This window comes from Eschscholzia californica, unplaced genomic scaffold (assembly GCF_041429995.1).
Source record: "Eschscholzia californica isolate CP2 unplaced genomic scaffold, dmEscCali1.0.p SCAF_2, whole genome shotgun sequence".
Taxonomy (NCBI): Eukaryota; Viridiplantae; Streptophyta; class Magnoliopsida; order Ranunculales; family Papaveraceae; genus Eschscholzia; species Eschscholzia californica.
The window spans coordinates 36,817,852-36,889,940 of NW_028238309.1; the positions used below are offsets into that span (position 1 = coordinate 36,817,852).

At 37.9% G+C, this 72,089-nt stretch overlaps 1 protein-coding gene across 5 annotated transcripts; it reads left to right on the forward strand.

Moving 5' to 3' along the window:
- The first annotated feature begins 42,869 nt into the window (after positions 1-42,869).
- LOC147557661 (F-box/kelch-repeat protein At3g06240-like) lies at positions 42,870-55,737 on the forward strand. Of its 5 annotated transcripts, XR_015234128.1 has the most exons (6): positions 42,870-44,558; positions 44,744-45,058; positions 45,178-45,268; positions 45,398-45,484; positions 45,567-46,160; positions 47,133-48,043. XR_015234128.1 is itself a non-coding variant. In XM_086658772.1 (2 exons), exons 1-2 carry the CDS (start codon positions 43,336-43,338, stop codon positions 44,864-44,866), a joined length of 876 nt encoding a protein of 291 aa, XP_086514898.1. In that variant the 5' UTR covers positions 43,188-43,335; the 3' UTR covers positions 44,867-44,935. The 5 variants fall into 5 exon arrangements, 1 of the variants encoding a protein (XP_086514898.1); XR_015234127.1 differs by having other exon boundaries at positions 42,870-45,058; positions 45,567-47,014; positions 47,066-48,043; XR_015234129.1 differs by lacking the exons at positions 42,870-44,558; positions 44,744-45,058; positions 45,178-45,268; positions 45,398-45,484 and adding exons at positions 50,965-51,338; positions 55,130-55,737 and having other exon boundaries at positions 45,896-47,014; positions 47,066-48,010.
- The last annotated feature ends 16,352 nt before the right edge of the window (positions 55,738-72,089 follow it).

Below are 72,089 nucleotides of genomic sequence, written 5' to 3' on the forward strand. Positions count from 1 at the left end.
TACAGATCTTGAAGTGTTTAAGCCCGGTTGGACTCCACGCATCTAAAGGAGGAAACTCCTCTTTTAGAGTCTATCACTCCGACAAGATATCAATGAAGTATCCTTGAACTTAGGAACTTTCACTTATCAAAGATCCGAGATAGACTCGAAGAGAAACCCCAGATACGCAAAAGAGGTAACTTCTATTACGGTTTGACGACCACCGCCTCACCACCGCCACTAAGGACAGTCGGCCTACCTTCACCTATAAAAGGCCCCCCACATCGTCCTTCAAAGGACACGATCTCTGGAGAAGAAACACACCATCTCTCAAACATAAGATCTCTTCATACCAGAAGGATCGCCCCAAAAAATAGAGTTCTCATAACTCGCCCCCAAAAGGATCAATCAATATTCATTCTTTTACTGCAAAGAGCACCCTGACTGTCTTGAGCGTCAGAGCGGTTTTCGAACCCTTTGCAGGTTTTCCCCCCTCAGGAACAGACGAACAGGAGTAAGGAACAGACGAGTAGGAGCAAGGAATTAGGAGCTCGAGCAAGGAATCAGGAGCTGGAGCAAGAAGCAAGGTGCAGAGAAGCTTAGCAAAGGAGCAGAGCAGAGTAGAGAAACAGAGCTGAACAGAGGAATCTCACCTCTCTAAACAGAATATTCTATCATAACGGAGGCTGTCATGCATCAACTCCCTTTTTCATGCTGATTTAACCGGGAGCCAATTTTCGACATCAGCAGTTCCTTCCTTAGTTCTATAATTTTTTTCCGTTCTTGTGAAGGATTCGGGATTAGGCTTCTGTATGGAGTTCGGGGTCTTTTTCCGTCAATGGGGATAGTTAGAGACAGCTTTTCCGGCAATGGGGACAGTTACCTGGTTGTCGGTTTGAGTCTTTATCGAAATAGGGTGTTTTCGGAGCGGTACACTCTCGATTTGGCAGGCTTCTTCTCTTTGGCCGAAGTTCCTTTGGAGTTGTGAGCTTCAACTCTTTTAGAAGATAGCTCCTGCCTGCGATTTTCTTTCTTGGGTGGCCACTATGTCCATCATCCAGGAGAAAAAACGGGGTGTTGAGCTCTGTCCATGTTTTTGGCGAGTGGTTCCTCTACTTCGATTATCACCGAATCTCTGCTGATAATAATTTTTTTTATGTTGTCTTGATTTTAATTTCTTTTGTAATTGCCTTGAATAAAAAACCCTCTTCTCTTGTTCTAGATTACTTTGTTGAAGTTTGGTATCGATACCGTGTGCCGGTTCTGCAAAATCAATGTCAGCTCAAATCCTAACTTACTAATGCGTTTTCCTAGGCTTACTACGCATGCTCCGAATGATCGCTTCTGCAAAAGAAATAATTTTAGACCTAATCTAACATGCCCTAAGCTTACTATTTCCTTCTGCAAAATAGAACCCGAATTAGCCCTGCGTAAAAAGTTTTGAATAGTGTTAGAGTTTTTAGCTCTGCCCTTGGTTGTCTATACTAGAGCCGTCTACACATAACTGGTTTCGCCAGGACTCCTCCTATGCCCCTGGTCGTGGCCTTAGCTATCAGGGATGTCTTCCTCATTTTAAGCATGAATAGTTTCGCAAGGACTTCTCCTTATACCCCCGGTCACCTTCATCGGGTCGGTAGTTTTATCTAGGACTTCTCCTTGGGGATCCACAGGGACCACGTTTCACTCGAGTAAAGGGTTGAGTTTAGCTAGGACTCCTCCTTGTGAGGCCTCGGGTCGCAGCTGTAGCTACCGGAGCTACCTCCTTTGCCGGCTTGAGTCGATCAGTGTAACTAGGACTTCTCCTTGGGACCGTGGTGAGGGGTCGGTTTTTACTCGAGCAAAGTTCAGTTTAATTAGGACTGCTCCTTAGGGCCCTCGGGTGTCGTCGTAGCTACGGAGGCTATCCTGCTCCTGATCGTGGCTTTCGCTTAGCAGGGCGGTTTAAATTAGGGCCCTTAGTCGCTGCTCTCACCTACTAAGGCTGCCTTTAGGTCCCCTGGTCGTGGCTTTCGCTGTCAGGGCTACCTGCTCGATTCAGAGCGAGATGAGTTTAACTAGGACTCCTCCTTTATTTTCTAGGATGGGAAGTATTATACTAGCAAAAGCTTCTAAGTTCGCTAAACATGGCTAAAATCCTCTATAATTTTCTTACTTAACTCGTTACCATACAAGTAGATCCAAGCTTCATCTTCTTGAGTCTGATTCATCCTTTGGTGTTCTAGGATGTATCGGTGTCTTTCTTCTGGAATGCGAATCTGAGATGCTCCGCGTTCCAGGGGTGTGTAAGGACGTGACCTGACGTATTCTCTAACCTATAGGTGCCAGGTCTAATGATTTCTACTATCTTATAAGGCCCTTCCCATGTGGGAAAGAGTTTGACCGCTGATGGTTTCCGAGTGAATTTAGAGTTCCTCCATACCATGTCTCCGACGACGAACTTTCTTATCTTCATGTGGGATCTATGCTGTTTGGTCATAGTGTCTTTGAAGGCGAGATTTCGCAGCTCCGCCCGGTCTCGAACTTCGTCGACTAAGTCTAAGTGTTCTAACATTAGTTGTTCATTGGTTTCAGGATCGAAGTGTCTTACTCTTAGACTTAGTTTACCTATTTCTACGGGTAGCACGGCGTCCATGCCGTACACCATTCGAAAAGGCGTCCCCCCGTAGCTCTTCGTGGTGTGACGCGGTAGGTCCACAGCACGTTGGGGAGTTCGTCCGCCCATTTTTTCTTTTTATAGCACTTAGTTTTAATGTACTTAACCAGAGTTTTGTTGGTTACCTCTACTTGTCTGTTTTCGGCGGGGTGTGCTGGGCTCACGTAGGCCGGCTTGATCCCATACTCCGTGAGGAACTCCTTCATAGCATCATTGTTGAACTGCAGCCCGTTGTCCATGACCAAGATCCTCGGGACTCCGAATCGGGATATTATGTTCGTCCATAATATATTGACGATCTCCTTCGTGCGGGTTCAGGTCAGTGCTACTGCTTCCGCCCACTTGGTGAAATAATCTACCATAACCAGCAGCATCTTCTTTCCTCCTGCGCCAGCCGGGAACGGCCCTACCAAGTCGATTCCCCATTGTGCAAAGGGGCAAGGACTAACGCTAGGCGTCAGCTCTGTGGGATGTAAACGATAATCGTTAGCGTATACCTGACATGGCGTGCAATGCCTGGTGTGGCTTATGCAATCTTCTAACATCCCTGGCCAATAATACCCAGCCAGGGTAAGCTGTCTGTTCAGAGGTCTTGGTCCGGGGTGATTTCCAGCTGCTCCTCCGTGTATCTTCTTCATCACGTATTCTTGTTCGTTCTTCGCCAGGCAACGTCGTAAAGAGTGAGCCAGCGATTTCCGGTATAGCAATCCTCTGAGCAGGGTGTACCTCGCGGCGTTTCTACGTACCCTTCTAGCTTCGCTGGCGTCTTCAGGCAATTTCTGTGTAAACAGATACTCAACGTATGGTCTCATCCAGTTATCCCCCTAGTTTATTCTGATCGCCATAATTTGCTGTGCTTTGTCAATGCTTCTTTATTCTAGGGTGTGAAAGATCACTCCGGGGATTGCGGTTTGTCTGTTGATCATCTTTGACAGTGCGTCAGCCAGAGTATTATCCTCTTGGGGTATTCTGGTGATGGTGAACTTCTGGAAGAAACCGACCAGTTCTTTTACCTTCTTTAAATACTTAATCATATCCGTTCCTTTCGCCCCATAGTCACCGTTGACGTAGTTGACTATCAGTTGAGAATCGCTGAAAACCCGGACACTTGCAGCTCTGACCTTCAGAGCCAGTAGAGCTTCGTATTCGGCCTAGTTGTTTGTTACCGCGAATTTGAACGAGGTAGTCTGGAAGGTCTTTTCCTCTTCAGGACTGATTAGCACCGCCCCCGTTCCTTTCAAGGATTCGCTTGATGCTCCGTCCACGAAGAGAGTCCAAATCTGCTCTGAGCCAAGGCTTGCTGCTGCGGTCGAGCACTCCGTTATGAAGTCCGCCAATGCTTGTCCTTTTATGGCGGTTAGGGGCTCGTACCTGATGTCGAACTCACTCAGCTCCACTACCCATTTCGTCAATCTCTCTGAGAGATCCATTTTTTGGAGTACATTCCTGAGCGGTTGATCTGTTTGAACCACTATTGTGTGAGCTTGGAAGTATGGGCGTAGCTTCTTAGCAGTCAGAATGAGCGCGTAAGCCAATTTCTCTATAGTCGGATAATTCAGTTCTGCCCCACCTAATACTTTGCTCACAAAGTATACGGGGTGCATGACTCCTTCTGTTGTTTTGATCACCACTGCTGAGACGGCCTCTCCGGAAGTTGCAAGATAAACAATGAGCTCGTCCCCGGGATCGGGCTAACCAGCAGTTGCAATTTCATGAGATGTGCTTTCAACTCCTGAAACGCCTTCTCCGCTTCGTCGGTCCAGGTGAAGTCGGGTATTTTCGGAGAGTTTTGAAGAAAGGTAGGGTCTTGTCCCCCATCTTGCTGAAGAATCTGGAGAGTGATGCTAACCTCCCAATTAGTCGTTGAACGTCTTTCCGGCTCTGCGGGCTCGGCATATCTCGTAGGGCTATGATCTTGGCAGGGTTGGCTTCTATCCCTCTGTGGCTAACCATGAACCCCAGGAACTTTCCCGAAGTTACGCCAAACGCGCACTTTTCAGGGTTCAGTTTCATATTGTAGGCTTGGAGTTTGTCGAATGCGATCTTAAGGTTAGTCATCAGGTCTCGGCGAGCTTTGCTTTTCACGATCATGTCGTCCACGTAGCATTCGACTGTTTTCCCGAGCTGATCCCCGAATATCCCGTTAACCAGACGTTGATATGTTGCTCCGGCATTCTTGAGACCGAAAGGCATTTGTTGATAACAGTATAGCCCTCGATCTGTCAGGAATGCGGTATTTTCTTGGTCAGCCCAGTGCATGGCGATCTGGTGGTATCCAACGAAGGCATCCATGAAGCTTAGTAGTTCGTGGCCAACCGTGGAGTCTACTAGCTGATCTATGGATGGAAGCGAGAAACTATCTTTTGGGCAAGCCTTGTTTAGGTCGGTGAAATCTATGCACATTCTCCACGTTTCATTCTTCTTTTTGACCAAGACCACGTTAGCCAACCACTCTGGGTATCGGGCTTCCCTTATTACTCCCGATGCCAAGAGTTTCTCGACTTGCTCGGCTATCTCAACCTGCTTGTCTGCTGAAAAATTCCTTTTCTTTTACTTCACCGACTTGCTTCCTTCTCTGATATTCAATTTATGAGTGATGATCCCCGGGTCTATCCCGGGCACCTCATCTGTCCCAAATGCAAAGACATGGCGGTGTTCTTTCAAGAAACTGGTTAGTTCCGCCTTCTCGTCGTCATCCAACGCACTCCCGACATAAGTCACTTCACTGGCCTTTTCTTCGATTTGTACAGGTATGGTTAAATCTGTTGTTCTTTCCTCTTCTTCTTGCATTTTTTCATCTGTCGGTGCCTCTGTTTCGTGTATTTGATTTTCTAGAGGAGGTGGTTCCACCGCTGGATTGGTGGCCTCTTCTAGTCTCGAAATTATGCTTTCCTTGTAGATCTTTATAGAGAATAATTAGTTCTGAAAAAGTATTAAGTAGGATTCGAGTTACCGAATGTGAGGATTTGCTAGAGAGATCCCCTCCTTCTAGCGCCAAATGCTGATGTCAAAAATTGGCTCCCGGTTAAATCAACATGAAAAAGGGAGTTGATGCATGACAGCCTCCGTTATGATGGTATATTCTGTTTAGAGAGGGGAGATTCCTCTGTTCAGCTCTGCTTCTCTATTCTACTCCGCTCCTCTACTCTGCTTCTCTGCTCCTTGCTTCTTGTTCCAGCTCCTGATTCCTTGCTCCTGTTCGTTTGTTCCCGATGGGGAAAAACCTGCAAAGGGTTCGAAAACCGCTCTGACGCTCAAGACAGTCAGGGTTCTCTTTGCAGTAAAAGAATGAATATTGATTGATCCTTTTGGAGGGCGAGTTAGGAGAACTCAGTTTTTGGGGGCGATTCTTCTGGTATGAAGAGATCTTATTTTCGGGAGAGATGGTGTGTTTGTTCTCTAGAGATCGTGTGTTAAAGAGAGAATCTGTTTTTCCCTCTGGAGGTCGTGTCCTTTGAAGGACGATGTGGGGGGCCTTTTATAGGCGAAGGTAGGTCGACTATCCTTAGTGGCGGTGGCGAGGCGGTGGTCGTCAAATCGTAATAGCAGTTACCTCTTTTGCATATTTAGGGTTTCTCTTCGAGTCTATCCCGGATCTTTGATAAGTGAAAGTTCCTAAGTTCAAGGATACTTCGTTGATATCTTGCCGGAGTGATAGACTCTAAAGAAGAAGTTTCCTCCTTTAGATACGTGGAGTCCAACCGGGCTTAAACACTTCAAGATGTGTAACCGACTGAGATCTTTCTGGAAAGTCCGGGATTAAGTCATTAGGTTGCGCAGCGCTGATATCTTCCCAGTTCTGGGCATAAGATATGGGTCGAACCTGTGGAGACCCCCCTTGTTCCTTTAGAGATCCTAGGGCTGATCTATCCATGCCAAGGGCGTTTTGTGAAGAGTTGGTTTCTTCTGGCCAACCTCCCTGTTGTGGGAATGTGTGGTGGACCATCAAGGCTTTTAGCTGTCCTGCTGCCTTAAGTCGAGCATTTTCGAGAGACTTCTGGTCTGATCTTTGATTCTTCAGACGTTAGTCAATATCTGGACATTTTATGCATCATCAGTCATCATTATCCTATAAGTCAAATCGTACACATTTCCATCTTGGTCGAAGGACACTTCTTCGGAAGGTTATACCTTCAGACCTTTAAGATATATTTCTATCTGGAAGGTCATACCTTCGGACTTAGAATATATCTCCTTTAGAATACAACAGCGTGACCCATTCTAGGTTTTACGTATAAACCGATCAGAAATTGACTGCAATTCCAATACTAAATACCAAAGTAAGTAGTGATAATTTTATTTAAAAGGGTAAAATTCTTACTTATGCATTGACAACACTATTTCAGGTATGTAGCTAATAAATTACAAGTGGTTCTCCAGATAATTTGCCAAAATTTTAGTCTATTAGATTCTTCCAAGACAAAAAGGTTCATCTAGATTCTTTTTTTTTAATTGACTACGCTCTACGGTAGTCGTTACAAGGTATAGATACATCCTGAAGATGTGATAAGCACGACAATTGCCTAATTTAAACCAATAATGAAAGAGGCATAAAGCCCGACAAATTTATTACATTATTTACTATATTTATTGCCTAAATTACATGGGTTAAATCTTGATGGCAAACTGCTTCCACCGAGACTCGATCCCACGACCTCATTAGCTTAAGAGGGGGGTGTTCAACCATGCACCAATAGGTTGTGGGCAAAATTCATCTAGAATTGACGTTATAAGCTCTTGTTAGTTGCTTCCTTGATATATCTCACATCACAATTGAGTATTCATACAACTAACCCGGTAATGTTTAAGATCTCTCCAGAAGAAGAAGGGATGATCTCTCAACTAATTTTCCATCTTTGTTGGTCATGTGTTAGCTTATAGATTTTCTAAACCTATACTTGTAATTTCTTAGCTTATACTTTGTTGTCGAAGTATAAAAGATCATGAAAGAAACTAACTAAAGATGAAAATGACCCAATAACATACATCTATATATAGATTATGGTATCAACCAACTTAGAAAATTAATTGTACCAAACTTTTTTAAGAATATATTGATGGTTACTCCATTCTTTTCTCGTAGAATGCTTGCCTTGTAAAAAAAAAATCAATGTGAATTTATATTTGAAGCAACAACACCATCGCGAGAATTTCAAATTCAAACAATTAGATGATACCTTAATAGGTTTGTCTTGGCCTTTGGCCAAATCCTTTAGCATGCTCCGTGTTATCATTTGTTTATCGGGGTTAGCATTTCGAATCTTATAGTTTGCTTTTTGGGTATTTGGAAAAATTTATTTAATAACAAATCTTAGTTTCAAATCTTCAGTTTTTTTAACCTGCACCAATTCGGCCTTAGATCAACATATAAAAACCTAGATTGGTTGGGTTTTCTTAACAAAAATTTGAATAGAATCATGGACCCAGTAAAGTATTTTCAATGTTGGGTTTGTTAAAATGCACTCTCCCTGTTGCTTTTTATGTTGTCCGAACATGTCAAAGTCCATGCACGAATGTTTAGACATTCAATCACGGGAGGTTTTAAAGTTCGCAATGTCTGGAGTAGCCGAGTAGTCAATCATAGACATTTCAAAGTCTCGTATGTCTGGGACATTAAAAGTCAACGAATGTCAGGACATTCCCAAGTCCATGAACTTTGGTGTATTTGGACTTTCACAGACATTATGATGGATTGTTGGGTAAAAACAGAGCCAATTTTATTCACCTAAAATTGAGTGACATTTCTTTCTCATGAATTAGTTTAACAACAAAAATAATGATAATTTAATTAATATCGAGAAATGCTATTGGCCCGATGGGTCGGCCGACATCAACTCGAAATCTGACGTGGCTGGCCACGTTAGGCCAAGTTGCTTTCTTGAGAGAGAACGTACTTTTTCTAAAATTTAGGTTCAGTCTCTCGTTCATTTACAATCTAGCCCCCCTCGTTGTCCAAATTTAATTTTCAGACTTCTCCAAAACCTCTATGATGGAAAGAAAAGAGAGAACGAGATCGACGAAATAGAACAAACAAAAGTGAAAGGGAAGTTACAGGTGTTCTTGAAGATCCATGTAACACTGTTCCAGTATCTTCTTGAAGTCCAGGTTACCGCATCTACTCTCTCTCTCTTTTTCTCTTTTCTCTCTTCTCCATTAAAAATTATTGGGTGTCAATATCTAGCTCTGCTGAAAAAATTTATTTATTTAATCTAATCTTTTTACTTCTCATAGCTTCTTCTTCATGTGGTTGAGAAATAGAGATAAGAATACGATTTTCTTTCTTTAATTCATATCTTTGGGGTTTTGTTCTTGTTTAGATCTATTTTAACTATTCTTGCCATTATGTATAAAGAAGAGTTCTTAGAGCCGAGCGTTGTTGGGTTGGGCCTCCCAAATTTGAGCTAGATCCCCTTGGGGCGCTCCAACGGAGGAGTTTTTGACCTTTGGAGGTCCTCCCAAATCTGATTTTTTTATATCTTTTTACTGTTTTAAATCCTTTCTTTTTTAATCCTTTGTCTAATTTTTTTTTTTTTTTTTTATTTATCTTTTTAAAATTCTTTCTCTAGAATAGTAGCATCTAAGTGTTGTTCTCATTGCTCGATTTGAGTTTTCACTCTCTCTGGTTTACTCATTAAAATTGAATTTCTGTTTGTAGTCAAAGTAGAAAATCCTAACTATATTTCGATTTGTCACTATATTTGTATCATCGAATGAAAATATAGTGATGCAGATTAGGCCGGGCCGGATACACCGTACATGGGCCTCACGGCCGGCTCCACCACTTAGTCCATTCGGCCATGCATTTAGGGTTTCGAAAGAGTCCATGTTTAGTAAGATTCTTATTGAATCTAGGTTTAGGAAGTTGCATTGTTTAAGTATTTTCGTTATTTAGGAAAGTCTAGTTTGAGTCTATCTAGAAGAGTCTTAAAACTCCTATAAAAGGAGGTTCGGTCTGTCCGTATTATTTACATCGATTGATTTGTCTCTTCAAGATGTGGTATTCAGAGCTACGGAAATTTGATGTAGACGCTACGGAAATTAGGAACCAAATAACTGTAAATACTTAAACTTCGATTGATTTGTCTCTTCAAGATGTAAATAATACGGACAGACTGAACCTCCTTCTATAGGAGTTTTAAGACTCTTCTAGATAGACCCAAACTAGACTTTCATAAATAAGGAAAATACTTAAACAATGCAACTTCCTAAACCTAGATTCAATAAGAATCTTACTAAACTTTGACTCTTTCTAAACCCTAATAGCATGGCCGAATGGCCTAAGTGGTGGAGTCGGTCGTGAGGCCCATGGACGGTGTATCCAGCCCGGCCTTATCTGCATCAGACTCTTCTAGATACAAACCTAGGTTTCAACTCATTCTTGTTTCTCTCTCTAGAAAAACGAACCTAGGGTTCCAAAAAGAGATTTGGAGTTTTTTCCACCAAAGTTTCATCAATTTCAAAGGGTTTGATATTGGATTGTTGGTGAAGCTTGCCCTTTGGAGATTCATTCCTTTTCAAGCCAAAATCACCTCTAATTTAGTGAAAATATTGGCGTAAACTTTAGGGTTTTTTCATTACTACGAATAAAACCTAGTTAATATTTTGTTCAAGTAATTAGGCCAATATCATACCACTAGTTTGACAATATCATACCACTAGTTTGATAATATCTTGGTTTAGTTTCATTGAAGAGACAAATCAATCGAAGTTTAAGTATTTACAGTTATTTTGATCGTTCTTTGTATAAGTTTATTTTATTCTTAATTTCCGCTGCGTCTACATCATGTGGTATTCAGAGCCACCAAAGTTTTGGGTGAATGATTCTAGAAATTTTTTTCCAGACCAGTTCAATCAGTATCTACCTTATTCTATTCCTCAAGAGAAATATAATCAACCAGATTATACTCATCGAGGGATAATGAATCAATGCTTATGCGCATCTTGTTTTTCTCCAAATAGTTCGTACGATTATCATTGGAATCCTGGAGAAATCGTAAGAGAAAACCCATCACAACCTTCATCTTAGTATTATCCAACACCATCCTTAGAACCACCACCACCACCACCGTACTCTTATTATACACCACCACCTTGTCATCACCGGATTTACCACCGCATTCACCACCGTATTTACCACCGTCTTCACCACCACCTCCGTACTCTTATTATACACTACCATCGCATTCACCACATCTTATACCATCGTCGGCACCGCCACCACCAATACAATCATCTTCTATTTCCTATTCACCACCACCGCCACCACAATTGTCTTTTTCCGAAACGGTTCAATCGGTAATATCCAATTTAGCTAAGATTCAACATATGTGTGTCGTTGTGTGACGACATCAAAACAATAATACGTCAACCATCTTCCTCGCCTATTTTATCGTTCCATCAAGAAAAAGAAAAAGAAGAGTATGAAAGAAGTTGTAGTTGAACAAGAAGAACGAGAAGAAAGGAAGAGTACGAAGAAGTTGAAAGACACACCTGAGGGCATTTTTGTATTTTGGAGATAAGGGTAGTCTGGTAATTACAACCAATGTTGATTCTTGGATGAAAAGCGGGGTCGAATGCGAACCCAAAAGGCGAAAACAGAAGTCAAATCGGAGTTCGGATGAGAAAATTGTAGCAGGTCAAAGTTTGGGTCAAATATTGTTCAGTGGGATAACTTCGGGACAGATAAGGGTTACGTGGGCATTTTTTAGAAAAGAGCAATACCAAGTTTGTGTAGCTACAATGCACTGAGTCTGTCTTCCTAGAGACTGATCTTATGTAACGCGTTGGAACGTAATCTTGTACACCCGATTCGCTACGCCTCAGATCCAACGGATGAGTTGATTCCCGATCACATGGCTTCATCCTAAAAGCGTGCTGCATCTCATTCCATATGGCCGCGAAGCATCGAATCTCCTTTTTATAGCAATTCCAATCTCTTCACGAGATTCTTTGTTTCCTTTCTTTCTCTTATCAGTAATGTTGTTTGGCACGACAAACTATAGCGACCCAAAAGCGACTCACTAAGGAAGCGACATGTGGCACACAAAAACACCATCACGTGAATGCACCAGAACAAATTCTGAAATTTACACTTAGGTCTACCACTATTCTGTGTTTACACTTAAGCCCCTCCGACCATAATACAATCTGGACTGTTGATCATTTCAACGGTCCGGATTATAACAATAAATCATTCCCGAACCAATACATATTATGGGCCCAGCTTATTCAAGTAATTGAAGCCCAAATTGAATTTTTTTTCAACTCATTCTTGTTTCTCTCTCTAGAAAAACGAACCTAGGGTTCCAAAAAGAGATTTGGAGTTTTTTCCACCAAAGTTTCATCAATTTCAAAGGGTTTGATATTGGATTGTTGGTGAAGCTTGCCCTTTGGAGATTCATTCTTTTTCAAGCCAAAATCACCTCTAATTTAGTGAAAATATTGACGTAAACTTTAGGGTTTTTTCATTACTACTAATAAAACCTAGTTATATTTTGTTCAAGTAATTAGGCCAATATCATACCACTAGTTTGACAATATCATACCACTAGTTTGATAATATCTTGGTTTAGTTTCATTGAGTCAATATTTATTTTTCCTATAATTGTTATCCATTACTTGAATTTGTGATCAATTATTACTTGAGTTTACCTCTTAATAATACTTCTTTTTGACTTTTTAGTAACTACTTTTGTAGAGCAATGACTTCGGAAAGTTCAGAAAGTGGTGATTGTGAGCGTTATGATGAGTCCGACAATGATAAATATAATGTTGAATCAGAATAAGAGATAGAAGTACCTAGGTCTGGAATGGAGCTTAATAGTCTTGAAGAGTTATACAACTATTGTCTTTGTTAAGCCAAAAAAGTGGGGCATCCGGTGAAAAAGACGTCACAAAGAAAAAAACAAGGAATTGTAAGATATGTTACAATAGCATGTGCTAAGGGGGGAACTATACATCGACATCAAATAATCCTCAAGCAAGTAAGAAAAGTGATTGCAAAGCAAGAATTAATGCTAAGTTACAAGATAATGGAAAATGGGAAACTACCATTGTGAATCTTGAGCATAACCATATCCTTAGTCCGGGAAAAATTCGTCATTATAGGTGTTATAGGAAGATTAACCTACATGTTGCTAGACAACTCGAAGTATGTGATTTGGCAGGAACTAAGACGAGTCGTAGCTTTAAGCAACAAGTGGTGGCAGCCGTTGGATATGAGAACATTCCATTTACCAAAAGAAATGCAAGAAATTACATCGAAAAGAAAAGAAGGATACGTCTTGGGGAAGGAGACGCTAATGCTATTCAACAATATTTTTTGACTATGCAAAGAAAGAACAATGGTTTTATTTTTTCAATGGAAGTAGATCATAAGTCCCGTTTACGTAATGTTATTTGGGCAGACAGGAGGAGTAGAGAGGTATACAAAGAATTTAGAGATGTCGTTACATTTGACACGACTTATCTAACGAACAAAATACCATCTTCTTTTTACCCCGTTTGTTGGAGTGAACCATCACGGACAATCCATTATATTAGGTTGTGGGTTGTTGTCTAATGAAGATGCATAATCATTTTCATGGTTGTTTATGACATGGCTTTCTTATATGGACGAAAGAGCTCCAGGTGGAATTATAACGGACCAAGATGCAACCATGCAGATTTTTATTCAAGATGTATTTCCCAATACAAGACATCAGTGGTGTTTATGACATGTAATGAAGAAAATACCCGAGAAACTAAAAAGCTACAAAAAGTTCGATGAAATAAGTTATATTCTTACTCATCGTGTCCACGAAACTCTTAGCACAAAAGAGTTTGAGTATGGATGTATGCATATTATACAAAAGTATGACTTGGAAGCAAATACATGGTTAACCCACATGTACCAAGAGAGAAGGTGATGGGCACCAATTTATGTGAAAAACCATTTTTGGGCGGGAATGTCTAGTACTCAACGTAGTGAAGGTGAAATGATTTTTTCGATGGATACGTAGGCCCGAAAACTACCTTGAAACTTTTTGTTGAACAATATAATATAGCTTTAAGAGATAAAGTAGAAAAAGAGGATAAGGAAGATTTTAGGTGCTACAATTTAGAAATGCCATATGTGAGTCCATTTCAAATAGAAAAGCAAATGAGGGAGAAATACACACTTAAAATATTTCGAATTTTCAAGAAGAAATGAAAGAAAAAATGGCGTGTGATACGACAAATTGTATAGAGTATGACAATGTGTACGAATATACTATTTCGGAGGAGAAAGAATTTGGTAAAGGCTCAAAAACTTATTCGTTTAAAGTTATGTTAGATATTCAAGAGTGTGACGTTCGTTGCAACTGTTTGTTGCTTGGATTTAAGGGGATTTTGTGTCGACGTGCATTAACAGTTTTATGTAAGACAAAATTACTGTGATCACAGATAAGTACATTCTTAGGAGATGGAGGAAAGATGTAACGAGATCATACACAAAGATTAATGTGAACTACGGTCGGTGGAATACAACACCGAGAGAAAAAAGATACAAAGAATTCTGTCAATCCTTCACCGAAGTAGCTTCTTTTGCATCTGAAAATGAAAGATCTACCGAGCGATTGAAAGATTATATCCTGAAATTTAAGTCAATAATATAGTTCCAAGATAAAATGAGCATTGGTTCTGGTTATACAGTTGATTGTGCAGAAAATGCACGACAAGATATTCTTGATCCAGTATCATGTAAGGCGAAGGGGCATCCTCGAGAGAATAGATTTAAGAGGAAAAACTACAAGTCGAAAAACGTGTAAGTTCACTGCTTCGTTGTTTTTTTACCTTTCTTATTTGTTTATATGTTAACTAATTCATTGTTTTCTTTGTTAGTGCACTACTAAGATGCCTACATCTAGTCTGATTTGTAATACGGCTCGTGATCCAGTTCTTCATCCGGTTTATGATTTAACAACTACACAAGAGAGTCAACCGACTGGTATTGTTACATAAGAAATTATGATCCTGACACCTCGACAAGATATGGTAATTCATAACTCCTTATACTTGTTTGATTCATTTACAAACTATAGTATATTTATTGATTTTTTATGTTACCGTATGTAGTCACATATGGACTTATTAATGGGTGTACATCATCCCCAAATGTACAACCCTCCAAGAACATACAGTAAAGAAAATGACTACTATAGTAAATACACAAATGAAGAGTAAAGGTATATACTATATTTTGATTCATTCTGAATTGTGTATAAAATCTATGAATGAGTGGTTTTGTTGAATTACGTTTGTACTAAACTGTGTTTGTTTTTCTTTTTGTGGGCAGGAAACCGGACGACACAAGTTACAGAAGAGTTTTTTTATAGTATTCAAAGACAAATACAATTCATGTTTCATGTTACAATCTTGTTTACGTAACAATTAACATTTCAAAGACAAACACAATTATGATTATAATTTTATTTGTTTGTTTAAATCTCCCTTTTGGACTATTCAATTGTTTACATCTTGTTTACAATCCATCTTCAACTTGTTTACAATCATGTTGCAATAAAAACAACCCACTAACATTCATCTTTTTTATAGAGGCTGACCTGTTGTTTTTTTTGTTTAGTTTCATTGTCATTAGATACTATAAAAATAACCCCTTAACATTCAGCTCAACATGGCAGCAACAACAGCAAACGACAAAATTTGCAAAAGAGTGAGTTATGCAAAAGAGAGAAACAAAAGTGGATTGAAAAAATTTCAATTTGGGCTTAAATTACTTAGACAAGCTTGGCCCATAATATTTATTGGTTAGGGAATGATTTATTGTTTATAATCCGTCGGAGGGGCTTAAGTGTAAACCCAGAATAGTTGTAGACCTAAGTGTAAATTTCAGAATTAGTTCTAGTGCATTCACGTTATGGTGTTTTTGGTTGCCACGTGTCGCTTCCTTAATGAGTCGCTTTTGGATCGCTATAGTTTGTCGTGCCAAACAACATTAACGGTTGAGAGAGAATGGAAATGTGAGAAATTAATGGGAAGAGTGAGAAAGAAGGATTTCCGATTGGGAGAGCTCAAAATTGACATGGAAACTTTCTCTTTCTCTCATCCTCTATCCTCTGAAAATCTTAGAGAGAAAAAGAGAATGCTCTTTTTAACGAAAAGAACACAGAAAAAAGGAGATTGCTCTCTTAGTTGTTTGATACTGTGGAAAGAGTTGAAGATAGAAGATAAAGATGAAGTACGATTCGGTTGATATTTTGGAGAGATATTCAGTAGCATTAAGGTAGAGTGAAAGTGAAGATATGGAAACATGGAGAGAGAAATGGAAGGAATATAGCTGGAGTTTTATTGCCATTTTCACGGAGAGGGACTTGTTTATTTTTCTTCTATATAACAGAACAGAGAAGAAGAGGTTGGATTATCTCTTAACCGGGGGCATCCACTCTCGGTCTGGAACAAAATATTAGAGACAAAGTGAGATGAACAAAGGCATCCCTCTTAGAACCAAAAACGAACACAGAGACCATCTCTGACCTTGAAGCTTAGAAATTATCTCGATTATCATCTTATTTTCTTGTAATTCCTTTTTTGTGTGAGAGAAAGAGAGATTAACAGAGAAGAGAAAGAGAGTGATTTGTAGTAAGAGAAAGAAAGAAAACATAGAGTTTCGAGAGAGAGATTTTTTAAAGAGAGAAAGGATTGTTTTTTATTCCCTTAATCTAATAATCTTCTTCAATTTGTTTTGGTTTTGATTCTCTTGATTGATTTAAACAAAAGAGAAAAATAGTAGAAAAGAGAGAGAGAGAGAGAGAGGGAGAGAGAGAAATTTTGTTGGAGGAGAAGACTCTGTTTGGTTTGAAAATTCTGTTGGAAAATAATTTTCCCCTGTTGCTGGAAAACTATTTTCTCCGGGGGAGCGTTTGGCTTCCAGGCGGAAAATCAGTGAGAAAAGTCTAATTCTTCCTCCATTTTTCTCTCTTATTCATCTCACTAGTTTAATCTTGTTTCATGGATAGCTAAAACTCTCTTTCTAGGGTTTGTGATGAAGTCTTAACATATCTTTGATGATGCCTTTTCATGTTTAATATCTTCAAATGTTTTGATTGACAAAGAATTCTTAGTTTCTATGTACGAATATTTCTTCATTAGTTATACTTTTAGTTTGATACATCATACTTAGGTTAAGTTCTTTGATGGTGTATGTTTATAGATTGATAGTTAATAGTTGCAAGTGTGATATTTTGATACTTCCGAGTTTAAACTTTAAGGATTATGAGGCTTTAACTAGAATATTTTACGGGGTTCGGTATGATAGGTTACCGAATCTTGAGTGATAAAAGAAGATTTACATGATTAGGTAACCATTAAAACGTGTTAAGATAGATTCCAAAATCCTAGACTTCCTCCCCGTTTAAGTTCATTTCCGCTATTTCTTTTATTATTTTATCACCAAAACCAATTTTCAAAGAAAAACCGAACTAATTTTAGGATTAAGAATAAGTTTGATTAGTCCCTGCGGATCGACCCTGGTCTTACCGGGTTATTACTACTTGGCGCATGTGCACTTGCGGGTGTACCCTTTTTGGGACGATCATAGATCATAACAAAAACACTAATGATGTTAAATTGACGATGCATCATCATGCAGACCATGAGAACGACATCTTTGATGAGGTTTTAGAGTCAGCAATCAAGACTTATCAATTCAATTACAGATTAAACCCCACAGGGAAACTTGACAATCAGCTAAGAATCCCAGAGCTTCGAAGTCCTCGTCGAAGTCAATCATCTGGCCTACTTTTCGGTGTTTCACAACTTGCCCTCTATGTATCAGAAGTTGTTATTTTCTGGTATAGTTTTCACCTCGTCAACAAGGGTATCTCAACTTTCTCGAAAGTAATCAAGGTCTTCATTGTTCTCCTCATCACCGCCAATTCTGTTGCCGAAACTGTTCGTCTTGCGCCTAAAATTATCCGAGGTGGAGATGCTATCAGCTCTGTTTTCTCCATCCTTGACAGATCAACTAAGATTGATCCGGACGACCCAGAAGATGAAACTATTGAATCTCTTCGTGGGGCTATTGAACTACAACATGTTGAATTCTCATACCCATCCAGGCCTGAACTCACCGTATTTAATGATTTACACCTTAGACTTCGAGCAGGAAAAAACCAAGCTCTTGTTGGTGCTAGTGGTTCGGGAAAAAGCTAGGTAATATCATTAATTTTAAGGTTCTATGCTTCAACATAAGGTAAAGTTTTAATTGATGGGAAACACATTCGAGGTCTAAACGTGAAATCTCTTAGACTCAAAATTGGGTTAGTCCAACAAGAACTAGCATTATTTGCAACAAGTATTCTTGTAAAACGTATCTATTACGTTGTTAGAATGAAATCTACTGGAATTGGGAAAGCTCTTGCTAGGAAAGCTTACTATGGGTTTCTAAAATTTTTGTGTGGAATTGAAAAGGATTGATCATGCTATGAAACTTTTTATGACAATGAAGCAGGCTGGTATCATTCCTGGTATTAAAACTTTTGACTCGTTCATTGAGAAATTGTGTGCTCATGGGCATGCTAATAAGGATGCTTCTCTCTTTCATGAAGAAAAGAGAAAAGGTTTAGATATGGTTTCTAAACTGTATAAATTGGATCCAAGATTTGCTAAGAAACCTAAGATTAAGAAACCGATGGTGAAAACGAGAGAAACATTGCCCCAGAAATGTTCACTGAAAGTTCAGAGAACAAGGAAGATTACTTCAAGTTCTATGGAGCTTTCTCTAAGAATTTAAAATTGGGTATACATGAAGATAGTCAGCACAGGGCAAAACTAGCTGATTTACTCGGATACCACTCAACAAAGAGTGATGATGAGATGACTAGTTTGAAAGAGTATGTAAAGAATGAAAGAAGGTCAGAAAGAGATTTATTTAGAAAAAGAGGTCTGTCGAGGGATTATTAAAAACTATGTTGGAGGAATCCTTAGAGGAAAATTTCAAGGTATTACTAAAAGAAGAGAGGCGGGAATCGTAATTGATTGGAAGATGAATCTCAAGGTTATCTTTTTCATAGAGGAACATATGGTATTTGCATTATTCTACATCAAACTACAAGATGATGGAAGATGTAGAAATTTCTTGGACTTTTGGGCACTGCTATCGATTTTGCGAGAATCTTCGCATCATGGGTTTCAGTTTGTAGTTGGTGACTTAGTCCCTTTCTCTATCCTTCGGTTTTCATGCACCTTTCGTGCAAAGTGGGAATTATGGATCGCCATGGCGGAATTCATCGTGTGCGGGTGCATCAAAGTGTTTTCTTCGTCGAAAAAGTTCGGGATGAACCTCGTGAGAGAAGGGGAGGCTGATGCAGATAAGGCCGAGCTGGATACACCGTCCATGGGCCTCACGACCGACTCCACCACTTAGGCCATTCGGCCATGCTGTTAGGGTTTAGAAAGAGTCCAAGTTTAGTAAGATTCTTATTGAATCTAGGTTTAGGAAGTTGCATTGTTTAAGTATTTTCCTTATTTATGAAAGTCTAGTTTGGGTCAATCTAGAAGAGTCTTAAAACTCCTATAGAAGGAGGTTCAGTCTGTCCGTATTATTTACATCTTGAAGAGACAAATCAATCGAAGTTTAAGTATTTACAGTTATTTGGTTCCTAATTTCCGTAGCGTCTACATCATATAGTTTCTGCTGTACTCAAATCAGAATAACCTTTTCCTATTTATTAGAGAGGTCAACAATACTAATGCATAAGAGCGTAAAACGTTCATTTAAAAGGAAGAGATAGATAACTGTAATCCAGTAGTCAAAACATCTGTGGGTCCACCCAAAACACAAAGTTTTTAGTGAACGATAGTCTCATATTTTTGTGAATTATTGATAGTGCGTGTGAGACTATCGGAGAAGAAGGGCGATCCCCAAACTTAGTGGATGCACGGTCCACTAAGTAAGTATAAATACTAGGACCAACCACTAGAAAGTTATCAAAAGGATCGACATAACAGTGAAGGGCAAATGTATCCGTCGAAGGCAAAAAGTCATCTGCAAGCTTAGTGGATTGAATATCCACTATGTCCATAGACGTTCTAGAGGAGACGTCTGAAGTGTCCCAAAAGGGATCAACGACCGAGTCTGAGGCCATGTGGAAGGTCAAACTAGACTCTAAGGGTAATTCATTAAGGCTCGGGGACCAAGTCAAGGTTCGTGGTTTCCTTAGGTAAATGGTCTGACAAGCTATCGAACATGCCTCTAACGTTATCAATGTCCTCAAAGACATCTGAAGCTTCGCAGTCAGTTATAATATCATGCATTCCTAGCATTTCATCTAAGACTGACTCCTTACAAGTATCAAATATCGGAAAGTTCAGAATCGTGTCATCCCTAAACTTGCTCATAGAGCCATCATCCTAAACATCAACGTTTAATGTAGTCCCATCATGGTGAGACGGAACAGGTGGAGGAAACAAGACAACAAGGTCATTAGACCATTCAGGCTCTAGGGTACTATCAGTAAATTCATCGACGTTTAACTTAGTACTAGGGTTTAACGTATTAACCTCGTCATCATATCTAGTACCCTCCTGAGTTTTGGGTGGTGAAACCCCTTCCTCGTCGGCGAATAACTGTGACTCAATAACCTGTAATTGATGTTTTAAAGATTCAAGCTCCTGCTCCGTTTGAGTCTGTACCTCTACCAGTTGTGACATCATCTCATTAAGACGACTCTTAGACTCTGATTGGGATCTATCCTCGAGAGTCTCCTCATAATAAGGCTCACAAGTGTAATTGAATGAAGACTCTTGATAATAACTCCCACTGTACATATTATGATCATACCTGTCTCTAAAGTTATTGGTCTCGGAATAGTGTGGATTATAAGGTCTCTCATATATATTTGGTGTCGGACCATATCCATCACTCATTTGACCATCTCTATACATTTGTCGGTATTCTCCTAATGTCATACGAGATCGATCAGGTTCTAGTCTACTTCACTCAATAATCGAACCGTCTCTACACATTCGTTGATAATCTCCAAATGTGATACCAGGTTGGTTAGACTCGTTTCCACTCATCTGTTGGTATTCTCCTAAGGTCATACCAGGTCGGTTAGGCTCAACTTGCCTATTCCCCTCATTAATTCGTTGGTATTCTCTAAGAGTCATACCAGGTCGGTTAAGCTCGTTTCTACGCAACTGTTGTATTCTCTCAAGGTCATATCAGGTCGGGTAATGACGGGTCCCTTTAGATCAAGGTCATCATCATCAACAGGGTACGTCCAACCGTTAGAAAAACGTGTCATGATCTCTAAAGTATTCAATATGGTGAGGCACGATCACAAGATGAGAACTGACACTTATAAAACGAAACTTGATTCCTTTCTTTTGGTCTTAATTTTTTTATTTTTGAAATCGAAAACCGAGGAAGCACTACGAAGATCTTAGAAGGAAAACAACCACAATCAAGCTGACTCAACCAAGCAACCTAAATAAAATTTAGACGACAGACAGGTTGGTCAATTTCACTTAAAAGTCTAGACAACTCCTACTTCGCAACAAAGCTTGAACTATGATTGTTATGAGGGTTACTCCGTCAAAGTAATGGTCAAACAACTCTTGGAGACAACCAACGATGAACGTTGTGATAACCGTCCTACCTTCGGTAACGTTTCCTCTTATCGAGGTGACCTTTTAAAGAATTGAGTGACATTTCCAATTTAGGAATGCCCAAATAAAAATCGAGTTCCTGAATTGTTTCAAAGATCCTATGAGCTCGATACCTTAGAGGCTGATGTCTAAAGCATATTTTAGTTTAAGTGAGGTTTGGGATCCGCAGCGTTGTTTCCTAAATGGGCAAGAGATCGGTGATGAAATCCGACTCCTATTTTGTAATGGGCTTTGTGCCCTTACTAAAGACGATTAAACTAAATATTTCGTCAAATCAATTAGGCACACAAAACACACACAAGGACCCACTGACAGGGGATTCGTGGTTGATCAGAGAAAGTTACCTCCCGTTCAAGACGGGTGTTGACTTTTGTAGACGATCCGGGCCACTCTTCCCTCAAGTGTTCAAACCCGAGGCTTCGTTTTGGTTTTCGGTTACAATTGAGCCCTTTAAGTTTAGGGTCAAAAGTTAAAACAAAAGAAAGTACTAAAAAGTCTAAGTCTCTCTCTCACCAAAATAAATACAAAAAATATAAAAACTGTAAATTTCTTCTTTTTGAGGTACTCCTCCTTGTTACGCCTCCTCTTCAGCTCCTAGTGTTCTACCCACCAAAAACAGAGAAGCAAGTCAAAGTATCCAAAAATTCAAAACTTATCAAAAATAAAAACTTTCCAAGATTAGAATAAATTTAAAACATAGTCCCCGGCAGTGGCGCCAAAAACTTGATGGGCCTAAAAGGTGTTCCTAAAAGGTCTCCACCTGCAAGTATACGGGCGTTAAGTCATAATCCCGGTAAGACCGGGTCGATCCTCAGGGACTAAGTGAAACCTATTCTTAATCTTAGAACTAATACGGTTTTCTTTTAAAATTGGGTTTTTGTGATAAAATAATAAAATACTAAAACAAATGATAAAGATGAACTCAAATGGGGGGAGATGACCTTAGATTTTAGAATCTATTTTAACAAGTATTAATGACGACCCAATCATGCATATCTTTTTTTTATCACTCAAGTTTTGGTAACCAAATGTACCAAACCCCGAAAAAATATTCGAATTAAAGTTAAATAATCCTAGAGTCAAAACTCAAAGTATCGAAATATCAAACTCGCAACTATTAACAATCAAGCTATAAGCATACACCATCAAAGGACCTAACCTAAGTATGATGTATCAAACTAAAAGTATAGCTAATGAAGAAATATTCGTCCATTGAAACTAAGATTTCTTATATAATAATCAAAACACTTCAGTATATTAAAACATGAAAGGAATATCATAAAAGATTTTATGTTAGAACTTCATCATAAACCCTAGTCAGAGAGTTTTAGCTATCCATGAAACAAGATTAAACTAAACATGAAATATAAGAGAGAAAATGGAAGAAGGATAAAGTTTTTCTCACTGATTTAACCACACGCGCCCTAAGGGAGCAGTTTTCTCGTCTTCTCGGAAGTATTTTCTCTCTGGGAAAATGATTTTCCAAGCATTTTTCTCAGTCTTCCTCAATTGATTTCCCTCTCTCTTTTTTGATTTTAATTTGTTCTCAAGAGAAGCTCTACTATTTAATCAAACCTAGGAGATCAAACACTAAACAAATTGAAGAAGGAAATCATGTAAGATGAAGAAAATAATTCTCTTTCCCTCTCTACAGTTCTCTCTGACTCTCTGTCTCTCTACAATTTCTCTCTCACTCTTTGTTTCTCCCTGAATCTCAAAATCAAATTCTCTGCCTCACTCTCTGTTTCTCACTTTCTTTCACAAAAAGAAAAGAAAACATAAGATGAAGAGAAGATAGATGATAAAATGATCACTGTTCTTCTCCTCCACTCTCTCTATAATCTGTCTTTGAAGCCCGAGAGAAGATGATGCTCCCCCAGCCAAGAGATGCCCCAAAGATGAGATGATTATGCACCTGCCTAACCTCTGTTTTTATAGAGAGGAAGAAGCCCTTCTCTCTCTCTAAAACCCTGTTGTTATGTCTACTGGGTTCGATTTTCTTCTCTGTTTCTTCATTTGAAAATCTCTTATTCAATCCAATCACTCCACAACTCGGGTTAAGTTTCTAGAGAGACAATACATTTTCTCTGATTTTCTCTTTTGAATAGCACATGGTATCTCTTCTGACTCAATCGAATCCCTATAGTTAGCAACAAGAGAAATTTTCTTTCCTGTCTCTTAGCCGAATCTCTCTAAATCTCTAAGAAAATCTGTTAAGCAACACCTCTGTATTTCCCTCTTTCTCTAAAAATCAAAAGCTAAGAGATCTCTAAAATCTCTACCTTTTATCTTCAATATGATCCTCACTCAAATATACTCCTCAATATCTCGGCTCTTTTCTTATCCATGTTATCTTCTTATATTTTTTTCCAACTTCTGAAAATCTCCTGTTCTCAATCTTCACTTTCATCTCCAACTATCTTTTCCTTTCATGGTTGTAGAGAGAAGAGTTTCTTCTCTTTACTGTAGTATATACTCCCTCAATCCCAAAAAGAATGACCTAATTTCTATTTTGGTTTGTCCCATTTTAGTGTCCTATTTCTAAAAATAAAGAAAGAAACTTTTCGCTATTTCCAATAATACCCACTACTTTAAATTTAATGACATCTTTATTTAAAGGTAAGTTCAACTTTTTCATTGTAAATTATAATAGTTAACGAGGATACAATTGGAAAAATCATGTTATTTTTGAAAGTCAAACACCAATTAATGATGTTCCCTTAATAAGTCGGGTTTTCAAAATAGGTCATTCTTTTTGGGACGGAGGGAGTAATAGCTATGTGTGAGATGAGAGACAAAAAGGGAAAGAAACGAACCACCCAAATGTGCTGCCTCTTTTGCTGGGAATAAGGGTTGATATGCTACTTCTCAAAGTAGCCAACAAAATGTGCCAAAATGTCTCAAAGACACGGGATCAAAAAGATTGAGTGTCATCCGTTAGATATAAGAGGTAGGGACTCGGGTGTATGGTAATATCTTGCGCGCAGTTGTAATAAATTGAAGATCTCTGAAAATCCTGAAGTACTACCATGTGTGGCCGAAACCAGCCTGAACCCCATCTAAGCCGTCAGATGTTCCTCCACTTACACGCCACATGCCTCTAGATGCTCTTTAATCAACTGACTTGGACCAAAATTTTGACCCTCTATATTTTCCTCATCCGGACTCCGATTTGACTTCCTCTTTCGCCGTCGAGTTCGTCTTGAACTCTACTTTCCATCAAGGCATCAACATTAGCCATTACTAGAATAAACAAATGACCAGAATGCCCATAATGTGTCTTTCTCCTGTTTTTATCCGTTTTTTTTTTCATTGAATTCCGTAAAAGACATCTGAGTAAGAGAAACACTAAATTTATCAGAGTAACTGCTCGAGATAGACTAACTAACCCAAGTTAAGAGATCCAAATGGGACATTTTCATGTCTCATCAATAGACGTAAAATGGGTTAAGTCAAATTTGTTTTTCCTTTAAGACATTTTATATCCATCTAACAACACCAGTAGTTGGGTGTATTCTCTCAGGATTGAACAACATCCTTTCAGGGTTGTGATGGTACGTCATAATTCTGAAAGCACGCAAACCTTCATAAGCTATAAATTAAATATCGTAACTATTGATGAATTGCAAGTGTAATCACAATAAAATATTTTAAGTTATTCTTTCATAGCTGAATCATGTAAAATTGCATGTGTTTTGGTCAAACCAGTGACCTCTATATCTTATGGTGACACTCTCAACCAACTCGACTACCGCTAATTTGTGACTTGTTTTAACAATAATCTCATATAACTAATTAGTCTTATACTCACATTTGAATTATGTAATAAGAAATAATGTTAATTCTCTGTAGATATTTTAAGAAACTTGTTTATCTTGAGAAGAATCAACACCATTTACATTCGTTAAAGAAGTTAATGAAAGACCGATAGTGGAAGGGAATAACATGATTTTAGAAAAAAATGTGAGGCCAAAGTAGAAACTAATAAGAAGGGGGGAATTCTAAAAGAAAGACCGTGGGCCGAAAAGAAAGTTTCTAACAAATTCAAGGGAAAACCCCAAAGTACAATGCCAAAATGTAGTAAACAAATTGAAAATTTTGGGAACATGTAAGAGTTTGAATCCGGATTCCTTGGGTGGACATACAAGTGTGGAACCAAAGCACTACATAAGCATTCTTGAAGGCATTTTGTACTTCCATATAAATGAGCTTGTGACGGGATGTGCCCCACATGCCCCAATGTGGCTCTACCCCTGCCATTATGAACTATCATTCAAACTTAACAGAGGTCGGTTAATTTGAACAAGTTTTCGTTCAAACTTCATGTTTAAATATATATCTCATTCATCTATAATTGGATTTGAGTGATTTTTGGTTTTAAAACGTAGCTCGACGAAATTAACACAATGGTGTGCGTCTCGGAGTTTGGCAAGTTGAATCATTAAAAAATCATTTCTAATTCCATAAGGTCAGTACATAAAGATGTTGTTCTCTGGTTATTAATCGATAAGTCGATTTCTCTCTGTCTTGGCTTGATTCGGACAGAGTTTCCTTTCTCTAACTTTATAGAGAGATAAACTATTAAAGAATAAAGATGAGTCAATATTCCTTCTTTCGGGCTAACCGAGATAGGTGTTTAATGTAGTCGAGGCAAGAATAAATTCTCTTTCCTTAAGACATTTTACACCCCCGTAACAGTACCAAACGTTAGGGTGAATGCCTTCGGGATACAACGACTAACCTTTCAGAATTTTAAGATGGTACTTCTATATTCTGAAAGCGGGCGAACCTTTGTCAGTATTATGAGCTCTTTGACTGATGCGGATGATCTTCTAGATGCTTTGGAAATTCAGATTTCACTCGAGACTTCTTTCTTCCTTTTCCAGATATTCTAGTCTATCCAGAACCTCTAGAAAATACTTCTTTAATTAGATATTCTAGGCTAACCAGAACCTCTAATTGTTAGAAGGGAAGAGAAGAAGAGAATGAATTGAATTGATGTTCTAGACGACCTATGAAGAACTTCTTTCTTCCTTTTCTAGATATTCTAGTCTATCCAGAACCTCTAGAAAATACTTCTTTAATTAGATATTCTAGGCTAACCAGAACCTCTAATTGTTAGAAGGGAAGAGAAGAAGAGAATGAATTGAATTGATGTTCTAGACGACCTATGAAGAACTTCTTTCTTCCTTTTCTAGATATTCTAGTCTATCCAGAACCTCTAGAAAATACTTCTTTAATTAGATATTCTAGGCTAACCAGAACCTCTAATTGTTAGAAGGGAAGAGAAGAAGAGAAGAGAATGAATTGATTGAAAATTGGAGTGGATTTGGTTGGTTTATATAGGAGTTGAATGGATGCATAGTGTCTGTTGGGTTAAAAGACATATATGTTCGGAATTAGGGACCAAACAGGAAGTATAACTGATTGTTGAAGTCGGTTATAATCTGGGACGTCGGATCTGGGTGAAAATCTCGGGTGGAACGCCCACCGTTAGATCAGTCCCGAAATGTGCCCACAGATTTGGATGCGCGTGGTATTCGCTCAAACGACCCCTGATCTAACTTGTCCCGTTTGACGTTTCAGACCCTAACTTAACCGTTTTTTCACCCAAACTTCAAACTCGAATTTCTCATTCATCCGGAATCGGATTCGAGTAATTCTTTGCTCTAAATTTAAGAGCTCGACGAGACGAACGCAATGGCGCGTTCGGTTTCTGAGTTTGACGAGTCGGGTCGAGCCAAAATTGGCTCCGATTCCAACAAAAGATTTATTCAGCAGGGTAAAATTCTTACTTAATCATTAATGAAACTTATGCAACCTGTAGGTAATAAGTTACTAGTGGTTTTGGTGGTAACTTGCCAAAATTTTAGTAATTCTTTCCAGACCAATAAACTCATCTAGAATTGACGTCATAAGCTCTTGTTAGTTGTTTCCTGATCTATACAACTAACCATTAATATTCTACCAGTTTTGAAGAAGAGATGATTTCTCAACTAATTTTCCTTTTATGTTTGTCACATCTTAGCTTATAGATTTCTCATCTTATAAAAGAACATAAAGAACTACAGTTTTTTATTCCGACATTTACCTAGAAATTAACGTTTTTCGTCCACGTAGGAGTATAAATTAAAAGTTTTTAAAAATGGAGGTGTAGTCCTAATATCGATATAAAAGTGGGGGGTCAATGTCAAAATCATACATAAAGGCATTTATATCCTGATTCACATGTGTGATTCACACAACTAACATTTAACTAGAAGTTAACGTTTTCCGTCCATATGAGGGTGTAAATCAAAAGCTAAGAAAACGGGGGTGCAGTCCTAATATCGATATAAAAGTAGGAGTCAATGTCAAATTTCCCGTTATATTTTGGTGAAATGCAAAATTTATATTATCAATTTGATATCATGTCAGATTTTTACCTTCAGAACGTTGAGAAACCAGCTTCTTTGGAAACTGTTCTGTAATGGCAGTAACTAGAAAGTCTCCTCTTCTAAGTCTATTTTACCTTCAAACGGGAGTTGTATTTTGTTATCCCTGCATGATTTGTTCTAGTACCTAAATGTTCACATGTATATCTGCTGAAGTTACTATGAGTATTCAGTACAAGTAGCATACTGTTTGATTGTTTGATGTCAAGAAGATTTTGAAAAGAGCTATCTGGTTCACATACTACTTGATTTTCTTTACATTACACTTTACAATGATATGATCATTTACATGAACTTGCTAAAAGCAAGCGTATCTGATGTGGATAATTCGAGCTTGAGCCAAGCTCAAGCTGGATTTGTCAGACTAATGTAATCATATACAATGAGTTCATGAGATAAAACATGTAACCAAATTTTTTTCCCATGACATAGAAAGACCTAGAGATATTATGTTCATCACAACTAAACAACAATACTTTATCATTAAATGAAACTTGAAGTTCTTGATAGATTGTGTACCTTTCTCCATGTTGAATTTAGATAATAGATGATAATCTTCTTCTTTGATTAAAGATGAACTAGTATAATATTTTCTCTTCTTTTCTTCAAGTCTATAGAGATAGAAATTCTAACTTGAACTTGTATGAGCAAGGGCATATTTTTCATCTATGTCTATCTCCCTTTTATACAACAACAAAAGGCATTTCCACCATTGCATTTTGTTCTGCCTACCACAACTAGTTGTGTTCATATGGGTGTCAAGAATCCCATATGTGTCAAGACAACAACTTCATTAGGTGTCTTGTGTCCCTTATGTCTCAAGATAACAAACCATTAGGTGTAAAGACAACAAGACAAGTGCCTCTTATGTGTCAAACAACAAATCCATAAGGTGTCAAGACAACACAACTCATTCTTGAACTATATATGTGGCTTATAAACTAGATACTTGTAGTGCCCCCACCTAAATAGTGGGTGTAAATAGCATTGGTCTTTAAAGGACCCTCTTTTAATTCCCTAAACCCTACGCCCCACTTTGCCACTTACTTTTTTTTTTTCTTCTCAAGCAGCAGCCATGAGTATAGAGAGGGAATGAGAGTTTAAGGGTTCTAGAGAAAGAAAGGCTAAAAGGGAAGGAGAAGAAGTAGGGCTTGAAGTTTAGAGCTTGGTGATTCTTTTCTTTGTTGTTCTTCACTTGGGGCTTGATTAGCTTGGGATCTAAGGCAGATTTCTATCTCTCTAGGGCTTGAATAGCCATTAGGGAAGTTTTATAGGGCCTCCCCATTTTTGTTAGAAGGCCTCCCCATACACCATTTCACTTGAGAAATAATCATTGAGGGGGGGGGGGGGGCCTTTTAACAAAAATGAGGAGGCCCTATAAAATCTCCCTAGCCATTTTTATAGATAAACCTAGACATACTAGATGAAACTACAAACCCTAGATTTTAGTATTACTTGAACATAGATTAGGGTTCTTGACACACAAATATATATATATACTAGAAGTATAGTAGATTTATACTCCTAGAAACTTATTTTTAGGTCACTTTGAATCTCATCTATGTGTTAGATTTTGAGGATATTTGCTATAATGACCTACTTGATGAACCATACAATCTACATTTACATTTTCATGCTAGATTCATGTATTACAATGATATTTAGGGCTAACCCTCTTTATTTGCCATGATTTTAGTATATAACTCTTATATTAGATGCCTCTCACTATTGGACAATACTCTTTATATAGATACATGAACATGTGCTAGAAGTCAACGTGATATGCGAATTTTAGGCTATTATCATCATTGATTCATTACTTGCAAACATTATGAATATGAAACTCGTATGTCGTAATATGCTAACGAATATGATTTTGATTTATGTATGTTGTGGTGTGATGCTATTATATGTGTGTGATGTGATGGAGTTGGTGGAGAGTTGTGAGAGTTTTGTGGTTGGTTCGACCCCCTCTACCGGATGTGATATTGGTATGGAGCGTATGGGGTCGGCGCTAACACAATGGATGACCTTGTGGACCACACTCTCATACAACGTGGATACCAACTTGTCATATTTCTTTTGGTTGTTCATTACAAATGTGTGATATTATGTATGTGTGACGTGATGGAGTTGGTGAAGGGTTGTAAGAGTTTTGTGGTTGGTTCGACCCTCTCTACCGGATGTGATATAGGTATGGAGCGTATGGGGTCGGCGCTAACACAATGGATGACCTTGTGGACCACACTCTTACATAAGGTGGACACCAACTCGTCATGTCGCTTTTTGTTGTTTGTTGCATTGTGGTACACTTTATTTCTAATGGTCATGATGAGACATGAAAATGTCCCATCTTAGTCTCTTAATTTGGACAAGTTAGTCTATCTAGGGCAAGTTACTCTCATGAATTACTCCTTTTTCTACTCAGGTACCTTTTTCAGAGTTAAGTGTGCAAAACGGATAAAAGTCGGAGAAATGCAGACTGAGGGTATTTTGGTCATTTTGTGATTCTGATTTCATGATCAGTATTAGTGCTCGGATGGAAAGTAGAGTCCTAGACGAACTCGTAAGCGAAAACGGAAGTCAAATCGGAGTTCGGATGAGCAAATTATAGTGAGTCAAAGTTCGGGTCAATTTCAATGGACCAAGAGTCAAGAGGGACACATGGCGCGCATCCAGCAAAGTAATCGGAGGGACAAGAAACAAAGTGGGCTACTTTCGGTCAAGCAAAGGGGTACACCGAGCTTTAAATCACCTAGGATGACGCCAGCTGACGTCATCGTCATCATCTTCTTCTTCCTTATAACCGAGAGCTGTTTCTAAATTTCAAACGATGGCCGACTTCCTCTTTTCCGACCGACTGAAGAGAAAATAGAAAGAGAGAAAGAAAAGGAAAGATTGAAAGGAAGCAACCGACTCAAAGAACCTATAAAGAGAAGAACCCGAGAGAAGAGAAGGGATCACTCGGCCATTAACGCTCATAACCGAGCTAGAGAGAGAAAGTGAGAAAGAGAGTTTTTCTTCTTTTCTTCTTCTTCTTCTTCTAATTATTCTCTTAGTGAGAAAGAGAAAGTTAGATAGGAAGAGTTGAGAGAGAGAGAGATATTGTAGAGAGAGAAAGATTGAATCAAATTAATAACTCCATTATCATCTTCTTCTTCTTCTTCTTTCTTCATCATACTCGGTTATAAATATATAGAGAGTGTTCATAGTTTGCTTAAAGAGAGAAAAAGGAAGTTTAGAAAGAGAAATAAAGAGAAAACAGAGAAGGAAGAGAAAAACCAGGGAAGGAAAATTATTTTCTCACCTGGAAATCGTTTCCGGGAAGACGAGAAAATAATTTCCCCTAAGGTTCTGTTTGGCTGCACAGAAGGAAAAAAAAGGCGAAAAAAGGTGTTTTCTCTCCGATTCTTTTTCTCTTATCATTAATTCAACCATGTCTTTGATATTCATGGGTTTCTAACTCTCCCACTAGAATAAAGGATGAAACCCTAACATGAATATTTGAATTTTAATATCGTATTTATTTTATTATCTTTTCTCATGTGCTTTAATGTTTTGAATTAGCCGTACTTCGGTTAGCCTAAGAAACTAAAAACTTGGTTCCTAATTGCATGATATTTTAAGTGAAGTGGGTTATGGGTTTAGTTAATTAAAAAAGGTTCTTTATCGTTTTATCTTCCGAAAATTGAAGATTGAGTTCTAACAATTTTTGAGTTATAAAAGAGAGATAATAATTTGAATTAGATATTAGATTTGAATATGATTGTTAGTGGTGAATTCCAATATCCTAGATTTACCAACTCATAGTTTTCCATTACAACTTTATTGTGTTTTCTAAATTTAAATTCTTAGTTTCCCAAATTATCCTCAAAATCAATTATTTTCTTTCCTAGTGTATTAGTTAGTTTTAGGTTTAGATTTAATTCCAAACAAATCTTCGTGGGATCGACCTCGTAATTCTTGCCATATTTACATACGGTTCGTACACTTGCGAGTTTTAATTTGATCTAATTAGCCTAGTATTTAGGTTCACTAGATTTCGCATCAGGTCACAACTCGGATACTATACTTGGACATCTTTACATGATATGTGGTTGTCTATTTGTTTTGGTAGCTCTTGAAACTGTCTATTGAGGCCTTAGAGGTTTCGAAATCTACTTGTTGGGGTCTGACCCAACATATCATGTAAAGATGTCCAAGTCATAGTTAGCCTTGGAAGAGTTTCTTTAGTGGTTTTTTCTTTCTTTCTTTAGGTAGTTATTTGGAGTTGTATCTCCTAAATACTTGGTGTTATTTATGTTTTATCTTGTCCGACATTTGTGTCGATGATTAAGAGACATCCTGTGAGTTTTGAGAAACTTGGTAAAGTTTCAGTAGTTGATTTATTGTTACTTTTTGAGCTTCATGTTCGATACTATTTGTCTCCTTGATGAGTATATCGTATATGTTTACTGTTCTGCGAAGAAATGCTTTAAGTTTAGGTTTTCATGGCGGCCGACGTGGAAATCTGGATTTGGGGTGTTACAAAGTGGTATCAGAGCTCTAGGTTCATAAATCCTAGGGATTGTGTCTAGGGCTATTAGACAGTTAGAAGCAGTAGTGGCACTTTGATCTTTTCTTGGTTGTTGTGCGTGACATTAATTTAGTTTATCTCCTTATTCTTCTCTTCATTAGATTCATGGACGGAGATGGAGTTATTGGTAGGGAACGTCGTAGTGCTCGCATCTGAGGCCGAGGTACAGGCCGAGGTACAGGCCGAGGTGTAGGCAGGGGGACAGGCCGAGGTGCAGGCAAGGCGATAGGTCGAGGAGTCCTTGCCGAGGAAAGAGGATCAACAGGAACTGTGGGTACAACGGCGCAGGACTGGGAGCAGTGCAACTCCAGTTTAAAATCTGAATGGAGGGGCAACGGTGACCATTGACGCAACTGCATTGCAAGATTTGATTAACATTGCAGCGGAGGCTAAAATGCGGGAGCGAGATCAGGTTCAGGTTCTAACACGGGAAACAGGAGGTCTTGTGGTACCGGTGGTGAATCAGAGACCACCGACTGAGATGACTTGGGTGCAACATTATCACCATTTCACGAAGATGGGGCCACCTGTATTTGATGGAAGCACGGGACCTTTAGGAGCACATGCATGGTGCCAGAAGATGGATAAGATTTTGCAGAATATCGAGTGCTCAAATGTGTATAAGCAGAGAATGGCAGTGTTTCAGTTGGAAGGAAATGCCGCTTCTTGGTGGGATACAGAGGCTCGGTTAGTATATCCTATGGCTATGACATGGACACAGTTTAAGGATGTATTCAAGGCAAATTACTTTCCATATTCAACCCAACAGAAAGTATCAAGAGAATTTCAAAATTTGAAGCAGGGAGAGAATCAGACGGTCTTAGAGTATGAGCAGGAGTTTCATCGACTGTCATTGTTTGCAACTCACTTGATCCCTACTGAACAGTAAAAGATTGAGAGGTTTGTGAATGGGTTGCTCCCTAACATTGCGAGACAAATCATTGGGCAACCTAGTTTTGACACTTATCAGAAAGTGGTGACATGTGCTAAGGCACAAGATGACTACATTCAAGAGATGAGGAAGCAGAGGAGTGTTAAGGGAGAGATGGGACATAACCAGAAATGGAGTGGTAATAACAACAAGAGCGGTGGTAAGAATCGAAGTGACCCCAATCATAGACAGCGTGATGGCAAGAGGCCTCGTACAGATCGGGATGATAGAGCAGTGGTAGCAACTGGTGGACAACCAGAACCACTGAATGGCAACTGGGGAAGACAAAGAGCTTTCCAGGGAACTTGCTACACTTGTCATGGGCAGGGTCATAAAGCAGTTGATTGTCCTAAGAAGAATGAGACTCGAACTGGATATCAAGGGCGACAACATGATCATAATCAACAAGGGAGGTTGCAGGGACGGGGTCAGCAGCTGCAGCTGAATGCCGTAGTTCCTAGAGATGTTGGAGCACCTGCTTAGGTGGTTGAAGGTACATTTCTTATTCATAGTAATCTGGGAAGAGTATTATTTGATCCTGGTGTCGTGGGTACATTTATTTCTACTTCTTTTGTACGCACTTTGCCTATTGTGTTAGATCGATGTGTGAGCCCTTTTATTGTGTCGTCACTATGGGGTGGGTCTATAGTGATAGACCACATTTGTCGGGGGTGCATTATTAAGTTAGGTGAACGAGAGTTTGCTTCAGACCTCTTTGTACTTCAGTTAGTTTACTACGATATCATCCTAGGCATGGATTGGCTTGCTTCATATCATGCACTTGTGGACTGTTTTGCCAAGACGGTCACATTTTCCCTTCCGAGTGAAGAGGTGTTGATTGTGTCTGGACTTACGAGACAAATGAGGGAGATGCACTTGGGTAACGTGGAACTGATAGAGCATCCGGTGATGGGTAAGAGGCTAGAGATGATTGATGTGGTATGTGAGTACCATGGGGTGTTCAGCGATATACCAGGGTTGCCACCACGCAGAGAGGTTGACTTCTGCATAGAGTTGGAACCGGGTACTGCACCGATAGCTAGAACTCATTACCGAATGGCTCCAGTTGAACTACGTGAGCTCAAGGACCAGATTCAACAGTTACTTGACTTGGGTTTCATACGCCAGAGTAGCTCCCCGTGGGGTGCGCCTGTTCTTTTTGTTAAAAAGAAAGACGGGTCGATGAGGTTGTGTATTGATTATAGGGAGTTGAATAAGGTTAATGTGAGGAATAAGTACCCTTTACCGAGGATCGATGACTTATTCGATCAACTGAGAGGATCCAAGTGGTTTTCAAAGATTGACTTGAGATCAGGGTATCATCAGTTACGGGTTAGAGAAGAAGACATTCCTAAGACTGCATTTTTGACACGTTATGGTTCTTATGAGTTTTTGGTTATGCCTTTCGGTTTGACTAATGCCCCAGCAGTTTTCATGGATTTGATGAATCGGGTGTTTCGGGATTTCTTGGATAAGTTTGTCATCGTATTTATCGATGATATCCTTATCTACTCTTAAACTAAGGACGATTACGAGGATCACTTACGACAGGTACTAAAGAGACTGGTGGAACATCAATTGTATGCTAAGTTCGAGAAGTGTGAATTTTGGCAAGAAGAAGTGAAGTTCTTGGGTCATGTTATATCTAACATTGGAGTATCAGTCGACCCTTCAAAGGTCGAGGCAGTGCTTAATTGGAAGCAACCCAGATCTGCAATGGAGGTTCGTAGCTTTCTGGGTTTGGCTGGATACTATAGACGGTTTATCAAGGGGTTCTCGAGTATTGCAGGTCCTTTGACGAACCTAACTAAGAAGGAAGTTCCGTTTCGATGGTCTACAGAGTGTTACTTGGCATTTCAAGAACTAAAGACGAGATTGACTACTGCACTAGTTTTGACCATTCCTGAGGGTGGTGTTCAGTAAGTGATTTACACTGATGCTTCAGTTCAGGGTTTAGGTTGTGTTCTTATGCAGAGTGATAAGGTGGTTGCCTATGCTTCGAGGCAGTTGAGACTGCATGAGCGGAATTATCCAACTCATGACTTAGAGTTGGCAGCTATAGTGTTTGCTTTGAAGATTTGGAGACATTATTTGTACGGTGAAAAATTTGATCTCTTTACCGACCATAAGAGCCTCAAGTATCTATTTTCTCAGAAGGAATTGAATATGCGCCAACGTCGGTGGTTAGAGCTAATGAAAGATTATGACTTCACGTTGCAATACCACCCGGGTAAGGCTAATGTAGTAGCTGATGCATTAAGTCGACAACCGAGGGGTATCATAGCCGCATTGATGATGAATCAGTGGAAGATGTTGGAGGATGTGGCAACATATGACATTGATATGGTTGGGTCAGGATTTGACTCGTTATTTCTGGGTAGTATGGTTGTTAGACCATCCTTACTGAACCGTATTATGGATGCACAAGTTAACGATGAGTGGTGCCAGAAACAGGTTTCGTTAATGCAAGAAACTAAAATTGAGTTCAGTACCAGACAGGACGGAGGATTGAGATTCCGAGGGAGGTTAATTGTACCGGCAGATCCGATCTTGAGACGGGATATATTAGACGAGGCACATCGGAGTAAGTACACTGTTCATCCTGGTGGTAACAAGATGTACAAAGACTTGAAGAGGCAATATTAGTGGTCCGAAATGAAGAAAGATGTTGCTGAACATGTGCGAAAGTGTGAGGTGTGTCAGATGGTGAAAGCAGAAAATCGACATCCATTGGGACTTTTAGAACCGTTGCCTATTCCAGAGTGGAAATGGGAGAACATATCGATGGACTTCATCACAGGTTTACCGCGTTCGAGTCGAGGCTTTGATGCCATTTGGGTGATAGTTGATAGGCTGACTAAGTCGGCTCACTTCTTACTAGTGAAGACGACAGATAGTGGAGATCGACTGACACAATTTCACATTAAGGAGATTGTCAGGTTGCATGGAGTTCCAGTGTCTATTTTGTCAGATAGAGATTCATCCTTTACTTCTCGGTTCTGGAAGAGCTTTCAAGCTTCTATGGGAACATCATTACACTTTAGTACAGCCTTTCACCCTCGGACTGATGGGCAGACAGAGAGAGTCAACAAAGTACTCGAGGATATGTTACGGTGCTCGATACTTGATCTTGGTGGTAGTTGGCAAGATCACTTTCCCTTAGTAGAGTTCGCATATAATAATAGTTACCAATCTAGCATTGGTATGGCTCCTTTCGAGGCATTATATGGGAGGCCTTGTCGATCACCATTATGTTGGACAGAGGCAGGAGATGCTAAACTAGAAGGACCAGAGGTGATTCGAGATATTTCTAAAAAGATTGCATTAATTCGGAGTAGGCTCAAAGCAGCTCAAAGTCGTCAGAAGAGTTATGCTGACAAACGACGTAGAGATTTGGAGTTTATCGTTGAAGAGGAGGTGTCATTGAAGGTGTCACCTATGAAGGGTGTCTTACGGTTTGGTAAGAAAGGAAAATTGGCTCCGAGGTACATTGGACCTTTCAGAATAGTTGAGAAGGTAGGCAAAGTAGCTTATCGTCTTGACTTGCCTGCAAGTTTGACAGGAGTGCACAACGTATTTCATGTATCGATGCTTCGGAAGCATGTGAGAGATGAGGATCAACATTTGGTGGTCGACTACCATGATTTTGAGCTCCAACCAAATACATCATATGAAGAGGAACCAGTTCGCATCGTGGATCGTAGAGGGCATGTGCTTCGCCGAAAGACTATTCCCATGGTCAAAGTTCAGTGGAATCATCACAATGATAAAGAAGTTACTTGGGAGCGCGAGGATGATATGCAACTTCGTTATCCCCATCTTTTCCTCTCATCAGGTACGTTCAATTTCGAGGACGAAATTTCTTTTAGGAGGAGAGATTGTAGTGCCCCCACCTAAATAGTGGGTGTAAATAGCATTGGTCTTTATAGGACCCTCTTTTAATTCCCTAAACCCTACGCCCCACTTTGCCACTTACCTTTTTTTTTTCTTCTCAAGCAGCAGCCATGAGTATAGAGAGGGAATGAGAGTTTAAGGGTTCTAAAGAGAGAAAGGCTAAGAAGGAAGGAGAAGAAGTAGGGCTTGGAGTTTAGAGCTTGGTGATTCTTTTCTTTGTTGTTCTTCACTTGGGGCTTGATTAGCTTGGGATCTAAGGTAGATTGCTATCTCTCTAGGGCTTGAATAGCCATTTTTATAGATAAACCTAGACATACAAGATGAAACTACAAACCCTATATTTTAGTATTACTTGAACATAGATTAGGGTTCTTGACACAAATATATATATATATATATATACTAGAAGTAGTAGATTTATACTCCTACAAACTTATTTTTAGATCACTTTGAATCTCATCTATGTGTTAGATTTTGAGGATATTTGCTATAATGAGCTACTTGATGAACCATACAATCTACATTTACATTTTCACGCTAGATTCATGTATTACAATAATATTTAGGGTTAAACCTCTTTATTTTCCATAATTTTAGCTCTTATATTAGATGCCTCTCACTATTGGACAATACTCTTTATATAGATACATGAACATGTGCTAGAATTCAACGTGAAATGCGAATTTTAGGCTATTATCATCATTGATTCATTACTTGCAAACATTATGAATATGAAACTCGTATGTCGTAATATGCTAACAAATATGATTTTGATTTATGTATGTTGTGGTGTGATGCTATTATATGTGTGTGATGTGATGGAGTTGGTGGAGAGTTGTGAGAGTCTTGTGGTTGGTTCGACCCTCTCTACCGGATGTGATATTGGTATGGAGCGTATGGGGTCGGCGCTAACACAATGGATGACCTTGTGGACCACACTCTCATACAACGTGGATACCAACTTGTCATATTGCTTTTGGTTGTTTATTACAAATGGTGTGATATTATGTATGTGTGACGTGATGGAGTTGGTGAAGGGTTGTAAGAGTTTTGTGGTTGGTTCGACCCTCTCTACCGGATGTGATGTAGGTATGGAGCGTATGGGGTCGGCGCTAACACAATGGATGACCTTGTGGACCACACTCTTACATAAGGTGGACACCAACTCGTCATGCCGCTTTTTGTTGTATGTTGCATTGTGGTACACTTTATTTCTAATGGTCACAACTCGGATACTATACTTGGACATCTTTATATGATATGTGGTTGTCTATTTGTTTTGGTAGCTCTTGAAACTGTCTATTGAGGCTTTAGAGGTTTCGAAATCTACTTGTTGGGGTCTGACCCAACCTTTTATTTTTCAGGACAAGGAAATCGGAAAGTGCCACCTGCTTGAGTCATTGTTAGCCTTGGAAGAGTTTCTTTAGTGGTTTTTTCTTTGTTTCTTTAGGTAGTTATTTGGAGTTGTATCTCCTAAATACTCTGTGTTATTTATGTTTTATCTTGTCTGACATTTGTGTCGATGATTTAGAGACATCCTGTGAGTTTTGAGAAACTTGGTAAAGTTTCAGTAGTTGATTTATTGTTACTTTTTGAGCTTCATGTTCGATACTATTTGTCTCCTTGATGAGTATATCGTATATGTTTACTGTTCTGCGAAGAAATGCTTTATGTTTAGGTTTTCATGGCGGCCGACGTGGAAATCTGGATTTGGGGTGTTACAATACTAGAGTTTTTTAAGCCTAAAACTTAATGGGCTAATTGGATGGGACATACTTTTGAGCTTATATATATTAGGCCCATTAGTAAAGTACAAGGCCCAAAGTTTACATTCTCCCACTTGGCCCATACAATTGAAATCATATATTTGCAAGAAACTATTATTGCAAATAGATTAAGGGCTTAAACAGTTATGCACACATTTAAGAAACTCAATCTGAATCTAGTGTACCATAACAAGTAAGTTACTAATGTGAGTCCTAGCGGTTATACATCTTAAAGCGACATATTTCCTTCTATGTACCACAACATTAGAACTCACCTTATACGATCATCATAAGGATATTAGATACAAAATTATTCGCATAATTATTTTTGTTTCTTATAGCTCGAATGTCTTCTAAGACAGTTTCAGTCTTGCCAAGACTATTCCTGTTACTTTTTAACTCATTTCTATTATGTACACATGAGTAAGCAGGAATAAGGAAACATAATATTCTGAGATCTCTATAGTATTTGTAGAAACTAATACGTTCATTCAATCCATAATGTTACAAAGATAACTAAGACCCATTGTTGCAACATGTTCCTTGAATGTCTTAGCTATAAATCCTTTAGTTAATGGATCTACAACCATAAGCATAGTACTTATTGTAGGGTTATGGAGTCACTTACTAATGTTGTATGTGGATTACTTTGACATCCAATGTCAAACACTAGTATTCCCAAGATCATGATGCATAAGCTAATAATCAAGTAAGAGTTAGAGATTTACCTTAATCGTTAGTTTTCCCTCGCTAGTTTTCCCTCGAACCTTTCTAATCGTTTTGAAGAAGACCAAGAGCTTCAATTGTACCTCCTCTACTTGGGACAACGAATGGTCTACTTAATCTCACACCTTGTATGTTATCTAGAACAACAATTGTAGTTTGATAAGAAGAACTCTTTCTTCTTTAATTTACTAGTTGATAGCTTTTGGGAATTAGCTCACTTTCTCTTCTCTACTTGATGTGGTAGAGTAAGAAATCTCTTAGAGAAATTCCACACCTTATTCAAGTCCCTAACCATACCCAAAAGGGCATATGAGACCTTCCCTATTAGGGGAACCGTCCACCCAAAGATAGGCCCAATCCGAGCTCAAAAAGTCCTTTTTTTGCTCCCGGCCCAAAACCCCTCTTCGGGCCTTTTGTGTTATCTTTGCCCAAACTTCTTTTAGGCCTCTGAGACATATTTATGGGACTCTCCCATGCATATATATATATATATATCATTCCCACTAGTCATATCATCCGATCAAGTATTCATTCTTATGTGTAACCCGATGTAGGATCCGGTCGAAGTTAGCCGCAAATTACTTCGTAATTCGACGATCGTAGTTGGTTTCTAGCTAAATATTATGATCCCTAAATCAACCGGACTTGATGATCTTCTTCATCAATTGTCCTATCCGACAAATTGCTCACATTGCATTCTTGGTCGAAGGACATCTCTTTCAAGGACATCTCCTTCCTAAAGGAATATCCTTCACTTATATGTTCTACAACTACTTTATGTTTCCTGACCTCCTCTTCGACAATAAGATATTTGAGCTGAAGGTGTTTGCTCCCTCGAGAACAAGAATACTTATCATTCTTAGAGAATAAGACTGCAACACTATTATCACAATAAATTCTCAGTGGTCTTGCAATAGAGTCGACGATTCCAAGCCCTAAGATAAAATTTCGCACCCATAAAGCATGAATCGTGGCTTCATAACATGCCACAAATTCAACCTCCATTGTGCACGACGCATAAATATTTTGCTTAATGCTTCTCCATGATATAGTTCCTCCGGCTAAGAGAAACGCATATCTTGAAGTGGATTTTCTACTGTCAGAGCATCCAGCGAAGCCGGAGTCTGAATAACCTACCACTTCCAGATTGTCAGTTCTTCTGAAAATAAGCTTATAGTCCTTGGTTCCTTGTAAGTACTGCATCACCTTCTTTGTTGCTTTCGAGTGAGCCATCCCTGGGTTAGTTTGGTAACAACCAAGCATACCCACCACAAAGATGATGTCAGGACGGGTACAAATCTACGCATACATAAGACTCCCTACTGCAGAAGCATAAGGAATGTTTTCCATTCATTTTCTTTGAAATTCATTCTTGGGCCATTGCATAAGATTGAACTTGTCACCTTTTTGTATAGGTTTTTCAGTTGGTGAACAATCTTTCATGCCAAATATTTCTAAAACTCTTTCGATATAACTTTTCTGAGACAATCCCAAAATACCTCGTTTTCGATCTCGAAATATTTCTATTTCGATAACAAATTTTGCATTGCATCATCATCCTGATGATTCATCCTGTAGCATGAGCGAAACATTACATCATCATACGTTCGAGTTTCATTAAAATAGTCTCTCGTAATGGTTTCATGGCCGAGTTGTCTACTACGATCTATCGTTTGGTGACACGAAACAGAACAAACACGACAAGAACATTTCCTAGTAACTGTCATTTCCATTTCTTCTGATATTTTGCGATTATCATCCAACCAATTTTCGAGCCAATTCATCTTCTTCAAACATCAAGTTCAATAAAGTAAAATCGGGTTTCATTGTAAAGAAAGATAGAAGGTATAGGGAAAGAATATAGAAGATGAAATTTGACGAATTTATAGAGAAAAAAAAAGATAAGTTTGTAGAGAAAGAGAGTTGTATTTATAGATAGATAATGAGAAATTTAACATGGTTATTTTTTTTTTGTTTTTTTTTTTTTGAATCCAAGGGAAACATATCCATTAATAGTGATAAAATCACAATGATACAAGGATAATAATTGTTATTTCTCTCCTCTGAAGACTTCATGAGAGTTACATACCTTTGAATGCAAAGTGCCTCATGAAGGGAAAGAAATTGGACAAGACACTGACACAAGGGATCTTAGAGATCTGAGAAAAGAGACCCTAAAGGTCTGACAAAAGGATCCTAAAGATCCGTGAAAAGAGACCCTAAAGGTCTGACAAAAACGAAATTATTATACTATTAACACAAATAAACTCAAAGGACGACAAAATAACTGGAAGAACCACCACCGTTGTCACCGGAAACCGCCGCCGTCACTGGAAACCGCCACCGGAACACCATCGCCATCATCAGAATACCGTCACCGGAAAACCGCCGCCATCACCGGAAGATCGCCACCATCATAGAAAACTGTCGACACTTGAATTCGGTTCTTGTTTGGGTTATCAAAGATGTAATCTCTCTGTAATCTTTCCTTTAAAGAATAAAGATCTCCTAGGTTCTAAGGGTTCTTCCTATCATTGATTCTGGTTTAGATTTAATACTAAAGGATGATTATGTAGTTATTTTCACAGCCGATATGGATCAAAGAATCAAAATGAAGAAAGTACATAAATCTAGAGAGATAGAGAGGGTACAGACTTAGAGCAAGTCCAATGTGGTGGGGGCTGGGGCTCCCAATTTGAATTTGGGAGCCCCAGCCCTTGGCCTCCAACCCGGGAGCCCCGGGGCTGGGCTCCCGGGCTCCCAGCCCCCAAAATATGGTCGTTGGGAGCTCCAATGGCCATATTTGGGGTGGATAGGGGATCCACCCCACTTTATTTTATTTTTTTTTTAATTTTTTTAATTTTATTTTTAAATTAATTTTTTTTTAATATTCTTATTATTTTAAATACTACTTTTTTAAGTATTTTTCTCTAATTTTTATTTATTTTTTATTTTTTTTGTGTTTATCTTTTTGAAATTATCTCTCTCGAATAATATCACATTTTAATTCATAGTCGAAATCTAATAATTCATAGTCGAAATTTAAAATCAAAATTTCCCACACATACTTCGCACACGTATAATATATTGATTTAGGAGTCCCGGTTGGGAGCCCGACGTTGGGATTGAGAAAAGCCCCGGGGCTCCCAAAATTCAGGGGCTCCCAAAATTGGGAGCCCGAGCCCCACATTGGACTTGCCCTTATCGGATTGAACTAGGGTCAGTCCAAACGTATCTCTTTCTTCTCGGAAAGATGTGGAGAATGATATGAGAAGATAGTGATGAATTTTCGTTGTCGTCGTTGATGTACATGAGAGACGACGAGAAGCAGTGAACATTGGAACCAAATATGGATCAGTCTTCGTCGGATCGATCCTGTCGCCACCGCAGTTTTGATCAATTCTTGGTGGTAACTTTTTATTATAAACAGGCGAAGGGAGTACCCTTCGCCGGAGAAGCAACGACACTCTGAAAGTTTTACAGAAAAGCTGTTAAATTGAAATGGAGTTTTACAGAAAAACGGCTAAATTCTAAAAAGACATAAAATTAACATGGTTGTTGAATAGGTAGAAAAGAGGCAAATTTCAAAATTTCCAATTGCTCTCACGAATCCTAAGCCCTTCGGCCTTGCTCAAAAGAAAAAGGAAGGCAGACACATTAAAAATTTACATTTACATAGGTCTCCTCTCCCATCTTTCCTCCAATTCAATCTAGACAGTACGAAGATGATGAAACTAGAACAATGTTCAATGTCGCGCCTCCCGGAGGAAATCATAACTACCATCTTAGCGATGTTACCAGTCAAATCTATCTACCGATTTAAGTCAGTTTCCAAGATCTGGCACTCTCTCTTCTCTAACCCTAATTTTATTAAACTTCACTGTAATCATGCTATTGAACAAGACAAATTTATGCTCATTATCACCCACTCTAATAGATTATACACCATAGAGCATAATTCATTGGCATCTAACTTATCTCTTCAAATAGATGATCACCCGTTCATCTCTCTACTACCATATTTTATGTTTTTGGGCTCCTGTGATGGTTTAGTTTCCTTCTTTGGTAATAAAATTTACCTTTGGAACCCGTCTACTGATGAATTGAAATCAATACCCGGGACGCCATATTTCAATGAAAATAAGGAGGAGAAATTAAAAGATTTAGATAATACCAAGAATTGGTTTGGGTTGGGTTATGATTGCAAGCTAGATGATTACAAGATTCTGAGGATTGTAAGACGAGTCAAAGATGATTTTAGTTATGTCATGCTTTACTCTTTAAGCTCTAATTCGTGGAAATTCATGGATACTATTCCTTACAAAATCATTGGTGCAGAACCTGGTGTCCTTATTAATGGAGCTCTTCATTGGAAAACAAAAGCTCCAGTTGCCGGGAGATGGAGGCGAGCCACCTATTATGCTATACTTCGTTTTGATTTAGTTGATGAGACATTCATGGAAGTTCCTATACCAAAACATCTGAGTGAGAAATTCTGGACAAGAGGCGTAAAAATTGGTGTTGTAGATGATTGTCTTTGTATATTTGATACTACTTTGACGGTTCATACTGAAGTATGGGTAATGAAGGAGCATGGGGTGAGCGAGTCTTGGACTAAATTCTTCACTATTACCGAAGATAATGTTATTCCATCAATTTTTACAATGAAGCCAATAAAGTTTTTCAAACATGGTGATGTGTTATTGGAGAAAGATTATAGGGAAATAATTTTATACGATCCAAAACAGAAAAAAGCTCCGGTTCATAAGCTAAGGGCAACCTCAAACCGTTTTGAAGCAGTTACTTGTGTTAGTAGTTTAGTTTCACTAAATTCTGGAATTTATTTGAAGCAAGAACTAGACAACGTGAGCCAAAGGAACCCACGAAGAAACTTAAATCTACACGGACCTGTGTTATTTTTTGTTGATTATTAGTTTTTAAATCCTTGGTAATAGCTTTTGTTCCGGCATTTTATGCCCAAATTTTCAGTTTATGTCCTAATTAACTAGACAGTAAGTTTTACTTGTTGTGGTCCAATATTTAATCTTGATTTCAGTATATGTTATGATCCTACTGGAAAAGGATATATTTTGGTGGAATGTGAATTTATATTGTCAATTTGATATCATGTAGGGGTTTTCTTCACAATGTTATTTGTTATAAAACGTTGAGAAGCCAGCTCCTTTGGAAACTGTTCTGTAATGGCAGTAATTCGAAAGTCTCATTTTCTAAGTCTATTTTACCTTCAAAAAGTGAGATATGGATGACGATCAAGAAGGAAAAGAAAGAAAAGAAGAAGGAGATACCAGATGATTCTGATCAAGCAGTATTACAACCATCTGCTCCTTCTCTTCTACATTCTTCACCCCAAAGCGTTCCAAATGCCCAGGAGTTTGCATCATAGGTGGAAGAATTTATGATTATGAGAATGCGAAATGTTGTCACCAGGTATATTTTTTTTATACCCACAACCCACATTAAGGATTTTGATTAATTCTATGTTTTTTGTTGGATTTTGTGTTCGGGGTTTTGTTTGTAATCTTTCATTTCATTATTTGTTGTGCCAGCGAAAAACTATGGACTTTGTAGCGACATGCCAGAACCTAAAAAGTATCAAACCTTGCACTATTAGTTTCTGTCACAATGCCTCTTGTATAGGTCAGGTCCTTGTTTTGGTTCCGATTATTTGGTTCCTTTGTGTTTTTTCTCCAATTTTCTTGGGGTTCCTTTTTTTATTTGGTTTTGATTACTTTAGGTGTATTCTTTTTTTCCTTCTTTTTGATTTAGATATGGAGAAAAAGCTTAAGAAGTAGCATTGTTGGATGAGTGGGAGTGCCTTAAACGTAAAGGAACCTGCAACTGCAGTTTTTGCATGTAAGTAATGTTGTTCCTAAAGATTAGAAATAAAAAAGATCTTAATTTATATACTTAAAATTTTTGGAACATTTTCTTTTAGGGAGAAAAAAGGCCGTAAACGCACAGGTATTTTAGTACATGCTGCCAAGGGGAACGGGTTTTCTTTGTTTTCCCAAATGCTGCTCCAAAAGAGTAATCTGCTTCAACTAAGGTTTAGTATAATTTCTTTAATAGGTACAGATAGTGGTTATCTGCATATTTTTGTGTTAATGGGGTTTTTCAAATTCAATATGTTCACTCGATATGTTTATATTTGCATTGTTGCTTTTGACGTGGTGATATAGTTGCAGCGAGTAAATGTGGAGAGAAAGGTAACACGAATAAGGTACCTAAAAGCATGCAAAAAATTTTAAGAGAGCAACATAAATAGTGATAACAATAGTGACAATGTGGGTGAAGAGATTAACGGATGACCATTATGACCACATAGGAAAGGATGAGGATGAAAAAGATGACGGTATTAAGATGAAGAAGTTAAAGAATCTCAAATCCCCAAAGAACCTATAGAAAAGCTGATATCCCATTGCCTCAAGGTGTTAATCTGAAAACTGTTGCAGGCGTTGACATCCCTTCTGAAGATATGGGACATGCTCTGCAATTCTTAGAATTCTGCAATGCTTTTGGACAAGCTAAGGTGAATTCTGTTTTGCTTCTCTTTTTTGAAGTACTCAACTTTCAAACAGAACTTTCTGCATCTAATTGAAATGAATTATAATCTGATTCAGTGATTCTAGTATGTCATCCAAAACTGGGAATAAAATGTTTGGAAAGTTATGTTTTCTTGAATATAACATAACTGGTGTCATCCAGATAGGTTCAAAATTGAAGTTTTTGTAAAAAAAATTGTTCCAAGATTATAAAAGGAGTCGGCTTTATTATCTTTATCTTATAAAGGGAGTCGGCTTTATTATCCTTTAATAGTTTACTTATGCAACTCGGACTTACCACTATAGAACCTGGACATAGCTATTGGTACAGATATCCAAAACCTATACTGCTCTACCAGATACCAGACACATTGAGGGGAAAACGGCCACAATGGGATAAAATTGTACACATATTTTCTTGTTTAGTTATTAACTTATTATGTCCTTTACCTTTACTTGCAACTTTTACTTTTATTTCACTTTTGTAATAGCCATTGTTACATTATGTTCACAAATCACAAGGCATTAAACTGGAATTGTATTTTGTTATCCCTGCATGATTTGTTCTAGTCTACCAAATGTTCACATGTATGTCTGCTGAAGTTACTATGACTCTATGAGTATACAGTACAAGTAGCGCACGGTTTGATTGTTTGATGTCATGAAGATTTTCGAAAAGAGCTATCCATTTTAAATACTAGATTTTCTTTACACTACACTTTACAATGATACAATGATTTGCACGAAACTTGCTCAAAGCAAGTGTCTGTGATGTGAATAATCCGAGCTTGAGCCAAGCTCAAGCTTGGTTTTCATCTTTGAGCTTGGAATTCGTCTTTGAGTTTCATCTTGAGCTTGGTTTTCATCTTTGAGCTTGGAATTCGTCTTTGAGTTTCATCTTGATACTAGAAATCGATTCTTGTACTATTATGACCATACTTCATCTTATTATTCTTTAGGTTCTCGATTTGAAGAAAGGCCATCCTGAATCAATTCTTCATGGATTAACTGGGTGCAGTAAGCTACGAGGACAAAACTTGTCGGTCATTTAGTTTCATATCCAGGTTCTGACTTTGATACATAAAGACCTCTGTGTAGAGTATAAATCTCCGCTATTTGATTTTTCTTTTGGAATTGCTTCTCTTAAATGTTATAGAAAATAATTCTTTCTGTTTTCTTTGTTCATTTTCCCTTGAGGTCTACATTAAGTCCATCAAGTAGTGGAACTTTCGGGAAGTGTGCCGCAGAGTTCAACTGTCCATTAAAAGATTCGTCTTCACGAAAGCTTAGACTCTTCAATCTACGTAAGCAGAAGTGATGAAGCTTCTTACTTTGCTCATTTACTTGGCTCTTCTTATATGACTATTTTTAATTCCAGAGTCGTGAGGAATTGGATTGATAAACACACTATGTTCACACTTCGAAAACTTATAAAAGTAGGTTTTAAAACCCATATTTCTTTCAAGCAAGAACTAGACAATGTTATCCAAACGCAGCTAGAAAAAAGCTCTGGTTCATAAGCGAAGGGCAATCTAAGGCGATTTTGAAGCAGTGTGTTGTTTTAGTAATTTATTTGAAGCAAGAACTAGACAACGTTATCCAAACGAAGCTAGGAAGAAACTTACCAAGACAAATCTACAAAGACACCTGTGTTATTTTTTGCCGACCATTAGGTTCTAAATTCTTGGTTATAGTTTTTGTTCGGGTATCTTATGCCCAAAATTTCAGATGATGTCCTAACTGACTAGGCAGTAAGTTTTAGTTGTTTTAATTCAGTATTTAATCTTGATTTCAGCGTATGTTCTGACCCTGCTGGAAAGGGATATATTTTGTAATTGTATTTTGGTGAAATGAAAATTTATATTATCAATTTGATATAGTGTCCGATTTTTCTTCATATTGTTATTTGTAAAACGTTGAGAAGCCAGTTCTATGGAAACTGTACTGTAATGGCAGTAACTGGAAAGTCTCTTCTTCTAAGTCTATTATACCTTCAAAAAGTGATATATGGAAGAAAATCAATCAAGAAGAAGGAAAAGAAGAATGAGATACCAAATGATTATGATCTAGCAGGATTACAACCATCTGCTCCTTTCTTCCACAATTGGCATCCCCCGAAGTGTTCCAAATCCCCGGAGTTCGTATCATAGGTTGAAGAATTTATCATCGGAGAACAGGAAATGTTGTCACCAGGTACATTTTTTTTTACTGTACCCACAAAACCCACATTAGGGATTCTCATTTTATGTTTTTTGTTGGCTTTTGTGTTCTGGGGTTTTCTTGTGCTCTTCAATTTCATTATTTGTAGTGCCGGCAAAAAACTATGGACTTTTCATTATTTGTAGCGCCGGCAAAAAACTATGGACTTTGTAGCGACCCGCAAGAACCAAAAAAAGTATTTAATGGGAGAGAGTGTAAGCTGAGTGTCATTTGTAGATAATGGATGTAAAGGAAGTGTTAGTAGTTAAAAGAATTTAAAAGTTTGTTAGGATTTGTTTGTTAGGAAGTTGTTATGTGTAACTTGTTAGTTTTATTTATATATATATAAGAAGGATATGATCAAGATACTCCAGAAATGGTGGACTAAATGTATCAAATATAGGTCAAGATACTCCAATTAAAGCTTCCTGACAGAAAGAAAATCTATATCCTCATCTATTCTTAAGTTATTCTTACTTATTAGCCTGTTTAATATTATTAACGGAGGGATTCTTGAAGAGCAGGGACGACACGATCTGGGTGAGAATTAGAAGACCATAGCTTGGAAGTAATGAAGAGTTCATCTCTAGATTTGATAGACAAAGTTGAAGTGCCTCAGAAATGGCATCTCCAAGGTTTTGCTCACTCAGGTAAATTTAAACTGTATCAAAGTGTCTATAACCAACCTCTATAGCTTTCACTAGTGCTAACCTTGAAGCATCAAAGTCTGCTAGATTGCTGTCAGCAGTTCCCATACCTATTACAGGTATCTTCCTACGGTCGCGGCGGAAACGCACTATTTTAAAACTGCTCCCAAGGAATTCTTTAAGAGATTCAACAGGAAGCTAGTTGCGGACTTCATTAATGGCGAAGATTATCAATTCACACTACTTGTAGAGCTTTTGTTTGTGCTTGAAGTTTAGGGTTCTGCGTACTTTTTAGGGGTTTTGGGAGTTCGAAATGAAGAGGATTGTCAATATTATTGTTCATTTCAACCGCGAGTGGAAGGATTATGTGAGAATTGAAGTGAGCCCTTTTGATTATATTAGGGGAGAAATTATCCTCATTCCAAACATTCAAGTTCATTTTTCAAAAAATTCACATTGCTTCCTCTCATAGATAAAGAGGTGCAATATTGGGGCTAGAAGGGGGGGTATTACGATTGAAATTTTGTCGATTCTAGAGAGTGACGATCGTGTTGGTGCATTTGAGATAGAACGGATTCTGATTATAGACGATATGGGGTTGAATACCATATTTGAGGTTGCAATCCAGCATGATTATCCACAAAGTGTCATATTTACCTTTACATAGACTAAATTGAATCTCCTCCACCACCAACAGCCACCTAGGAAAAAAAATTAAGACTGATTAGGGGAACTCGATGTAGTCTAGCAGGGGAGTTCGAAGACGTAAACAAGTTATTACAAAGAGATGGAAAAAAAGGGAAAACAGTGAAGTGATTGATCTTGTTGATATGCTTGATAAGAATGCAAAAAATGGGTTGGAAAGGAAATGAAACAAGGGACTAAATGGGTTGGAACAACATTTTTGAATAAGATCCTAAACTTCAGAAAAAGAGACAGATGTTTGTTAAACATATGTTCGTGTGGCTACGACCTTTCCCTTCTGTACTTCACATACCTTAGTTTCGGTCATCACTTTCCGTGTGGATTGTTGTGAAAACACCATTAACATAGGGTAAAGTTCTCTCAACTTTAGATACTTCTGGAATTCTACAAGGCCCGCCTATAATTTCCCCGTGTTAATGTCCATAATAGCTCAAATAAAGGTATCGCTAGCTCGAATTCGAAAGTTCATTATTGAAGGAGATCAAAAGAAGCTCATTTCTCACTACACTCAAAATGTATCTAATGTGTCTATGGAGATTGAAATCGGTAAATACACGAGGGACATTAGGGGTAGGGCTGGAATCGGTCCAGGTCGGGCCGATCGGACTTATATTATTGATCGGGTTGGGCCGGTGGGGCTTTGAAACTCTCTCTCCATTCGACTTCTTGGGCTTAATCAGGCGGGCTATTTTAAAAATGATAGTGTTCAAAATCCGTCATACCTTTCGGGTTTTTCGAGTATCGGGCGGTCGGATAACGGGGTTTGACCAAGAAATAAGATTTTGAAATATTTCGATCCAAATGACCGAATATTTGCATTTGCACGGCTACCGAAATTTCTATTCACGTGCCTACTGAAATTTTCATCGAAATCAGAATTTAACTAAAGTTTGTCTTAACAATGCTTTGTTAAGGAAATAAATTTCGAAATATTTTGGTCGAAACGACTAAAATATTTCCATTTCCATGTGTCACTAAAATTATAACTGCAGCTGAAATTTCATTCATTCGTTTTCACCATTCAAGATAAGGGCACCTCGAGCGCCAACACACACACACACACATATATATTTAAAATATTTACAAAATAAAGTACATTTAATATCTTAGAATTTATTAATCATTGCTCCGATCACCACTAATATACAACCATCACTTCCGCCGTCCACGATCATACCTATATGTAGTAAAGTATATTAACTTACATGCTATGTACATTGGTATTATTGGCTAAATGAAGGAATTATTAAGCGGGTTATGTAGGACAAATATTAGAGAGAGAGACGAAATTTTAGTATCACTTTAAAACTTGAGCCCGACCCGTTTATATCACCGGGTCGGTCGGGCTTGACACGCTTTTGGATTTCGGGTGCCCGTGGGCTCTAATGAACTCGGGTGTCTACGACAGGTTTCAAGATCTCGATTTTTTTCTCAACCCTAATTATGAGTTGGAAGTGAACAAACCAAGTATCAAAATCACAAAGAAAATGGAAATTATGAAGTGACATGGTTACTGTTTGTGGGTCAGTTGGATCAAGGAAATTAAGTTTATTTCAGTAAACTTGGTGAGATTCGAGAATTTCAGGAGCCGAAATCAATCTTTATGGTTCAAAAGTGTTGGGGAAAAACGGGCACTTAAGCGCAGCGGAAAAAAGAGTTTTTCCCCTTTGTGTTAGTTACGAGGATAATACAGAAGAATATGTGGGAGCATAAACAAAGAACGGAAAGTAAATAAGACAACGATTTTTAACGTGGAAAACCTCCTCAACGTGAGAAGTAAAAACCACGGGACTTGTAGCCCAACCAAATCAACTATAATAAGCAAAGTAGTTACAGACTACGTCCACCCGAGACTCAGACTCTTCCCAAAAGAATCAATCTCAAACACGAAGAAACACGGAGAAACCCTCACAAGAAAGAACAAAAACAACCCAGAAATTTGCAGTCCGAAACGATCCTAAATTCACTAGGATTACGGAGATCAATCAACGATCCCTCCGTACAAATACTAGATGAATATGTCAAGAACAGTTCTGCCAAATTTCAGCTCAATCGAAGAAGAACTTACCGTCGGATTTTCCGAACAACGAAGACTGCGCGTGCTGAAAAAGTTCTTCCCTGCTCTTCTCGGCAACCTCCTTCTCTCCCTTCTTCTCTTATGCGTTTCTAATTGTGTTCTCCCCCTTTGGTGCTCCTCACACACATATAAATTAGGTTAAGGTAGTATTTATAGACTCCCCCTTAATCCTAATTCCACCGTCATAAGTAACCGACCCAAAGAAACTCGACTCGGGCCCGGGTTTGGTTTCCTAATCCAAACCCAACTAGGTTTCCTCACTAGGAGGAAAACCCAACAAACTCCCCCTCCGACTAGGTGGGAGAAACAACCGGCCTTGTTGTCCCCTTGACAGCCCTGGAAACAGCCAGCTCCGCTTTTCCTCGACAGTCCTGGACAGCCAGCCCCGCTGTCCCCAACAATTTTTTCATCGTATACATCTTATTGTTTCCTGTCTTCCAAGCAAATAACTGCTCTAGCTTCAACCACAACGAACGAGCATCAGTCTCATTCTCAATATGATGCAGCACATTGTCATCTATCCATTGCCTCATCAAACCACACGCTTGGCAATGTAGCAATGCCCACTGATCTTCAGTGGCCCGCTGATCTTCAGTCTTCTCATCAGGTTTCTTCTCATGAAACACCGGAGCGTGAAATTCTTTCACAAAGAGCAAGTCTTCCATCTTACTCTTCCATAGATGATAATTAGCACCATTCAAACTAATCATTCTACCCATATTTGCCATCACTAACACAAACAAACCAGTAACTGACGTTATCACAATCCAAAGAACTCTCTAACCTGGAGCTCTGATACCAGTTGTTGGAGAAAAACGGGCACTTAGGCGCAGCGGAAAAAAGAGTTTTTCCCCTTTGTGTTAGTTACGAGGATAGTACAGAAGAATATGTGGGAGCATAAACAAAGAACGGAAAGTAAATAAGACAACGATTTTTCAGCCTCCAAAACCATTGAGTTGTTATATAACTGTTCAATTAGTTTGTTAAACGACATAGTATCTGGATCAAAAAATTTCTCACCCATCTTTCTAAAAACTTCAATTGCTTCTATAAATCTCTCTTGAACACAAAACCCATCAACTATATCATTAAAAGCGTGTTCAATTTTGGAATTATCGACTAACACTTTAACGAGGATTCGATAAGTAGTGGATGAAGGAGTAAAAGTAACATTAGTGATCAATTGTTGATAATGTTTAGGAGCAGTATCAGTTTTCTTAATATCACAAGAAACACTAATGAGAAGATCATAAGGAACAATATAAGGTATAGCGTCTGCTTGAGTGAGGAAATAATGTAGAGAGAGAAAATCTACATAGTTATAACCGTGAAGAGGGAGGATTCGGTTATGAAGAGTGAGACGGTTACCGATTATAACTGAAACAATGTCTGGTGGTTTTGGGGCCTTAGGGTTTGTTTGAGGGAATAAAGAAAGACGAAGTGAGAGGAATGATGGAGGTAGACAGTGGTGGGTTTCCATATGAGCATCTTTTGGGGATTTACCAAAGTATGCATTAGGGTAATAATTTCGGAACCTCATGTAAGCATTGACTAAGAGTAGCATGTGGGACTTGTTCACGTTTCCACTTGAATCTCGAACCGTAACCAAACCATTGATAACTTTTTCTACCTCCGGAACAGAAATAATTTTGTTATATTTATTGTGAACTTCTTCTTTAATGTCATCGTATGGATTATGAACCTCAAACTCATCGAATTTAATTTGTTCAAGAGTTTCTTCTTCTTTTTCTAAAGAAAAAGGCGATGTGAAAAATAATTGATGAGGAAAAAGTTTATGATTCGAAATAACTAATTCTTCTCCCGGAATTATATACGGATTAAATAAATTGTCGGATATTGTGTTAAGCAATTGGATCTCTTCTTCCTTATCCATCTCATCGAAATTTTCTTCCTCCATTATTGAAAAACTATGATTTTTTTTTATCAAGAACTTCTCCTTCAATATCTTCGATCTTAGTGATTGAAGTAACTTCGGAAAATTGTCTTCTTGATTCAATTTTCGTTTCGACACATGGCAAATACTCATCGAGAGGAAGAAAACCATACCTGAGGATTCTTTTCAACGTCGTCCAATCGTCTATGAATTGTTTACCTTGGTCAATGAGTCTCCATTGCATTGCATTGAAATCTGCGTAGATTCTTTCGGACATATGTTGTTCAACCAAAAAAACCTTATCTTTGTCATGAACTTCTTGATTTTTGAACCAATCTTCCATGCATTGAATCCTGAAATTTATATGGAATTGACCTTCGAAGAGTGGAATTTTAGAAACTTGATGAATTTTTTTTTCATCCTTCCGATCCATATAAAATTGAATTGTATCTCTAATTGGATCCCAACATAAACGTGGAAAATTTTTCCAACATTCAAGAGGAGATGTATCCATCGATATTTTTATTGTATTTTTTTTTTTTTGTGAGAAAAAAAAATTTCCAGAATTTTGATGGCTCTGAATACCACTTGATGTAGACGCAGCGGAATTGAAATAAAAACAATAGAATAAACGAAGAACTGTAAAGAAAACGATAAATAAACTAAAACTTGATTAACTTCAATGTTTTTTCTCTTCAATATGAATATCAAAATAGACTAGACCTCCTTTTATAAGATAATAGACTTTCCTAGATAGACTCAAACTAGGATTCCTAAATAATAAAAATACTTAAAACATAGAAACTTCTAAATAAAAGAAATACCAATTTACGGTACTTCCTAATCCTATACTAACTAGGACCACTATTGTGGCCGACCGGGGCGTGGGCACGCATGGACGTGGGCCCACGTGTTATGCGCCTGCATCACAGACTCTTCCCAAAAGAATCAATCTCAAACACGAAGAAACACGGAGAAACCCTCACAAGAAATAATAAAAACAACCCAGAAATTTGCAGTCCGAAACAATCCTAAATTTACTAGGATTACGGCGATCAATCAACGATCCCTCCGTACAAATACTAGATGAATATGTCAAAACAGTTCTGCCAAATTTCAGCTCAATCGAAGAAGAAATCACCGTCGGATTTTCCGAACAACGAAGACTGCGCGTGCTGAAAAAGTTTGGCCCTGCTCTTCTCGGCAACCTCCTTCTCTCCCTTCTTCTCTTATGCGTTTCTAATTGTGTTCTCCCCCTTTGGTTCTCCTCACACACATCTAAATTAGGTTAAGGTAGTATTTATAGACTTCCCCTTAATCCTAATTCCACCGTCATAAGTAACCGACCCAAAGAAACTCGACTCGGACCCGGGTTTGGTTTCCTAATCCAAACCCAACTAGGTTACCCCACTAGGAGGAAAACCCAACAAAAAGCTTATGTCCCACAAGGTGTTTGGATTCAGACAGTTATCATTCAAGAACAGAAAATTAAGTTTACTTTCTAGTAAGCTTATGCCCAACAATCCAAGTTCTAACAACTTCTACGTTCGGTGCAAGAATGTTCCTCACGGTTGTTCAGTCGGAAATTGAACTAATAGAAGAAAAATCTGGGAACTCCTGCAAGAACGAAAACCTTTCAGAGTATTCATGAAGAAACAAAATCTGGTCTTGGTAGAGTGCAATTAGTTAGCATATAAAGGAGGTCTTGGTCTGGTTAACCTTCTCTGTCAAGTTTTATTCCAAGGAGTACATACAAGCACTGCCGAAGAAGAAGAAAGGTAAGTAGCAAAAAGATGACAGGAATGATTTTTCTAGCACCCATTTGGTTCTTTGATTCAACACCTTCAAGTCATATACTCTATATTTGATCGAAATTCTTAAAGAATTAAATGTGGATAGTCATTGTGAATGATTTTGGTTGGGACTTAGGAGCATGCCTCTAATTTTATGAAGAGATAAAATAATTATTTTCTAATTTTGTCACAGAGTGTTTGGTTTCAATACAAAGATTTGCTCTAAGTCAGGCATGTAGTGATTAGTTCAATTTGAACTTATCTAATTCTATTGTTATTATTAAAGTACATGAGGGCACGGATAGTTATATCAATCAACATTCAACGAAATTATCGAAGAAATCAAATGAACATCAAGTTGTCATACCAAGAAATGTAATAATGAAGAAATCAAACTGAACGATATGAGTACTAAACCCTAGAACTTGTTATTTTCAATTTGATAGGTTATTTTGGAAACAAATATTATGAGAAAAAAGAAAAAGGAAATATGTTATTTTATTTCTAAAGTTGTGTTGTGCAAGAAATAGTTGTTTTATATAGGTTATTTTATTTCTAAACCCGAGAATCTTTCGTTTTTCTTTATATAACTTATTTTTCTTAGATAGGTTATTTTATTTTTAAGAAGGATTATATTGTAATATAAGGGAAGGGCTTCTAGACAATATACATAATTAAATAAGGATGTTTGTCCCAGTCAGCATTTTTCCTTCTGTTTTATATAATAGATAATAGATATTGTAATGTTAAATTGATCAAAGAAAATAAAACTATTTAGCATTTTAGCCTAATCATTTTGGAAAACCTATACATTGTAGATGTATGTATATTTATCAGAGAGAAAATTTCTATGTCAACATTTTATTGTATTGTACAATGTAAAAATTGAGGCATTTTGATTTAAAAAGACTTGAATTTAGTTCATTTTTTCATTATTATACAAGACAATGTTAATCAATAATCATCTTATTTAGCTTAAGTTATTTTATATTCGGTATCACTACAACTATCATTATTATATGTATCAATATTGGTATCACTATTTTGTGTTTGGTATCACTACAATTACAATTATTAATTGTTATATAGGAATTGGTATCAATATATTATATGTTAGTATGTACTTGTTATATTCGGTATCAACACCCGCAAGAGCGAGGTTGGAAATTACCATGAAATTTGGTTTCTACATAAACAGAATATTTGAAATTTTCTTAAATTGTTTTCTCGGTTCTTCTGTCTAAACAATATGAAGGTGTCAATGTTGGAAATATTGGAAAGATCAACGGATTTATCGAACGGAAATAACTTTCTTTGTTGTGTCGTGGTATGGAGGTCACTGCCTTGAAAGTGATTTCGGAGTAACCTTGGTGCAAATTACTGTTTCCGTTCACTCCCCAAAGATTGACCGCAACTTACCGCCTCTATCTGCACTGACAGAGATAGTAATGGAGATTATAGAACTCGAAGCTTAAGCAGATAGAGAGAGGAAGATAGCCGAAATTGAGTTGTGTGTATTCTCTCTTGATTTTGGCCAGTATATATAGTCTCTGAGAAAACCCTAACCGCATAGGAAACGTGGTAGAGAAGTTAAGAGGGTTGGAGATAAACTCGGAGACTAATTGGATTAACCTACGAAATCAGTCAGAGATATACTCAAACTGATGCAGGGGCACCCGGCGTGGAGGCTTTTTCCATGACTAAACCGGGCCAAGGGCTAACCGGCCATGGAGAATAGTTTTAGGAAGTCCCAATTTTAGTATGATTATTAGAGAATTTAGGTTTAGGAAATTATGTTATTTTAGTATTTCCAATAATTGGAAAGGTCCAGATTTGAGTCTAGTTATTTAGGAAGTTGTAGCATTTTAATTATTTAGGAAAGTCTAATTCAAGTCTATCTAGGAAAGTCCAGAATCCTATAAAAGGATATCTTGTTTGTCCATTATTCTCAAGTTGAAGAGAAACCCCATTGAAGTTTAATAAAGTTTTAAGTATTTAGAGTTATTTCATCATTATTTTATCGTTCTTTGTTTAATTTTATCGTCTTCTTTAATTTCCGCTGCGTTCTACATCATGTGGTATTCAGAGCCACCAAAATTTTGGGCTAATGATTCTGGAATTTTTTTTCCAGACCAGTTAAATTCATATCAATCGTATTCTATTCGTCAAGATGATTATATTCAATCTAATTATACTCATCAAGAGATAACGAATCAATGCTCATGTTCATCATGTTTATATGTGAATAACGACTCGTACAATTATCATTGGAATCCGGGAGAAATCGCACGAGAAAATCCTCCACAACCGTCACCACCACCAGTGTTTTCTGCACCATCTCCTCCGTCTTATTATTATCCGACACCATCTTCACCACCACCACCTCCGTACTCTTATTATACACCATCACCTCCATCTTATTACTATCCAACAACAGAACCACCACCGTATTCACCACCACTACCATCTTTTCTTGACAGTTATCTTCAACTACAATCAACTATTTTGAGAGATTTAGGGTTTGATCATTCCAACGATACGTTCACTGAAGTAATACGTCAGCAATCTTCCTCGTCTACTTTAGCCTTCAATCAGGAAGAAGATGTGAGAAATTATTCAATTGATACAACTACTAGGACTGACGATATGAATCGATATGCTAGCATATTAACTAAAGAAGATGAACCCAATGTTATTACAGAAGGAGTTGAAGATGATGACAACGAAGTAGTCGAAGTCGAAGTCGAAGAAGAAGAAGTTGAAGGAGTTGATTCCAACTATAAAGAAGTAATAAAAGAGGGTGATTTCATTGATATTAAACAAGAAATTCACATCAATACTCTTTCACTGTTAGAGAACGAAATTTGTATGGAACCTCTACCACTATCTGACGATTACATGGATTGTGATTCCGCACCACCAACACTTTTGCGGCAATTTGCGTCTTTGTCCGACAAAAACGTAATTAATGATACGAAGAAAGAGGGTGTTATGTTGATGAATTATTCGATTACAGAATTAATAGAACGAGATTTAACGGCGTTTGACACGTTGGACAACATACTCTCTTCTAATACGTTACAATCCCTAAAACAACAATCACGTTGGACAACGATCATTGACATAGATGGGACTGCAGAACAGAATCAGGAAGGAATAGATTACTACGACCATCCCATTGATACTCTACTGGAAAAAGGAATTGAACCATACCCATCTCTTTATCACAGACAAGCACTTGAAGATAAATATGATGGGTGGTTGAGCAATAAGATAATAGAGTTAAAGGACTTCAGTAATTATGCTTATACTTGCTTCGAAGCTTGTGGCGATACAGTTAAGTATTTGATCACCTTCAATGAGCCTCATGAGTTTGCAATTCAAGGTTATAACAATGGAATTCAAGCTCTGGGAGGTGCTCCATTGTCCGTTATTTGTTATATAAAAAAGGAAAATCGTCAAGTGAACCATATATTGTTGCTCACAATATATTGTTATCTCATGCTAAAGCATACCATACTTACCAACCCTATTTCGAGAAAAGTCAGAAAGGCAAAATTGGAATAGCTCTTTGCAAATGGTATGAATCGGTAACTGATGCTGATAAAGATAAAGATGTCGCATACAGAGCGTTGGTTTTCGTGCTTGGATGGTTCTTTGTTTCATTTTATTTTGGCGAATATCCACTTTCAGTGCAGAGTCTTGTTGGTGACAAGGTATTAACTCAGGGATTTCATAAGTTGACTTATTATGGTATATTTTTATTCTATAAACTTCATGACGATGAACGTGGGAAGGCAGATTTTGACTGTCATATCCACACTAATCGTCTCCACTTAATTGAAGTTGGTTACGTTTATACTTTGGCTCTTGATGACGAAAGTTTTTCAGAGGGCAAGATGGATGTTCTTCGTTCACTGAAGTTAATTTTGCGACAATCATTGTCATATGAGATTGAGTACGAGGTTGGCGATGTCTTCCTCGATCTACTAGATGACGGGAGATGTAGAAATTTGTTGGAAGATTATTTCTCACGATCGATCTTTCGAAATTCCTTGCAATATGAGATTGCAGCTAATGCTATAAGCCATAATGGTGTCTTTTGGTTTTCATGTACCTTTCGTGCAAAGTGGGAATTACGAATTGCCATGGCGGAATTCAGCGTATACGGGCGGCTCACATTATTTTCTTCGTCGAAACGGTTCGGGACGAACCTCGTGGGAGAAGGGGAAGCTGATGCAGGGGCACCCGGCGTGGAGGCTTTTTCCATGACCAAACCGGGCCAAGGGCTAACCGGCCATGGAGAATAGTTTTAGGAAGTCCCAATTTTAGTATGATTATTAGAGAATTTAGGTTTAGGAAATTATGTTATTTTAGTATTTCCAATAATTGGAAAGGTCCAGATTTGAGTCTAGTTATTTAGGAAGTTGTAGCATTTTAATTATTTAGGAAAGTCTAATTCAAGTCTATCTAGGAAAGTCCAGAATCCTATAAAAGGATATCTTGTTTGTCCATTATTCTCAAGTTGAAGAGAAACCCCATTGAAGTTTAATAAAGTTTTAAGTATTTAGAGTTATTTCATCGTTATTTTATCGTTCTTTGTTTAATTTTATCGTCTTCTTTAATTTCCGCTGCGTTCTACATCACAAACACTGATTAGGTTAATCCCACCGACTTAGTCAAAATCCGAGATTAAGTGAAACTACTCTTTATGGCAAAAGTGTCTTTTCACTATAAGCTCCTAAGCTTCCTGATGTGACACTAAAATGTCACATTTGGAGAGCCTAACTTAGACTAACTATTCCTTTTCGAGTGTTATCAATAATATTTTATGTGTTTTTCATGTTAGGTACCTATTTTGGAGTTAAGCATGTGATTCCGAATAAAATGAGCGAATTATCACTATCATTTCATGTGCCGAAAATGAGAGAAAAAGACTTCAAGCAAATCAAATAACAAGTATAGTCAATGACGAGTCCGACGGTGAAAACGGTATTCAATTCGGAGTTCGGACGGGGAAGATGTGGAAGAAAGAAGTCCGAGGGTATTCTAGTCCTTTGTAAGAATTTGAAGATGTAGAGACAAGGATGGAGGCACTCTCTTGGTTTCTAAATCAAAGCCCAAAACCAAGTCCAAGCCCAAGAGATATTAAGAGAAGAAGAATTGGGTAGAGATTTTATAGGCACCCATTTGTGGTCTAAAGACTTAGTCAAGTTTGACTAAGTCTAGGGTTTGACTCAAGTTAGAGTAAGGGGTCAAAGGCTACTATTGATCATCTTCTTCATTCATCAACCAAGCAAGGGGGAGAGAGAAGGTGGCTAGGGTTTGAGAGTTCATCAACTTTCTAGGGTTTCAAGGTTTGAAAGAAGGTTTGAAGGCTAGAGAGAGAGCAAGAGAGAAGGAGGGTGCCGGCCCACAAGAGCTCGGACGTGGGAGCACGGGAACGGCAGTGCAAGAGTTACTCGGACGCGGCTGCAGGCATCATCGGGTACGAGCAGCAGCTCGGAACTGCTGCAAGCAAACTCGCGACAGCAGCAGCTGCTCGGAACAGCAGCAGCTGCTCGGAGGAACTTGCTCGGACGCGACCTGCTGCTCGGAACAGCAGCCCGAGCTGCTCCAAGGACGCGGCTGTTGCACACTCGGAACGACACTTGCTCGGGTTGCTCGAACGTGCATGTGCCGGCTCGGAATAGTCATATTTGCTCGGATCTAGGGTTTGGCCGGAAATGTGTCAAACTTTGATCGGATTTTTTTAGACTTTCCGACAACTTTCTTGATTCGAAACCATAGGGCTTTTACTCCCCATGTCTTGATCTATCTTCCCATGTAGTTTGATTTGATTTTGGGGGAAAAATCTCTAGAGAGAGAAAGCTTGATGAAGCTTTAATGGTGGATGTTCTTGAGATGGAGAAGATGATGATGAGTACTATGGGGAAATCTGATTTTTACTCGGGGACACCCATGTATACGCTGGATCCATCGTTCATCTCCTGGAAGGTCTGAAACATCTCTCTGTTTGCACACATATGTCTATAAGCTCCTGTGTCCAGCACCCATTCATGTTTGCTTTCCACCAGACAGGTCCCAGCTACTGCGGCAATGATTTCTTCAGGCTCAGCAATATTCAGCACAGCAGTATTAGTGTTTGAGCTCTGGTCCTTCCTCTGTTTGCACTGGAATGCCTTATGTCTTGGTTTTCCACAGACATAGCACAGACCCTTCGATTTCTGGATTTTTGAGTTAGACTTGACTTCTCCTGTCTTACTCTTTCCAGACTTCTTCTTCTTCTTATTAGTTTTTTACCTGTCTTTGTTTCCAAAGTGAACAGATTCAACCAAGTTAGCAGTAGAAAAATTCAAAGAGAGGTTAGAAAATTTATCCTTGAGGCGATTTGCCTTTTCAGTCCTCATGTAACCGATCAACTCCTGAAGGGACATGTCCTTAATCTTGGGCTTCAGATGGTTCCTGTAGTCACTCTAGGATTGGGGAAACTTCTCCAGCAGAACATTAGCTTGAAGGATTTCGCACATCTTCATACCTTCAGCAACCAGGTTCTCATAGACATGAACCTGATCCATGATTGAGGAATCATCGTTGATCTAGAACTGCAACCACTTTCCCACGATGTACTTCTTCCTTCGAGCATCATCAGCACCTTATGTCTTTTCAAGTGTATCCCAGATATCCTTTGCAGATTTGTAGTTGATAAACAAGTCGAATAACTTGTTATCCATATGATTCAGCAAATGTCCTCGAATGATTTTGTTGTCTTTCTGTTGTTTGACAACATCACCGTTCGAAGTAGAAGACCTATCCTTAACAAGAGTAATATCGATGTCGATTGAAAAACCAGTGGATAAATTTTTGAACAGAATATAATCAACTTTGAGTTGTTCGAAGAAAATAAGCAGCTTCTGTGACCACCTCTTGTAGTTAGTTCCATCAAGAGGGATCATCTTTGACAAATCAGGTAGGGTTTTGAGATTAACAGTAGCCATTGATCAAAAATCACTTTCAAATTGTTGGAAATATTGGAAAGATAGATGGATTTATCGAACAGTAATAACTTTCTTTGTTGTGTCGTGGTATGGAGACCACTGCCTTGAAAGTGATTTCGGAGTAACCTTGGTGCACATTACTGTTTCCGTTCACTCCCCAAGGATTGACCACAGTTTACCGCCTCTGTCTGCACTGACAGAGATAGTAATGGAGATTGTAGAACTCGAAGCTTAAGCAGATAGAGAGAGGAAGATAGCCGAAATTGAGTTGTGTGTTTTCTCTCTTGATTTTGGCCAGTATATATAGCCTATGAGAAAACCTTAACCGCCTGTGGTAGAGAAGTTAAGAGGGTTGGAGATAAACTCGGAGACTAATTCGACAAACCTACAAAATCAGTTGGAGATATACTCAAACACTGGTTAGATTAATCCCACCGACTTAGTCAAAATTCGAGTATAAGTGAAACTACTCATCGTGGCAAAATAGTCTTTTCACTATAAGCTCTTAAGCTCCCGAGCACCCAAGCACCCGGGCACCCAGGCACACGGGCTCACGAGCCAAGGCCCAAAGGCCTATAAGCCAAAATATCCCAAATAGTCAAAGAGCTCAAATGACTAAAAGCCCAAATGCCCCACATGTGTGCGCGCGTGTGTGGGAGCCTTCTCTACTCTACCATGTTCTTTACAATGAGTTGTCAAGCAACTTATTATAAAGCACCTTTAGTTTCACTAGTTGGAAGATGTGGGACATTAATTGTCTGGAGAAAGAAAGCTTTGAATGCCATCTTCCCTCTAGAGGTGGACCCCACCCATGTGCTAACTAGAAGACAAATAGTCTTGACTAGTAGTAAGTGGGTGAGGCTCACTTTCAATTAATTATAAGATGGTAATGGGCCCAACCAAGGAATCGCCCAAATGGGCCCAACCATGATACAAACCCAACAGTCGAAAGTATTTCACTTTCACAATCTTTATTTATGTAATATTTGTAAATACATGTCGACTATATATGTTGTTTTAACGATGATGTGGATGATGTGCTAGAGAGACAAAGTTAGTGGCGTCAAAGCAAGAAATGTGGAGTTCACTAAGCTGATTGTTGATTATCAACGTAAGGTCCGGGAAAGTTCTGATTCTTTGCAAGTCGCTGAGGATATTTCATGAAAGTTAACTATGGAGGTTGGTACTATTTTGAGTGAGTATGTGACACCGTATTCTCTTTGCATTATAGGTTCAGGTTGCCCACGGTTTCCTCTTCTACCCTACCTGCATGGGCTTTAGCAGATCAAATTTAACTGACTACTTTTAAGATATCTCTTTAGTTTCATTTTGATCGCACTGTATAGCTCGTTTATCTTTGTGATCTGATTGAACAAAAAAAAAAAGCATTTTAGCCTAATCAATTTGGAAAACCTATACATAGCACATGTATGTATAGGTATCAGAGAAATTTTTTGTGTTAATATTTTATTGTATTGTACGATGTAAAAATTCACGCATTTAATGAATCAAAAAGAGTTGAATTTTGTTCATTTTCATTATTATATCATGCAATGTTAATCAATAAGCTTAAGTTATATTATATTCAGTATCACTACAATTATCATTATTAACCGTTATATAGGAATTGGTATCAATATGTTATATGTTAGTATGTTATTGTTATATTCGGTATCAGCTTCCGAAAGAGCAAGTTTTGAAATCACTATGAACTTTGGATCTGCACAAACTTAATATTTGAAATTTTCATATACATAAGAAAACAAAAATTACCTTGCCACATAGAAATTAAGTGTCCATATATTTTTAAAATAACTAAATAGTTTTTTACAAAAATTATCATGCCACATAAGTAAACAAAACAATTTTAGAGATTAAATCGAGGGATATACAAAAACTAAAGGGTCTCAATAGTGTCATCTAGGAAAGAGAATCTCAATTGAGACTTAATCCGTAGGACAAATAGAGTTTTATTTAGTTATTGCGGAGGTTTTTCTTATTGCAGAGGTTTTTCTTCACTCGTTATGATAGATTAGGGCACAACGAATAAAAGTACATGACGTCATTATTCCTCTTCGATGAGGAGTTTGAGCAGTGCTCAAACAATGTGCCTTTGGAAGGGGAGAAGGCAGATTCCTTCATTAGAGACCTCCATCGTCAACTTGAAACCTTTAAAGTTCAAGTTTATGCCTAATCGTTTTAGCCTAATCGTTTTGGAAAACCCATACATAGTAGATGTATGTACAGGTAGGTATAAGAGAAAAAAATTTATGTTAACATTGTATTGTATTGTAAAATATAAAAGTTCAAGCATTTTATGATTTAAAAAGACTTTAATTTTATTCATATTTCCATTATTATATCATCTAATGTTAATAATTAATCATTTTATTTAGCTTAAGTTATATTCGGTATCACTACAATTATCATTATTAATTGTTATATTGGAGTTGGTATCGATATGTTAAATATTAGTATGTTTTTGTTATATTCGGTATCACTACAATTATCATTATTAATTGTTATATAGGAATTGGTATCAATATGTTAAATGTTAGTATGTTATTGTTATGTTTGGTATCTGCTTCCGGAAGAGCGAGTTTGGAAATTACCATGAACTTTGGTATCTGCATAAACAAAATATTTGTAACTTTCATGCACGTAACATATTTTTAATATATATATATATATATAGAGAGAGAGAGAGAGAGAGTAAGAGTTTATGAAAGTTCAGTGATTTTTTTTTCTCATTGTCCGAAGAAGACTCCCTTTTTATCTTTATCACTAGTAGTAAATAGAGAAAAAGAAGACTTACTCTTTTCTTTTATGTGGAATTTAGCAGTGCCCCTCACCACTAATGTCCAATTGGAGATGCCCCTTTTTTAATTGCAATTTAGTGTAACCCCATTTTTTGGACTTAAAAGCACGAAAATAGTCCTACGCTTATTATATTTTCTTTTTTTCCCCCTCTAGTATCACTACGGCCGACATAACACTCTAACTTCGGTCTTCCCCTAAATTTTTCTATCTAATTTGTAAATTCACGATCGACAAAACACTCTAACTTCGGTCTTCCCATAAATTTTGTTATCTAATTTGTACGTTCAATTAATAATTTCTCTTCCAACATTTAAATTTTTCGTTCAATTCATAATTTCAGTTTACATTTGTATCATTTAATGTATACGAGTATAATTAATATAACGAACAACAAATATCAAGAGATCTTGTTCAAATTGGTTACACTTGAAAACATTAATTTTAACGTAAAATAAAGAATAATTTAGAAGTTAAAAAAATTTCAGAGAATTTTACGATTTTTATTTCGAATTGTTGTGATTTATTAATTTTAAATTTACAATAAATGTTGTTGGTTATATATAAAAAGGATGGATAAGATAGAAAAAAATTGGTATGAGAAATGAGGATTCCTCAGAGTATAACATCGAAGAGGTATGAGAGATCGAACAAAAAAGATAAGAAAAAAAAACAATAAGGGTAAAAGTATTTTTATATTTTTAAAGGGGGTTCACTAATATCTAATGAAAAAAGAGGATATCGTTAATTGGACATTAATGGTGAGAGGGTATCACTAAATTACCCACCTTTTGTTCATGATTTCTCTCTGGGAATAAAATCAAAAGTAAAATTAGAGAGATCAAACTTAAACAAGTGGGTTGGAGAGAAAAAAAGAGGACAAACTTACTGGTTGAATTTGTGGAAGGGGAAAAAAATTGACTAGAAATTATTCTCATATGGCTCATGGAAGTTATGTAGGCACCATCAGTTCTTGTGTTGGTCAACTTGTTTGGAAAAAAATCATGGAATGCAGGGGCGGACCCACGTAGGGGCCCGTGGGGTCACGGCCCCCACCTGTCCATAGTTATTCTCAATTAAATATAGGTTCACTTTTGTTATAAAAAGTTAAAGTAACCTATACAGACTATAACATGGAGTAACTCATGGGTGGGTTTTAGAAGAGAGGGAAACTCCCCTTTCTTCCCTTTTTTTTCCCCAAAACAAACCCTAGACTACTTGAAGAACAATCAAGAATCAATTAATCTACTACCCCAACTCTACATGCAATCTCATATTCTCATCCAACCTACTTACAAAATTTCACAAATGAATAATCCTCACCTTGCCACTAGTATCCTTTCACAAACATCCGATTTAGTAGCCAAGAGTAAACCCAAATTTTAACTACTTCACTAAGTAGCAATCATCATAAGAGAATCAAACACATAAACCCTCTCATCCTCTCGATTATCCATATCATTTTATCTCGAAATCTCATCTGCAATTTATCAATTTTAACCTCTTAAACCCTAGATCTAGACTTTATCTTGTAGTGGTGAATAATCTAAGTCCGATCAAGCGATTGTTCGAATTAGAAGGAAAAATAACCCCTAGAAGATGAAGGTTTAGACTCAACAACCAACCACATCAATCGTCATGGATGGACAAGAAGACACCTCCATGAACGAGGGTCATCAAAAACCAGGGAAGTATTTCACCACTAGCTTGTAATATTCTGGTTTTTTTCTTGGTTTAATTTATCCACTGCTTCATGCACTTGGTCCTTGTCATATTTTCTTTGCTCGATGCTAATCTTGATTTCCATTTGCCTATGCCATGGTAGAAGTACGATATTTAGGTTAAGTTGGTGTCTTCTTTACAGTGGTTAAGTTCCATATGCTCTTAATCTCTACATGTTAATTGTTAACACTCTTTTTAGATGGTTTTAGTGGATTCATCATCTTGAATAGCATCAATCAGTTTACTGTTTTTCTGTATCTCTCTATCTCTTCTGCTTTTCTTTTCAATTTGAATCTAATTTCGTGTTAGGGTTGTATAATAGTGTCTCCTATCTTCTTCTAGTTTGTATAGTGTGAGTTGCTAAGTTAGTGTTTATCTGTATTCTCTCTTTCATAAAAAATAAAAATAAAAGAATAATATTTCAGTAACTAATATAAGATAGTTACTTTATGTTAGCTTTCTCACTTCTGGTTTGACCTTTATTCCTATCTTTACTTTACTGAATTTTAGTCCTCTCTGCATGTGATTTATGTTCTTAGTCGAATTTAGTTAATTCTGAGTAGTTTCTTGCTTATTTGTTTTCTATTTAGTGTCTGCTCTTTCATCTTTCTATATTCGTGTTAGATATAGTTTCGTTGTACAAGATTAGTCTCGGCTTGGATTCAGGTTATATAGAAATCTTCACACACACAGGTGTTCTTTAGGTGAGTGCCGACAGTCTTAGCCCATCACTTTATAGAATCTGGTCTTTTTTAGGAAGTGGAGGCCTTAGATTTAGCCCCAAGAGAACTTGTTAGATTAATCTTGGCCCCATTAATCTTCCTTCGGTGGGCCCTTTCAACAGGGGGTGCTCCTAGCAGTATGAAACTTAATCCGAGCACGAGTCCGTTCATCCTTAGTTGGAATGTAAGAGGCATATCCTCTTATCTCACCAAAAAACATTTAATGAAAATGATAATAAATCACAACCCAGACTTCATTTTCCTCTCAGAGGCGAAAAATAAATCGTATAACATTCAGAAGAAATTAAAAATTAATAAACATTATAGCACTAGTTTTGTTGAACCAATCAACAAAGCGGGTAGATTAGTGTTATACTGGAAACATCATTTCGATATCCATATACTATACTCGGACAACCACATTATACATTTAGAGGTAGTAAACCCCCAAAACAATAGTAATTATTACATCACGGGCTTCTATGGCTGCCCCTATTGGAAAAACAAATTGAAACCTTGGAAAAGATTAATCAAGCTTAAAGTAGAGAACAATTCGCCCTGGATAGTCATAGGAGATCTCAACAGCATCCTCGACAATCAAGAGAAAGAAGGTGGAACTCAAGCGAATACCTCGCACCTTCCCAAACTCCTGACCATCATTAATTCTTTGGAATTGCTTGACATGGGCTTTCAGGGACATCCTTTCACTTGGAGCAATAAGCAGTTAGGAGAGAATCTTATCCAAGAAAGGTTGGATAGAGCACTATCCAACATCAATTGGTGTCAAATGTTTCAATTCTCGGAAATTATGCATATGGATTCGGTAGGTTCTGATCACCTACCAATTCTCCTCTCTGAGAACAATCATCAGCATAATAAACCCAAACCGTTCAAATTCATCAAAACGTGGATGTCTCACCCAGATTGTCATGATTTCATCGCGACTAACTTGAACATTCAACCTAAACTTAAGAAGCTTAGCAAACACCTTACTCAATGGAATAAAAAAGTTTTTGGTATAATAGAGAAGAATATAGACCAAACCATTAAAGATATTCAGAAAAGCAGCAACAAAAAAGAAAGTGCCCATCTACATAGACAACTCGAAGATCTTTACCGACAACAGGAAAGTCTATGGAAAGAGAAATCTCGAAACAACTTCCTTTCGATGGGAGACAAAAAAACAAAATATTTCCACTCTCAAGCAATACAACGGAATATAACGAACAAAATTATGGCGATTAAAGACAACAACGGTGAATGGCAGGAAGATCATAACCAAATACAAGCGGTATTTACATCCCACCTCCTCAATATCAACACCACAGTGAATACCACACCGGATCCTAAAATTCTAAACTTGTTCAATACTTCCATTACCCAAGAGCAGAATAATGATTTAATTAGGATCCCGAACAATGAGGAAATCAACCTCGCTATCAGAGAATTAAAAACAGACGCGACTCCTGGACCAGATGGATACCCTCCCTACTTCTTCCAATCTGATTGGGACACGGTGAGTCCAGACATTCACAACCTGGTAAAAAACTTTTTCAACACAGCATAACTACCTCAAGAAGTAAACCACACTCACATCTGTCTAATCCCCAAAACCCCCTCCCCCCAAACCCCTGCTGATTTTAGACCTATAAGCCTTCTCAATACCACAAACAAAATTATCACCAAAATAATGGCTGACAGACTCAAACATACTCTCAACACCATCGTAACTCCTTTTCAAGCAGCCTACGTCCGAGGGAGACAGATTACGGATAATATCATCATCAGACAAGAAATCATCCACTCCCTAAAAACTATGAAAGGAGCAACATGTTACTTTGGTCTCAAACTTGATATGTCCAAAGCTTTTGATCGAATTGAATGGGATTATATTAAAGACATTATAGCCAAGCTAGGTTATGCAGAGCACTGGATTCAAATGATCTCGAATTGCATGTCCACTTCTTCCATGGTTGTTCTAATCAATGGGCGACCGGGTCAAACCTTTTATCCGACAAGGGGAATCAGACAAGGCGACCCTCTTTCCCCTTTCCTTTTCACTATTGCCATGGAAGGTCTGAGTAGACTGATTCTGGCAGAACAAGATCAAGGACATTTCAAAGGATTTCTGATAGGCCTAAAAATAGGTCTTTCCCCAAGTGTAGGGGTCAAGTTATAGTATTTATAATAAGATCAAGTATCGTCCCAAGAGATAGGTAGGTAACTTCAGATATTGACGGCGAGTTTAGCCTAATAATCCAAATGTCAATAGCTAACTTAGACTAACACACACACCCCACTTTATCAGTTTGATGATTGATTTGTAAGAAATAAGAAAACAAAAAGAACTAACTAAACTATCTAAGTGAGAGGTGAGAGATATCTAAGGTTATAAAATCCACCACATAATTTCACTTTATAAACAAGCACTTAATTACTTAAATCTCTTTTGTATTTACTCGGGATCCAATATAATGAACTATTTGGATTCCGGATGATGTTCTAGATAAAACAATTTTATAATCACTAATTCTAATTGTCTTCCTTATAAAGATTCGGATCACTTAACTATTATTCATCATCTAAAAAGCATACTCCATCTAACAACTTAACGAAAGTATGAAATATCTAATTATGAGGCATGAGTAATGGAAAGAAAATCCAATCCATATAGATAAACAATCAATAGACATTAAAGCACATCAAAGGATTTAATTAATCAAGAACAAGTATTATAAAGATCCAAAATGGGTTTCATTTACAACCTTAGATGACTAAATTAACTATACATGGAATCTAGAATAACATTCATTGACATTGTAAAATAAATGAAAATACTAAGAAATTAATGGAAAGAAATCACCAATCAAATTCCATATCCCCATGTATCTCCATTTTATCCAAGATTTGCTCCATTTGTGCTCAAGAATCTTACTCCAAGAATTCCAAGTAATAGCTATTTTATTGCACCCAAATAAGAAAAAGAAAGAGAAGGAAGAAATTAGATCTAGAAAGAAGTTGGAAAGAAGAGATGAAAGGGGATAAAGATGATAGAAGAATATGGAAGAAAGAAGGAGATGACTATTAATGGAAGAATAATAGTGGTAGAGAAGAAGTAGAAGTGGTAGTAGAGAAAGATAGAAAAAGAATGGAAAAGATGGATTAGGTTGGAGAAAGAAATAGGTAATAGAGACGATGGATTAGGTAAGAAGAGGTGGTATGGGAATAGAGAAGAAGGGATATAGAGAAGAGGGATTGAGAGGGTTTGCAAGTCTAGGTTTTAATGGAGGAGAAAGGTGCTATTTATAGATGGGTTAGGGTTTTGGTTGGGTTAAATGGTAAAAAGAATTAAAAGGAAGGGTTACTTTTGGAATTTAATGGGTTAAAAGGACAAAACCAGGGGGCTAGGATTTTATGTTGGAAATTCGGATGTTATGGTGCTTCTCGGTCGATCAGTTGAGGTGCGGCATCAAGCTTGGACCGTTAGATGAAGGAAACACGGAGATGGAGAGATGATACAAGGCCACGTGTCCCGGAAGCATGATTTTAAGTTGTTTCGGGTGCATGGAAATATAAGAAAATGGGTCAGACGCTCAGCATCCGTTAGATCTCGAAAACGCGGAAGGGAGCGGCTGAGATTAAAACGTGAGATCGGGGCTACCAAATTAAGATGCGACGCGCTACATTGGATCATGCTCTTAGGGTCCTACTTCGCTGCTCAGCGGAAACACGGGATTTGGATGCACCGGCCTCCGTCCTTCGACACGTGTCGGCTATTGGTGCGGCATCAACTTCATCCGTTAGATCAAAGAAACGCGGAAGCCAACGAACCAGATTAAAACGTTGGTTCCTTTTCGATATTCAGCATAAACACGTAACCCCGATGTGACGACCTCCACATCGCGCCACGTGCCAAAAGTATACCGCGAGCCCGAAACTATGCCCGACATCGTCCCGCTAGTCAACCTGATTTGACTCCATCTTTGACTTTGCCTAGTTCGCTCATCCGAACTCCGATTTGACTTCCGTTTTCTCCTACGGGCTCGTCTCGACCTCTACTTTTCAACCACGCACTAACCTTGGCCAAATTACCAGAATGTCCTTGACTCCAAATGACCAAAATACCCTTCATGCATCTTTTCCTCGTTTTTAACCGTTTTTCACACCTAACTCTGCAAAAGACACCTAATCAAGAAAACCAACCATTTTATTATAATAAAGACTCGAAATCGACTAACTTGTCTAAATTAAACGACTTAGATGGGACATTTTCATGACCCATCAATTTCCAACCAATAACCCAGACCTTACGATCTCTCACCTCCTCTTTGCTGATGACTGC

Coding starts and splice junctions, on each gene's coding strand:
- LOC147557661 (XM_086658772.1), top strand. CDS start 43,336: ATGATGAAACTAGAACAATGTTCAATGTCGCGCCTCCCGGAGGAAATC.